The following is a 71,333-nucleotide window of genomic DNA, read 5'->3' as shown; positions in this document are numbered from 1 at the left end:
CTTGAGCAGCAAGACCTTTATCACAGTTGTGAAGAATCTTCTCTGCAAGCCACAGACCTTCATTCCAATTGAACCAGCCTCGAGCTTGCTCGCTGGAGTTTAGAGAGAAGTGAGTGAGAAGTCAATGAAGACAGGCTGATGGCCAGGCCCAGCTCCCCACAGCTGGCCTCAGGGGGGCCGGCAGGGGGTTGGCCCACTTCCCTGTGGGCAGTGGGGAATGGTCCCACAGGCAGCTCTGTGACTCTGCTTACTGTGAAAGGCCATCCAGACAGAGCGCTCTTGGGCTCTGCGATACCTAGTGTCTCCTGCGCCCACATCGCCACCTCTCTGGAGTTCATCCAGTGGGCGTTCAGTGTGGTACAGAAGAAGGTGTTTTCTGTCCTGGTCACTGAGACTGCTCGAGAGGGGTGGCCTCCCCCTATGCAAACTGTGTTGTGTCTAAACCCAGCCAGCACGCCTTGCTCAGTAGCTGAGAGACATCGGGTACGATGCACACTTTCTCTGATCTTTGTGGCCAAGTCCCGCTCGCTGCTAAAACTGTCGTGTGTGTGTTGGAGTCCCTGGAAGGCTAAGTTGAAAACAAAACCCGAGAGACCAGAATTGAAGTTTTGAAGCACCCAACACAAATCCAAGTCCCTCTGCTGTGAGTCTTGTAGGAGGGACCTAGCTAGTCCAATAACAGTGGGGGAGCTTAGCCAGTAAGGGCTAGAGCTAAGGGCCAAGCAGTGTTTAAATGAAAAAAAAAAACAGTGGGGGAGCAAGGGTCCCCATGACCTTCTAATCAGTCTGTACCCCCACATGCATTGTGCAGGGGTGCAGTAGTACCCATCCATACCTTGTCAAAATGTCACAAAGCAGCTACTGGACTACAAAATGACCTGGAGGTTCACGGTCCTCTGAAAGAATTGAGAGACAAACAGAAAGCCAGGCTCTACTCAGGTAAAGCTGGCTCAAGTACCCTCATCTCCAGATGGGGACACCCTGGGGCCCTGTCTTTCCTTGTCTTTGGTGATTTCAGGTCCACAAGAGGCCTCCCTGGACAGCCCTCCTGCCCCCTCCCCAGGGAGGAATTGTAAACCAGTTCACCTTGAATAGTCACAAAGGAAGCCCTAGGTACTAATGCTAGCTGCCCTGCTGGGGGTTCCCAGAGAGTCTCAGCCCGTCTTGTGTGCATGTTCAGTGCTTTGTACAGGACAAGTTGGGGTCAGGACTCCCACTGGGTGAGAGTTTCCCGTGTGGTTTCTCACACAGACATGTGCAGACCCCCAGACCCCCAGACTGGGTCCCATGCTTCCTAAGGTCAGGGCACTTCTTGGTCAAGTGCACAAACAGTTGTTTCTCATTGTAAAGCTGCTTCAGAGGGAAGGGAGGAAGCCCAGACACCCAGGAACAGAGTCAGAATTATATTGCTGTATTAGTCAGGGTTCTCTAGAGTAGCTGAACTTATAGAATTATATATATATATGTATATGTATATATATATATAGTGGAATATATAATCCCATATATGAATATGTATGTATTTATACACACACACATGAGATTCGTTCAAATGACTTACAGCTAGTCCAACAACAGCTAGCTGTGAATGGAAAGTCCAAGAATTCAGTAGTTGCTCACTCCACGAGGCAGGATGTCTCAGCTGGCCTTTGTTATATACAGGCATCCCGAAACAGCAGGCTCTAAGACCAATGGAGGAATGGGTGTGCCAATAAGTTGAGAGCAAGCTGGCAAGCAACAAAATCTTCCTCCTTCCGTTGTTCATATATAGGCCTCCAGCAGGTGTGATCTGGATTAAAGGTGTGTCTTCCTATCTCAAGATGCAGATTTTAAAAAAGTATGTCTTCACTGGCGGTGGTGGTGCACATGTTTAACCCCAGCACTCAGGAGGCAGAGGCAGGTGGGTCTCTGTGAGTTCAAGGCCAGCCTGGTTTACAGAGTCAGCTCCAAGACAGCCAAGGCTACACAGAGAAACCCTGTCTTGAAAAATCAAAATGAGAGAGAGAGAGAGAGAGAGAGAGAGAGAGAGAGAGAGAGAGAGAGAGAGAGAGAGAGAGAGAGAGAGAACAAACCCTTGCTGCCAGGTATGGTGTAATCTAGTACCCAGGAGGCAGAGGCAGGAGGATAGTAAATTTGGCCCATACAGTGGTCCCATGGAAAAAGAGGTTGCATACACTTGGCCCATCTCCATGTCCACAGCTCACATCCCGTGGGAACGTCAATGGCCGTATTTGCATCCAGACTAAGATCAATAGTGATGACACAGATGGTGTCTATGGGTTCTGAGGTCACAAGTGCCTTCCCAGATGTGTTTATCCCTGTCCCCAGCAGCCATGACATAGGCAGATACGGCTGCCACATACATTTAAGGCATCATTTAAACCCAAGTAACCTGAACCTCCAAACCAGAGTCTGGCCCTCCTGGTGCCCCTGGCCTTCTGGGCAGATAGAAAAGAAGTGGTTGCCTGGAAAGAGCTGGCAATGCAGCCGTCTGACCGTTTCTCCAGAGCGGCTGTCTCCAGGACTCCGGAAGTGGGTCTCAGAAAGTCCACACAGAACGGAGCAGTCAGGAAGCAGTATGAGGACCATGGTTTGGCTCTGTTGGTAGTGTGCTTGCCTAGAATACACAAAGCCCTGAGTTCAATCCCCAGCACCCCATTAATCAGACAGATGGTACACACTTGTGATCCCAGCATTTGGCAGGTGGATGCAGGAGGATTAGGCCTTCAAGGTCATCCTTGGCTACATAGTAAGTTCAAGATCAGACAGAATGACATAAGACCCTGGCCAGGTCTCACCAAAATGCAACAGTCGTATAGATAGATAGATGGGTGGTGGCCATGCACAGTGGCTATGTGCCAGGCAAATCAGCAAGAGAAACACCCTGGGCTTCGTGGGGTCTCCCTGTGGGGAAACCTGATGATGCGTGATTGGGACTTGCTTTGCTGAGCTTTGGCTGCCTGGGGGTCAGTGAAAGAGCATCTTACCCTACGGTACAGCCTCAGTCTTTAGAAACAACAGGAGTCAGGGCTGTGGGCTTTTTTTTTTAAAGGATTAATGCATCTTTATTATGTATACAACATTCTGCCTCCATGTATGCCCACAGGCCAGAGGAGGGTGCCAGATCTCAGTACAGATGGTTGTGAGCCACCATGTGGTTGCTGGGAATTGAACTCAGGACCTCTGGAAGAACAACCAGTGCTCTTAACCACTGAGCCATCTCTCCAGCCCAGGGCTGTGGATTTGAGATGGTGCCCCCAGGGCTGGGTTATTCCACCAAACCTCCTCCAGAGTAGAGTGAAGACCCAGAAAGATGTCCCTTGAGAGTCCCCTTCACCTACAGAACCTGACTCTGCCAGTGTAACCCTCAGACTTTCTAGATCTTAGGGTGTGAAGAAATTTCACATCCAGGACATCTGCTCATCACTGGGGTTCAAGCCCTGTCCTCCACCTCCCCAAGCTGCACCTGTCCCTCTCAGACCACAACTTCCCAGGTCACCTTAGCCGTGGACGGAGGGGCTCCCCTCACCACAGGGACAGCAGGGTAAGGTGACTGCCGAGAGGTTACTCTGTCCAGAGATCTGAGCTCACAGGGACTCCTACTGGCAAAACTAAGGTGACTGTGTTTCTCTAGAAGAAAGCAAGAAACAGTGTGGATCCCACACATGAGAGCCAAAGGCATCTTCTCCTTTAGATCCCTACTGCCTAGGGGCTACTGGAGGAGCACCTGGCTGGCCTCTCTGTGGAAGTTCCGGACAGCAGAAAACACTGAAGCCTGGAATCGTCACCAGGGCGATTCAGGTCATCCACCTCGACTATGTTTGTCAGGGACAAATATTTAGATGTTCTCTCTGCAGCCCGGGGAGTGGGGGTGGGGGCGCATTTGCCGGTGAGTGAATGCTGAATGAAAAAGATCACATTTCCTTGGCCCCCTCTGTTTTGAATTTTATCTCAAAAAAGGGGGGAGGCAGCACTTGGGAGGCAGAGGCAGGTGGATCTCTGTGAGTTCAAGGTCAGCCTGATCTACAGAGTGATTTCCAGGATGGCTAGGGCTGTTAAAGCAGTCCTGTCTCGGGAAAAGAAAGAAAGAGAGAAAGAAAGAAAGAAAGAAAGAAAGAAAGAAAGAAAGAAAGAAAGAAAGAGAAGGAAGGAAAGAAAAGAGTCCTTGCAGTCCAGTCAGCCCCCCCTTTTAGTAGTTTTGAAAAAAGTTGGGGGCAGTATGATGAGATGGATCCAAAGCCTAATTTGGGGTGCAGAAGGGTCTCCAATGTCTGGCCTGGGATACCTTGAGACTGTGGTCTCCAGATGAGAGACCCTGACCTTAAAGGGCTGTGTTATGCCACAGCCTTCCCCAAGGGTGCCCTGGCTCGTTTGTCTGCCTCTTATTACGTGTGCTTGTGCCTATGCCTGTCTGGGGGTCAGAGGACTACCTGCAGGAACCTGCTCTCTTTCCATCCTAGGGAGCCTGGGGGTTAACCTCAGGCAACCAGCCTGGGCCACAAATGCTCTAATGTTTGAAGCCTCACCAGCTCTACGTGTGTATTCTAGAACAAAGAAATAAAACATAAATAAAATCTAAAATTAAAACAACTTACTTGGGACTCAGGAATAAGATGAGAATTTTGCAACAAAGGTGGACCCAGAAGGGGCATTAGAGGCGTGAAAATATTCAGCTGTTAGAGCCTTCTGGGATGAGATCTCTCCATTGCAGGCATTGCTGACCATGGCAAAGCAGACTACCCAAACCCTGGCTTTGATTCTGTGGTACTGAGGGGTCAAGCCCGTGGCTTCTTATGCCTGAGAAGCACAGGCCACCTGACCCCAGTTCTGAATGATTTTGAAAAGCAAGAACTGCTCCATAGCCCAAGCTTGTCCGGAACCCACAGTCCGCCTGCCTCTGACTCCCGGGTGCAGGGATTTCAGGGTGCGCTCCACGCCTGGCCCTGTAAATTTTCTGATTGCTCCATCAGGCTGGAAGGCAGGGTAGATGGCAGCACCCTGCAATGTCAGATGGTGAGGCTCTGGAACTCAACATCCCATGCCACCCCAGCCCATGACCAATTTGGCTCTCCAGAGATCAATGTCACCTCTCTATGGTGCTGACAGTTGGCTAATATGGCCACTTGGGTTCAGAGGACTCTTTTTCAACTCAAGGAAAAACAGGCAGAGGGTTTCATTTTGAGGTCACCATACTCCTTGCCTTGAACCCTTGATCCTACCCTTTCTGCTTGCAGCTGAAGCAGCCCAGTTAAGATGAGGGCTACACAGTCTGCAGGGACGAGGACCCTGAGACCTAGGGCAGTCTCCCCCAGATCTTTAGCTCCCTCAGAAGCCTGCCCATGCCGCAGTCTGCCGAATGCAGTATTGAGAGGAGCTACAAACTCCGAGGTCATTGCCATTTGTGAAAACTTGTCCCTTTATCACTGTCCCAATTTCTAATGCCACTTCTCTCTCACCTGCATAGAGCAGCAGGACACCATGTTGTTGGAAGCTTGGGAGAGGTATGTCCTCCTGTCTCCCCAACCTGCTTTACGAGATAAGATCTCATTTTACAGGCCAGGCTAGCCTCAACTTTGCAGCCCTCCCACTTCCGTTTCCCAAGCAGTGGGACTCCAGGTATGAGCCACCACTGTCAGCTACGGGAACATCTTTCATTTGGTGTGCACGGGCCACTGAAGGACCCTTCCTGTCTGCCACCAGGCACGCAGTTTCGATAACCAGGAGACTGAAAAAGAACAAAACGAAAAGTTCAAGCCTGTGCTAATTAGCTCAGCCTCGCCTTGTTCTCGCCTTCTGTTTGCCTGTTCCACACAAAGGGAAGTGGATTTTTACCTAAAATTTCCCCATTCCTAATTATTCTGAGCCTTGGTTTCCACGTGGCTTCCCTTGCAGACTCCGTATAAACCTCATTTTGCTTGGGATGCTTCTAGTTGCACACAGTCAGGACTTACACGAGAGCCATGCAATAGAGCCCCAGAAGGTCTTTTAAGAGGCTGGCTGCCTAGCTGAGACTACAGATGGTCTCAGCAGACAGACAGTGGCCCTCTGGACTCCTCCCAGGCAGCTCTCCTGATCCTCCAGCATATGATGGAGGTCTCCCTTGACTTTACAGGTATGGAGTAAGTGAATCTAGTTCCTGAAAGTTGACATCAAAGATGAGAATCAGCTGCCACTGGGAACTGTAGCAAACACACTTCCCAGGAAGCCACCCCAGTGCCAGGTAGAACATGGGCAAGAAGAACTAATTGCATAGCTACCACAAAAAACAATCCAAAGCTTTTATTCTTCAGCGAGAAAATGGATCTACTTTGGGGTGCAGTTAGCTCTGTTGGAGGATGATAATTGCTTGGGAACCAAATGCACCCCTTCCCCGAACTCCCTCGTAACCAGGCACTGTTCCCGCTTGCCTGGGACCTGCTGCTAAGAACAAAAATATCTTTTCTGATCCACGCTGGAAAGAACATCTAAAACTCAATAAATCAAATGCACCCTGTCAGCTCCTCTCCTGACAGGGGCAGAATTTGTGGGGCCCAAGCTGAGGGACACACGACCCAGGCTGGAGATCTGGCCATCAAAACTGGGTCAATGCTGGGGCTTGAGCCTTAGAAGTCAGAAATGTTTCCCAGTTGGATACAGAAAAAATCCGGCCCCCAGGACTGCTGTGCTCGCAGCTGGAGACTAAAGGGGACTGTTCACACGATAAACACACTCCCTATTTGTCTGGGAAACAACCAGAGTCTGATGGGAAAACATGCCAAACACGTGCCCATTCCCCGAAGCTTTGAGGAGGCAGCCACACAAGATCAACAACGAAGGAAGAGAGAAACTAACACTGTACGTGAAAAGCAGAAAAGCAGCTGCAGCTGCGGCTGCAGCAAACACAGGGTGTCTGTCTTCTCAGTTATCACGTGTTCCGAACAGCAAGGAGGACTCAGGGCTCAGGGTACCTGCATGGTACCACCCACGCCTGATCTGGTTAGTGCTTTGCTTCTCCTGTCTTATTTTCTACAGAAAGCACGCCTTGTCCAAAGAAGCCTTGGGGCAAGAGGCCACATTCGGAACCCTTTGTCCTGCCCATGCTCACAAATCCAGGGTGCAATACCGGAGCCCAACTTCTATTCTGGGAGGCCCCACCCCAGCTCACAGACCTGTGGCCCTCCCACCAACTCACAGGGAATCTGAAACTTCCTTTTAGATATGGGATGAAAGGATCAGCAAAATGGCTCAGTCGATGAAGTGCTTGTCACAGAAGCACGAGAACCTGACTTCAGTCCCCAGCCTCCACACAAAAGCTGGACACCTGTATTCTTAACCTGTATTCTTAACACAGGAGAAGGGGATCCTTGGGGCTCAATGGTCAGCCAGTCTAACCCAGTTCATAAACTCCAGGGTTATCTAAGAGAGACTGTCCCAGCAACTAAGGTGGAATGCAGCGGAAGAAGACACCAATGCTGACTTCTGGCCTCCACATACCCATATACACACACGTATGTACACACGCATGCACAATTACATACAAACAGTACGCACAAACACATATACACCCAGCTGCAAAGCAAGGGAGACTGGATTTCCTCCACAGTGGCAAATGAAAAGATGAGGTGTTTGGTTCAAAACATTTTTGTAAGCATATGCTTTTTAAGATTGATCCATCGAGCTGGGTGGCCATTTTAGTGCCCGCCCCCAGCAGAATGGGCGAAGCAAGCTTCAAATCTTCCCTTTTTCATGGTTTCTTTTGATCTTGTGGGGGTGGGGAATTTTTTGTTTGTTTGTTTGGTTTTGTCTTGTTTTAGTTTGGTCTAGTCTGGTGTGGTTTGGTTCTAGGCACAGGCTCACTGTGTAGCTCTGACTAGCGTGGAGTTCACTGTGTAGACCAGCCTGACCTCAAACTCTCAAGAGTTCCACGTCTCTGCCTCCCAAGTGCCGGAATTCAAGGCTTGCACCACCACACCCAGCCTTAAAAAAATATCTTTATTTTAATGTTCCACTTAATGTGTTTCTTGGGTCCATTTAGGATCTCATATTCCTGAGATTGGTTTTTTTTTAAAGTTCTTTATTTTAGGTTTGATTGACACATAATAACCCCATATACTTAAAGCTGCCGTCCCCCCCCCCACACACACACACACTCAGGTGAAAGTCTCAGGCAGGCAACCTGTGTGAGGTCCTCACAGTCCCCACTTAGAAACAGAGAGACAGAGAGAGAGAGAGAGAGAGAGAGAGAGAGAGAGAGAGAGAGAGAGAGAGAGACAGAGAGAGAGAGAGAGACAGAGAGAGCGCAGGTGCTGCAGTTCCTTCACGGGAGACCCTGTCTCAAGCACCACCTGCGAATTATTAATAATAAATTCTTTATGGGGAGGGGGAAACTTCTTGGACTATCTTTGATGTACTTTTAACAACCGGAGCCGTCTTCCTCTGGCAGCTTTTCCGAGCTGTCACATTATTTAAATGAGAGCCTAGCTGACATTTGCAGATGAATGCACTCGCTAGAAACTAAAAAGCTCTGTTCTGAGCGCAGCTTTGATGGGCGCCGTTTGGGCTTTGAAAAATAAAGGTTTGGAGCACTTTAATTTGGGAGTGACTTACCCACGGTTGAGAACAGAGATGGAGGACGCTCCCAACAACTGTGAAAAGAACAGAGGGAAAAGTTTTGTGCTTCATGACAAACAGACGAGTGTTCCACAAGTGACATTTGCAGGGAGCGGGTGGTGGGGACGCTGTGCTCAGAATATACTTAGAATCGCTTCGTTCCTCATTGTTCGTTATGTATCTAATTATTCTAGTTACGGGCTTGTCAAAGAAAGTTTTACCTGACACGTGTTGTTCCTTAAGGGGAAAAAAAAGTAAGTTGGAGTTGAAATCTGACTTTGTTCAAGGAGTTGAGGCTGCCAGGGCATGAACAGGGAGACCACAGTGTCACGGTGTAGACAGGCTGGCCACAGACCCTGATTTCACTCCATCCCACATCCCGTAGTGTCCTGACTCATTCTGAGGTCGTGTAGCCAGGCACTAGGATACAGTGGCCTCAGGTTGAGATAAAACCATTGGAAAGCAAGCTCAGAGACCGGCCAAGTGAATCCTGGCTGTCAGTACAGTTAGAAGACACGGTTCCCCTTTATCGGATAGTGGCCTTCCCTTGGGAGCTACAGAGAGCCCAGAACTTGAAAATCAAATTCCCCTTTACGGATTGGCCTCTTCCTTAAGCCAGCCTTGTGCCCACTCAGGCCCTTTGCGCTGCCCTCCCCTGTGCCTGGCTCGCCCTTCCTGGTTTCTGCCCTTTTGGCATTTCCCAGTCCTCCAACGTGCAGCACTCTGTTTTCCTGCTCGTTCGCTTCTGCTTGTTAGCTTCTTTGTATACCTTAGTTTATTTTTTTAATTTTTATCTTTATTTTTAATCACGTGTATATGCATGTGTGAATGTGGGTTTGTCCACATGAATAAGAGTGCCTTCAGGGGAGCTAGAGTTGTAGGCACTGTGAGCCTTTGTGAGCGCGCTGAGAACCAAACTCTGGTCCTCTGCAACAGCAAAATCGCATGAACTCCTGCGCTGTCTCTCCAGCCACTGCTTTAAAAACCTACATTGTGTGTGTGTGTGTGTGTGTGTGTGTGTGTGTGTGTGTGTGTGTGTGTGTGTGTGTTGTACATGTGGCGGTCAGAGGACAACTTGAGGGAGTCAGTTAGTTCTTTTCTACCATGTGGGTCCCATGGATCAATCTTAGGTTGTCCGGTTTGGCGGCAAGCGCCTTTATCCGCTAAGCCATCTGGCTTCCTAGACTTTAGCGTCTTCTCCATTTGCCTGGTTTAACAACAGCACCAGCTCATGACTGCTAGTCACGCCCCCACTCGGGTTGTTAGGGAAACAACGAAGACCCTGTGGGTAGTTCGACCCACAGACCCCTGCAGAGAGTGAACTGGCTGTAGAAAGGCTGTCCCCAGCCTTCGAGAACCCCCCTGAAATTGCTGCACATTTGAACCTTTTGGGGGGGTGCTGCCTCCAAGATGGGCAGCCTCTGTCCGTTTAGCAATGGCTATGTAGAGTCATCCCAACTCTAGCCTGCTTGAGAACAGCGCCCCCACTGGCCACCCCTAGCACCTGCACATGAGGCTGGCCTGCAGTTCATCTTACCTTTCATTTATATACTTGAGATTAAGTGATAATTTCTTGCTTGGCCCCACTCACTGGTCAATCATGCCAGAAGACTCCAGTCAGGAAGGAGTGTGCCGGGGTGGGGGCTGCTTAACTTCATCTTTCATAAGCCTTCGTCAGTCCCCATTCATGGGTGCCAGCTGAATGCCTTCTCTGGTCATTATTAATTAATTTATTCATTAAACGTTTCAGGGTAATTTACCATCTAAAAAGAGAGGTGGTAGCAGCACCATGGGCTTGTGGCGGAACTATACAACGGGAGCCTGAAGGAGCCACTTTAGAAAAAAGTTTTCAATATTAAAAGTACCAAAATGAAGAAAGAAAAAAAAAACCCACCACAATTGTGATGGTAAATTACAATATGATAGTAGGTAAGAAAGGCAATTATACATTCATCACTTGCTATGAAGTGGTTATTACAATAGTGTGGCATTATAAAATTGATATGGTTATTATAAAATAATAGGGAATTTATCTTACCTTTTTTGCATTAAGAGATAATAAAATTACTCTCTGAAAACAAATTATACCTCCTTTTGTCTTCATAAAACATTAGCTAGGCCTGGACAGTACTCTAGAAACTTCTTTTGTTTTGTCAGGTGTTTCTTCCCTCAGGGACTTGCCAGAAAGCTGCTGGGCCCTTCAAGCCCTTGTTTCTGGCAGGTCAGACAGACAAGCACAGAGGCCATCTTCCACCGTGCTACCCCCCCCCCCCCCCCCGCTAGTTAATTTCCAAGGAAACATCCCTTTTTTCATTTGGTTAGAACCTCTGAGGCATGGACAGACCCTTCCAGAACAAAAATGTCCTCACCGCCCTGAGTACATCACTGTGGCCAAGGAGGACCCATGAGAGCCCAGGATTCATAGCAGGCCTGGGGCAGGAAGACCTTCCTCTAGGTGTCTCTCCGTCCCTGACCCCAGAAGTGAGCTGCCATGTGAACTTGGCGTTTGTCTGAACTGTGCCTTTGCCAGTGTCTGAGCTCACCTCATTCTTGGAGCATGTGGAAACACGGGCTTTGCTTGGCAGTGAGTGACAGCCCAAAGGAGCCCCTCCTAAAGAAGTGTGGAGACACAATGCCCCTTTCAAGAAGAGCACCATGAAACCCTCCCTGGAAATGAAGCCTGGGTTGGGTGCGTGAACCACCTCAGTGGCTTGGAAGCACGCCGAGGAGGAAGCCAGCAGGGCGTTGGAAGCTAGAATCACATCATGCGTATGAAATGGAGCAAGCAGTTTGCCTCAGTTTCCCTGCCTGAAACAGAGATCTAAGATCCCAGGGACTATGTGTTCTCTTTCTGAACAGGGGAATCAAGGAGACCCAGGCACACACTCCAAGCATCGCCTCAGCCCTGCACCCCAACAACACCTGCAAACTTTACCAAGTCCCCACTATTCCCAGACCACATCAGTGCAAGCCGCTCACGGGCCCCTCCAGCCATGATCCCCCTCTCTAGAGCTCTGCTCCCAGACTGTCTGATCATGTTTCCCAAACAAAGTACACTGGCAATTTGTCTGGCGCTTAATTTCTCCTAAGACAAAGTGACAGCCTCCTGAGTGCTCCCCCTCTGTGTTGGCTTTTATTCTTTCTTTCTTTATTTTTCCATCTCGCCCACTCTTCCCTGTTGCTCAGTCTCCCCACCGCATTCAACTGTCACTCTGGTACTAGCCCACTGTCTGCCTGGCAGCCCACAATTACACACTTATTTTATTACTTAGTTTCCCACCCTGAGCCGGTGAGTCATCCCTAACCTTTTGCGCTGTAACAAACTCCTCTTCTACTTTCCTTCCTCCCCGACAGCCTCCTCACCCCTTAACTTTCAGAAGTCAATGTCTGCTCAAACCCTTATCAATGAGCGAGACAGGACAGGCTTCACTGTGGCGCTGAGCCCGCGACCTTGTTTTCCACCCAAGCAATTGGTTTGAACAAATGAAGTGCTGTACTCTGGGTTTTCCGGTCCCTTGGGATCAAAACAGGAATAATAAACAGGACTCAAGAAGGGCAGGAAAGTGATACATTGGTCCCACGGGCAGATCTTGGACTAAGACAAAGCAGGGCACTCCTTTCTTTAACCTGGACTTCACTACATGACTGCGTCGTCAGATTGCAGAAATGAGGCTAATGTCCAGCTCCAGACAACCGGGCGTGGGGCTCCTGGGTGTTTCCAAGTAACAATCCTAAGAGAAGCCAGAGATGCTTTTCAGTGTTTATTGCATTCAATTTATTTAGTGGGGGGGAGGGGACGAGCGTATGTGGAGGTCAAACAACGATTTGTAGGAGTCGCCCCCTTTTTTCACTTCATGGGTCCCAGGAATTGAACTTGGGTCTTCAGAATGGGCAGCAGGAGCCTTTCCCGCCTGAGTCATCTCATTGACCGGGGTTTGTCTTTTTGAAAAGATATAAAACCCCTAAAGTTACATAAGTTCTCTGTGTGGCAGCTGACATGGAGTTGTCTCTGAAGATGCCAAGAAGGAAGACGGGACAGGGCATTTTCAAGAGGACGGACTAAGAGCGGGAGAGACCCAGGGGTTCCTTACTAATTTTTACCTACTAATATTCACAGAAGAAAACAGACTTGGGCTAAGACTGGGACATAACCTTCAGGGTCCGGAGCCCAAGTCCTTCCCAGCATCCATGTTACCTGATGCGCCTACATACAGTTCAGGGGAGAATGCAGATCAGAGAGGGCTTTGAAGCACACGTGCATGGGGAGCAAGCCAGTGAACTGCACAGCTCGCTACCCTCACAGTCGGCTTCGCCCTAGTCAGAAAGTCATCAAAGCAAACACGAAATGCCCAGCGAAGGCCTGGGCGCCCACCTGGCAGTCACAGTGCATGCAGCAGAATCTTAGGGATGAGAACTCAGGATCTAAGGCGCTCTGTGTGGGGCTGGGGAGATGACTTGGGGGACCGAGAATATGCACTGCACTTGCAGAGGACCAAGTTGGGTTCCCAGCACCCAAGTGGGGAAGGTCAACTATTGTCTGCAACTGCAGCTCCAAAGGACCCCATGTTCTCTTCTGGCCTCTGAGGGCACTGCATGTCCATGAGCCTCTCCACACACAGACACAAAGATGATTTCAAACAACAACAACACATAAATCTGAAGGTTCCCAGCTTGTGATCAGAGCATCTTGCTAGCACAATCGTCAATTTTGTCGCCCCACTGGTCACGGCTTTTCTCCCCATATCCTGTTAATGGTTCTTTGGATTTACCTTTTAAAACACACAATTCAGAGACTTCTAGTGTAATCACACAGGGGTGTACAGACACCCCTGATCCTTCAGAACCCCTCATCGTCTCTCCCCTGCCCTCACAGTCCCATCCACACACCGTCTCTCAGCACCCCTGCGGCCCCTTGGCAAGTGCCAGTTCTCTCCAGCCTCACCCTCCTGCCTTTTATGGGGCTCCACACCAGGGGCACAGTACGATTGCTTTGTGGTGTTTTGTGACTGGCATCTTTTATTTAGGTCATTGACATCTCAACATCAGGAGAATTCACGGCTGGGTGGCGTTCCGCCGAGCCGCTCTGCTATCCTTTATCTGGTCGTTAGTTAATAAGCCCTAGAGTTGTCTCCATTTGGGTGCTGATAAGAATAATGCCACTGGCCCTTCCCTCTTAACAATGTTCTGTCACTCACCTGGTTGTTGCTGCCAGCTCATGTTTGCCCTAACACCCCCTTTCTGAGTAGAAGCCCCGGCATGGACTAGTCAAGATCAAACATTGCTGAGCAATCCATCTTCCTTAGGAGCCTGGCATTCTGACTGAACCCTGACACTGTCTAAATGGCAATGGTTCGTGGCAAATGTCCCTATGACATTTCCAATTTTCTCTGTCTCTGCTTTTCTGTACGTCCTCTTGAAGGTCCTTTGGATTTCTGATTAACCAATCCATCACTTTTCATGTTCAGATCACAGGGACCCTGCAGTTTGGTTTCCACGTGAAGTATGTCTACAGTCTTTCTCTGGTCTTCACAATACCGTTATATGGAAAAATGGTGCAGTTCTCAAGAAAAATGAAACCAAACACCAGAGAAATGGACACAGAAGCAGACGGAAAATGCAGATCTGCCGCTGTGTCTGGCACCTTCTGGGAGAACTCATGGACAATGATCAAAACTGCTTTTAAAAATCATTTGTTAGCCGGGCGGTGGTGGCGCACACCTTTAATCCCAGCACTTGGGTGGCAGAAGCAGGTGGATCTCTGTGAGTTCGAGGTCAGCCTGGCCTATAAGAGCTAGTTCCAGCACAGGCTCCAAAGCTACAGAAAAACCCTGTTTCAAAAAGCCACACACACACACACACATACACACACACACACACACAAAATCATTTGTTGACCAGTAGCAAATTCACAGGTAAACAAGGCAAGGCAATTAAAATCAGATGTCTGACCAGAGAGATGGTCCAGTAGGGGAGGGTGCTTGCACCCAGCCTAAGATCCACAGAGAGGAAGGAGAGAATCGCCTTCACAAAGTTGACCTTCCACCTCAAGCCATGGTGCACGCGCGCGCGCGCGCGCGCACACACACACACACACACCACAATACACAATAAATAAGTAGATGAAATTTAAAACTAGATGTTCCTAAATTAATGTAGAACCATGTCATTAAAGGTGGAGGTGCACACCTTTAATCCCAGCATTTGGGGGCAGAGGCCGGCAGATCTCTGAGTTCAAGGCCAGCCTGGTCTACAGAGTTCCAGGGCATCCAGGCCCAGGACAGAGAAACCCTGTCTTGAAAAACAAAAGAAAAAAGAAAAGAGCATGTCACGATGTGACCCTTATATGTTAGCAGCACGTATTGCTGTTACACTTTTTTCTTGTGTGTGTGTGGGCACAAACATGCAGAGGCCAGATGTGAGCCTCAGGAATCCTCCTCAGCCACTCTTCACCTTTTTCAATTTTAATCTTTATTAATTTTTGATGCTCTCACTGAACCCAGAGCTCATCAGTTTAGCCAGCGTGAGCCCCAGGGATCCTCCTGTCTCTGCCTACTCAGTGCTGGGATTCTAGGCACACACCGCCATACCCTGCTTTTTATGTGGGTTCCAGGGCTCCTCGTGCTAGCACAGTTTACTCCCAGAGCCGCTTCTCCAGCCCCTGTGCTTATGTCTCTATTAAAAGCCTACAGTGGATGAGCCAAGCAGACCTCATCAAATCTCAAGGTCTCTGATTTACAGTCATCCTGATAGAGGCTGGGTTAAAGTTTATCCTCTCAGATCTTCAAGAAAGGCTCTGCTAAGCAAATTAATCTTGTCAACAAGATTGCTGGTGCCTGCCGAAAGCACTTTCCAAAGCACAGAATGTTTTCAACTGCATCAAATGGGGCTGGGATCGGGGCTACAAATTCTCCTTGGGGCTTGTCCAGGACGTGATCAATACTCACCTTGAAGAGAGTTCTGAACGGTACTAATTGTCTCCTTCCCATCTCTTGAGTTTTCCTAGGCTTGTACTTGCTGGCTTTGGAATTAGTCAAATACCCTCCTCTCCCTCCCATTTGATTGGAAAAATCACTTAAATTTTACATAGTCAGCCAAGCCTTCCCAGACGTCCGTCCAAATGGTAATGAAATGAATTGGATGGTCCTGTCCTGATGGAGAGCTTTCCAGGCCGCTGAACTCTGCTGGTAAAGAACTCAGCCTTTTAAGTTGGACAGTAACACAGACAGATCCCGCCACTGAGCGGCTGGAGCGAACCCTGAGTCTAGACACATACGTGCATGGAGAGCTGTCCTTCAAATGCTCTTAGGGTAAATTCCGTGAGGTGCCTCTGAGCTTAGCATCAAGTTGTCACTGAGGGAAGGAAGAAGCAACAGGAGCTTACTCTCAGTCCCCTCCCTTGTACCACTTCAGAGAATGTCACGACCATCATTTGCACAGGAAACTGGGGTTCAGAGGGAATCGCTCACCCCCACCCAGGTTCCGACCCTATTTAGTCGCCTTATCATGGTATGACCAAGCAGCGCCTTGCTGCAGACCCCGCATGACAGAAGACTGCCCTGTGTTCTATGGCACCATGCCCATGTGATTAAGGGGAACATTAGGAGTCAGTGAGCTGGCCCAGTAGGTAAAGGTGCTTTGCTGCCACACCTGCCAATCGGAGTTCAGTCTCCAGAGCTCACATGGGGTAAGAAGAGAAGCAAGTCTTCAAGTTTTCCTCTGACCTTCACAAATGTATGTGGCTCTTATGCTGTAGGTGTGTGGGTGCATTCACATGTGTGTGTGCGTGCATGTGCACATACACACACGTTAAAGACAGAACACTAGAGATGGGGACGAAGAGAGGGCTATATGGTGACATGCAGCCAGTTGAAAGATTTCCATCCTGCAGGGAGGCTCCTTAAGAACCTGAAGAAACAAGTCATAAATCTCAGGAAGACCCTGAAACTTACAAGACCCACAACACCCCTACATCCCCATAGATATGTACAAGTGAGAACTACAGGGCACAGTTGTCAGGGAGCTCCAGGGTTGCAGCCCACACAGTGTATCTTTGAGTTACTTACGACCCAGCAAATCACCCCTCGTCCCCTCTCAGGATGGCACCCTGATAAACTCAACAGCTCACTGAGTTGGACTTGTCAGATCCTCCCTCTGGAGGGAGGAGACATTTGTTCTCGTCTCCCCAGAGAAGAGTCACACAACAACCGGACAAGAGTGTGGGTGGAGTCTGGAGAAGGACATGAGGCAAGGAGGCATCTGCCTAACTATAACACCTTCCCCCCAGAAGATGCTACCCACCTCAGAGATGTCCCCAGAAACTTCTGTGCAGTTCACCACTTAATAATGTGTTGCTTAATAACCACTTAGCAACTCACTGGGCTGCTCCCTGCCTCAGGAAAGCATCCACCAGTCTCTCTGTTATGTTTAGCTTTATTGCGTAAACTGCTGCTTAATTCACATCCATCTCTGGATTCTTCTTTTCTTTGAGGACAAGAACTAAGAGGTACTCCCACAACCGAAGAGTCTTTTTAGTCTACTGATGAAGAGACTCGAGGCTCAAGACGGTTCAAGTCCAATGTTGTAGTGGGGTTAGGACAAGCCTTACCAGACTACAACCGTTGAAAAGGATCTTTAGCAATAGCTGCAAGGGACGGAGTATCTGGAGTGGCAGACTGGCATCTGTCTCCTTAGAGAGATGGTACTTTTGTTCTCAAATAAAAAAAACAACTAGTCCTTTCTGGATGTCCCAGTGCCCTTTATGTCTGGTTAGCTCCCCACAGAGATCTGAAAGGACCAGGCATCCAGAGGCCTGGACTGCCAGCTGGGCCCAGAGCCAAGAATCAGCACCAAGATCATCCCCTCCTCCAGGCTTTCTGTGGCATTGGTTGTCCTGTGACATCAACACGTGACCAAAGGAGACAGTTAAGGAAGCAGTACCACAGCTAGGCCCAGTGGCAGAGGCCTGACACCCAAGCTACCTGGGAGGCTGAGGCAGAGGAATCATGAGTTCATGGCCTGTCTCGGTGATTTCATGAGCTTCTGCTTCAAACCCAAAGTTTAAAAACAGCTGGGGAGTCGCTCAGGGGGAGGAGGCTTGCCTGACTCAGGAGAGCAACTAGGTTCAGGCCTCTGTGCTGAGGTAGGGAAAAGGAACAAGGAATCACACAAATAATTGCAAGAAAATGACACAAAGTGCCCTGTGACAGTTCTGCAGAGAGTAACTACTCCGAAAAAAAGTCCCCCAGTGGATGTCGGCCCTATGACTAACGCCCTCCCCGCCACCCCTGAGCCTTTAGACTTTATTATCTAGAACAGACACCGGTAGCTATTACCTCTTTAACCCAGGCATCAGGAACGCAAACTCAGAGGCGTTCCATCAAACTTAGATGCCCATTGTGGCGGGCTAGGAGCCCGGGAGTTCTTGAGCACATCCCTTCATCTGTTCTGCAAGCTCAGCCCCCACAGTGTGCCCATGTGAACTCCGCTCTAGGCTGGCCCACTCTGCTCTGCGCTGCTCCCCCATTAGCAACAGAAGCCACAGCTAATTGGTTTCTAGGCCACCAGTTCTTCACATTCATCACCCAGGCCCCTCAAGAGGCTCCAGCCTGCCACACCGTGGACTTGTCTGGACCCAGACGGAGACTTTGCCCCCCTCCCTTATTTGACAACCGCTGTTAATTGGAAAATTACTTCTAAATTCATCTTTCGAAAACAACTAAAGTCCAGACTAATTGCTGAAGGGCAGTTTTGTAGACAGTGTCCTGACTAATTGCTGGCAAGAAGCCAGAGACAATTCCTAGGAAGGAAGCAGCCCTGCTAGAAGGTTCTAGAATGGATCAAAGGTGTATGGGAGAACATTAGCAACAGAGGTCAGTGACCTCTACCTTCGTGTCTGCCCACAGAGGCTTTGGAACACGCAGTATCGTACAGACCACCAGCCAATGCCTGGGAGGCTGCGCTAGACACCAAGTGTGTTGCTGCGTGGTTGCAGGATACTCCTGGGGTCCTTAGTCTGCTCCATCGATGGATGTCAGTCAGGCTGGGCAGGGTGGGGGCGAGAAGATGACTGGGCCATGTCCTCTTGAGTCTGCATCCCCAGGGAAGCTAAGAAGTCAGGCCAAAGAGGCACATAGCACAGATGTAGCAGAGGTCCTGACATGGGTGGTCAGGTGTCCCTGGCCACCCTCTGAGGGAAGGTTAGTTCCAGAACTGAGCAAGGAAAGGGGCTGGAGCTGCAGCGGCAGAGGGATAACCCCAAGACCCATCAGCTGCAGGACAGACAACGGGAAAGGGAGACTTGACATCTGACCTCCTCACAGGTCAGATTTGCAAATCCAACATGCAAAGAATGACTTTCTTCACATCAGCCTTGGCTGTGTCAAACAGTGAAGACCAGCTGACCCTGAACCCACCACACAACCGAGGCTGGCAGCAAAGTTTCCCTCAGAAAATTTTAAAAATGTGTGTGTGTGTGTCTGTGTATGTTTCTGTGTGTGTGTGTCTGTCTGTGTGTGTCTATGTGAGACCGTGTGTGTGTCTCTATGTGTGTCTCTATGTGTGTCTCTGTGTGTGTCTGTGTTTCTGTGTATGTGTCTGTATGTATGTGTCTCTGTGTGTGTGTGTGTGTACACACAAGTGCAGATGCTTGCAGAGTCCAGAAGAGGGCATCAGATCCCCTGGTACAGGACTTGTATGGATCCTCAGATCTTCTGCAAGAGCAGCGCGTACTCTTAGACATCTCTTCTGCCCAAAGAAGTTTCTAAAATGCCCCCGTGGCTTACATTCCTCCAGTGTCTTCCTGAAAAAACCAAGGTCTTTCCTAAGGTTCATGTCCAGCTGCAGGAGCTAGGTCTTGTGTCTTCTTCAACTCCCTCAGGCTCTAACTATCGGAAGGTGGCAGGGGACCCTCAAGCAGCCCGGGCAGACATGGGAGGGAGGTTTTCAGGGTTCCTTAAACAGGATTTAGAGATAGCTAAGGAAAAGAGAAGTGGTTATCCAAAGAGTAAAGATATCTCTCTCTTCCTAACTCCCACCACACACACACACACACACACGTCTGTCCTTGCGTACTGGAGAATGGCTACAATCGGTTGTGATTATAATATTACAATTATTATAAGAGAATTATAATATAATGTTATATTCATAATAGAATAGAATATTTCTCGTGAGAGGCTGAGAAGATAATTCAGTAGAAAAAAATGCTTGCCATACAAGTGGGAGACCCTGAGTTCAAACCCACAACCACTTTTTTTGTTTATTTGTTTGTTTTTTGTTTTTCAAGACAAGGTTTCTCTGTAGCTTTGGTGCCTGTCCTGGAACTAGCTCTTGTAGACCAGGCTGGCCTTGAACTCACAGAGATCCGCCTGCCTTTGCCTCCTGAGTGCTGAGAGTAAAGGCGTGCGCCACCACTGCCCGGCCCCACAGCCACATTTAAAAAGCCAGGCATGGTGGTATCCTTGCAATCCCAGCACAGAGTAGGTAGACAAGCGGATCCCTAGGGTTCTGTGGTTTCTCCAGCCTAGACTACTTCCAAGCCAGCAGGAGTCTTATGTGGAGACTCAGGACATCCTGACCGTGATCTGTCCTACACACACACACACACACACACACACACACACACACACACACACACACGCCCCTCAGAGGAACATAGTCTACCGTCTAGTCCATGGAACCGAAATTTCCAGAGGCTGTGTTGCTGTTCCTGTCCCCAAATTTGCTCTGCTGGGAGTGGGCAGTTAGTGGCACACACCCTGGGTCCTTCAAGTCAGAGCCGACCAAGGTGGGCTGGAATCACAAAGACCAGCCCATTTCAGAAAGTGGACAGGAGAGGCCTGGGTGTTGAGAGCACCACACACTGTCCTGCACTCGGACGCAGCTCTGAGATCACGCGGGGTTGTGTCCAGGTCATGGCATGTGCTACCCAGACTCCAGACCTTGACCATGCTATGCCCATCCTATACCCCCAGGGGGTAAACCAAGGAAGCAGAACCCAGCATCCACCTGATAGGCTGCAGAGCCCTGCACAGTGTTAATCATTACGGTTTCCAGAACGCTCCCTTGGGAAAAGCAACAATTTAATGAATGACTGAAGTTCTTCCAAGTCCCACCACTCGACAGCTTCCAGCTCTTCTTGTTCTGAGACCTAAAAAGAAAAAAACCGAGGGTCACTGGGCAACTATCCAGAATGGAGGTCACCCACCGGCTCACACCAGATCTGCTCCACACCTCTTTTGCTTGGTAGGCAAAAATAAAAAAGACATTGTTTGAAATTTTTGCCAGCTTTCAACTGGAGTGACTTGTGTACCCAGAAAGCACCTAAAGAACGCCTCTCCTGCTGCCATCTACTGAACCCGAGAACAAGGGTTGCCCTGAGGAAGACCCTGTCCCTCTCCAATCAAAGGCAATGGCTTAGCTGGTCCCTCTAGGAAAGCTAATTGAAACCTTTACCTTAGATTTAGAAATACACCATTTATCCACGGGGCAGACTCCTTGTGGTGCCACATTTAACCAAGCAATGCACCTGAGGACTAAGGCCCCCCCTTGTCTGCAACAAAAAGGGGATCAGACCAGCGGGAGCCCAGAGCTCCTCTACCTGTATGAGTGGGCTTCTCTACAGACACCTTGGGCTCCCGCCTTGAAATGACATCTCAGACAATGTCTGTGCCTCCTGCAGAAACGTGGCCCCAGTGACTGTGTGGAGTGGAAGGACTTTGGAGCAAGTCTTCTCAGGATTAAACTCAGCGCTGTCTCCAGCAGCACCGGCAGACGCCGGAGTTAAGAGTACAGGTGCCCCAGGCCCTCAAGTCCTGATAAGATAGGTGCAGGCCTCCCTGGGAGTCTGTGGAGACACCCAGTGTTCTTCCTCAGATCCCAGTCCGGTCCTGGGAGGATCAGCTTCTTGTGTCCTTCACTGGGCTGAGGAGGGCAGAGGGGGTGAGCGGTGCAGGGCAGCGTAAGGCGCGCTTTGGGGGACTGTTCTGAATTCTGAAGCGCGTGTGTACATGCACAAACCTCCAGCACTCCCCCAAGCCTGTGTGTTGGAAGTCAACCAGAGCAGAGAGAGAGGGAGAGAGAATGGTAAGTTCCTCTACTCCTCTTTGTCTTTTGAAACAGGGCCTCCTGAAGCCCAGACTGGCCCGGGACTCACTATGTACCAGAGGAAAACCTTGAACTTCAGATCCTCTTGTCTCCTCCTCCTGAGTGCTGGGATTGCAGGTGTGTGCTACCACATCTGGCTTGCACAGTGCTAGCAATGATAGCCAGGGATTTGTGCAAGCTAAGCAAATATTTTAGTAACTGAGCCATTTCCCCAAGTCCACCTCCTCTCTAACACATAGCGGTACAGCTGTACAGAATCTTGATTAGGGTCTCCTCCCGCCTGCCAGGAGCTTCTGGGGCATTTCCTGAATTGGGACAGTCACACTGTCAGGAAAAGGGTAGAGGCGAGCTGCAGGGAGCCACTTTTCTCCTTGAGAGGCATTGTCAGGCTCAACCAATGCATAGCTAGTTCCATGGCCTCTTCACCTCTCCCAACCCCGTGGGCTTCCAGCTTCCTGGCTACCGTCTGCACGTTCCTTCTTTTCTTCCCAACTTCCTGGCAAGGGTCTTGAAGGAGCTCTAGTCAGCCCAAGCATGACAAACATGGTTCTGGCAGGCCTTGCCCTTCCCCCCATTCCCTCTGCCTTGCTAAAAGCAGTTGGATTCATTCCTAAAGCCAGCCACCAAGGCCTATTTTCTTATTTAGCCACTTCTTCCTCCTGAGACTGACAACCAAGGCCCAGCTATCAAAGTATTGAAGTCCAGCAATCAAAAGCCCCCTAACAAGTCCAGTTAAAATTAAACACCCTCATCCTAACAAGGAGTTTGCTCCTTTGCCTTTATAAACTGCTGTTTGCCTATGGGCCACCTCTGTCTTCTCACTATCCAGGGACAGACTTCTGTCATTGTCCCCCAACCGACAAATACCTCTCTCCCCTCTCCCTTGTTCCTTTCCCCTTCTTCCTCTTCCTCTGTCTCCTGTCTTTGTCTTTTATCCCCTGCTCTCTGTCCCTCTGGGGAAACTAAATCTATTTTGTGCCGAGAATTTGGTCTTGGGGGTCTTGAGCCGATACTGGTTCCTTTAGGTCTCATAAGCGGAAGCAGACAAAAGACTATTTGCTGTCAGAGAGAATATCGTCCCACAACCCCTTTTCCACCTGAATGTGTCCTATGCAAGAGGTCAGTTCTCTTCCTCCTTCCCAGACTGGACCTTGGGATTCTCCTCTACAACTGACTTTGGAACTCATGCCTATAAAAAGCCAAGGGTGCTTTCAAGAGTTAGATGATGGCTCAGTGGTTAAGAATACTGGCTGCTCTTCCAAAGGATCTGGGTTCGATTCCCAGGGCCCACATGACTGCTTATAACTATTTCCATGGGCTCCCCTACCCTCTTCTGGCCTCCCTGGGCAGGCACACACATGTACACAGACACATGTGCAGGCATCCATGAGATCCCCTGGCCTCTTTTGGCCTCCCTGGGCGGGCACACACATGTACACAGACACATGTGCAGGCATCCGTGAGATCCCCTGGCCTCTTCTGGCCTCCCTGGGCAGGCACACACATGTACACAGACACATGTGCAGGCATCCATGAGATCCCCTGGCCTCTTCTGGCCTCCCTGGGCAGGCACACATATGTACACAGACACATGTGCAGGCATCCATGAGATCCCCTGGCCTCTTCTGGCCTCCCTGGACAGGCACACACACGGTACACAGACACATGTGCAGGAAAAACACTCAATCACATTTTTAAAAAGTTGATTTTTTTTTTAAGGCAGAAGGAACTTTCAGCAGGAGAGGTGTGCCAGGGACATGCTGGCAGCTTCTCTCTGGGAACCGGATTTCACACTGTTTGATTATGGTATACAGTCTTGTAACTTTTACAAGTCTGGCAGTTAAGATGCATATTACATTCAACTAATATAATATGCCCGACTAAGAGCACAGATAAGCCAGACCACCAGAGAGTCCTGGTAAATACCAGGCCTGAGAGCCAGGCTAAGCTGGTGGAGGAGTTCACTGGTAGAGAGCACTAATGTACTATATGCAAAGACCCAGACTTGATCCTCAGTACTGAGGGGCTGGGGCTGGAAAAGCCACTCAGGACCAGGCTAAATGATTGCAGAGGGCTATGTCGCCGAGCTGGGTGGCCATCTGTAATCCTAGCCTGAAAGAGGCTAGGGCAGAAAGGTTTGAGGTAGAGAGCAGACCGGACTCCAAAGCAAGGTCCTGTCTCAAAACAAAACAAAACGAAATGAAAAAGGCGACTGCGTCACGCATGCCCGGGCTAGCTCTCCCAGCAAGCATCTGAGGGGCCAGTGCCTGTGCAGCAGTGGCAAACCATGTCACCCAGATGTTACTGCCAGCACAGCAGGAACATTCTACTTTTTTTGAAAATGCTGCTTGTTGTCCCTGAAGCACTGAAGCTACCCACAACAGAACAGGGGTTTCAACTTGACTTCAAGGGTGTTTTGAGACGGCCTTGGAAGGAGACAGGTGGTCAGAGAAGAGCCAGTCTTGATACTTTGGGGACCAGACCTTGCCATGGTAGAAGGAAAATCTGGTTCAGGACAGCAGGCCTGAGGGCTGCAGGAGAAACAAGGGGCCACGTGGAAGAGCAGGGCTGACCATGTGGACAATCATGGACTCCAAAGGGAGAAGGGAGCTCCTTCAGCTCCCATGAGTCCTGAAGACCGCTAGGGGGCTCTGCCTAGGGCATGACCAGAAGGTATGGCATGGTGCTGGCCAGATCCAGGCAGGAGCTGAGGAGTTAGGATTAGGGCCTCAGACTCAGAGATTTTTGTGAGGTCAGTCCATTTGCTGCTGTAAGAGAAGGAAGAGTCTCTAAGGTGTTTTCCAGCAGCTTCTAGAAGCATCTACAAGGATCTTCACCAACTACAGTAGAAGCAGGAAGAAGGCAGGATTTCGGGTGGGGTGGGGTGGGGTGGGGTGGGAAGAGCTCTGATCTGGACAGGTTTGTACATTAGAGGACTTGAACAATTCAAGGGGGTTAGGAGTTCCAAAGGAAGCCACTAACATGGTTCACTGAAAGTACCGAGGTGCCGAGATACCCAAGGGAAATGCTGTGGAGGCTAATCCAAGGAACAAACCACAGGCCTGGTGCTGGGAGGCTGGGAAGGAAAGCAGAAAGTGGGTGGTAGACTGAGATAGCCCCTAGGAGAGAACTAGAGGCATCAGGAGTAGGTGGCAGACTGAGATAGCCCCATGGAGAGAACCAGGGGCATCAAAGCAGGTGGGAGACTGAGATAGCCCCATGGAGAGAACCAGGACATCAAGAGCAGGTGGGAGACTGAGATAGCTCCATGGAGAGAACCAGGCGCATCAAAGCAGGTGGGAGACTGAGATAGCCCCATGGAGAGAACCAGAGGCATCAAGAGCAGGTGGGAGACTGAGATAGCCCCATGGAGAGAACCAGGGGCATCAAAGCAGGTGGGAGACTGAGATAGCCCCATGGAGAGAACCAGGACATCAAGAGCAGGTGGGAGACTGAGATAGCTCCATGGAGAGAACCAGGCGCATCAAAGCAGGTGGGAGACTGAGATAGCCCCATGGAGAGAACCAGAGGCATCAAGAGCAGGTGGGAGACTGAGATAGCCCCATGGAGAGAACCAGGGGCATCAAAGCAGGTGGGAGACTGAGATAGCCCCATGGAGAGAACCAGGGCATCAAGAGCAGGTGGGAGACTGAGATAGCCCCATGGAGAGAACCAGGGCACCAGGAGCAGGTGGGAGACTAAGATAACCCCATGGAGAAGACCAGGGATATCTGGCTTTCAGATACAAGTTGTATATGTGTCTTCCTGCTCAGATTGGGTGCTCTGGGGGGCACACACATGCCCTCTCCCAGATCTGGACATCAGCATTATAGAGTGGTGAGCAAGGCCGCAGCCTTTCTCCAGGTTTTGGGGGCACTCCCTTCCTTTGCCTCTGTAAAAAGTAGTTTCTGGAGTCCTCCTTTTCCTTGCTCCCAGCCTATCCCTCTATCCCCAAAGCCCAGAGCACATTACCCTTGAATCTCTTTCTCCATTTTCTTGGCTATATCTCCTTCTGACCATGACCACATACCCCCACACCCCCACACCCTCATCCCCTCTCCCTCATAAGGTCTTCCCAATGGCATCAGATCAATTCAGGATAGTTTCATCTCAATGTCCTGACAGCACACCCCAGTCTATGTGAAGAAGAATGGGGACTCCCTCAGCATTCAACATGAGACCCTTGAGTACCCCATTACTGGAGCTGTCTACCAGGAATGGTCTGGAGACCCCTTTTTAAGCTGCTTGTCATTGGAGTCCATCAAACTAAAGGTTAACAAAACTTTCTCTCATTTACTAGCTGTTTCTCCAACTGTCAGCAGGATAACAGAGCCTTTACCAATAAAGTTCTGGAGTGTTCTGGAATCCAAGGACACTTTTATATAACAGTCCCTTTCATGCCCCGCCTCCGTGACTCATGATCTTTCAGGTTCTGAGGATCCTTTGCCTCGCTTGTCCCCAAACTCCCCATGAGCAGCCAAGTCCAAGGCAGGGCTGAGCGGCTCGTGAAGTCAGTACATTCCATGTTCATGCCAAAGTTCAAAGTATAACGATGGGTATATAAACAAAACTTGCCCAACAGGCCACTGACACGTGTCCACACACACTCCCGGGCCACCTATTGGCTGAAATCGGACAGACCGCGGGAACATTTTGAACAAAAGCTATTTACTTTATGGTATAAACTATCTTCAAAACTTAGGAGGACCAAATTTTCCATGGAAATGTAAATTAAAAAATAATTTACACACCTATGGCTAATCCAGCTTCAGAGCAACAAGAAGAGGATATAGAAGTGACTAACCATGCAGAACAAAATCAGGGCGTTTGATCCGCAGTTCACATGGGTGATAAAGTGGAAGTCAGTGTTCCAGCTCCTTCTATAGACACCAGCAGGCGAGGAAGGCTGCATGGTGACGAAGGCTGCATGCACAGTCTAGGCAGCACAAGCAAACTCCAGCCCAGATAGCTCCTTGTACGCTACATTCTTTCTACCTGGTATATTTCCCAAGTACATCTTGGGAAATGGCACACACAGGTCCAGGTTGGAAATGCTAGAAACTAGAGCTCAAGTCATAGGAGACTCTGGATACCCACTTTCCAATGATAAAAGTCCTTAAAGCACACACCCCAGGGTCATTACAAACACCTAGAGTTGGACAAAGTCAAAAGTACTGGAAAGTTTCAACAGTGTATAGCAATAAGAATATACCCAGCATGACATCCTGTAAGCTCGTAGGATGTGCAGATCACACGCAAAGCATGTATTCTCTTCGTGCACGTTAGCAAGGCGGCAAAGCTAGAGAGCTGACCCTAGAGCCAAGCTTCTCCACAAACAACCGTCAGGCCCGGTCAGTAAAAGCAACAGAGATCAGCTGGTGGTGGTGGCGGCACACGTCTTTAACCCCAGCACTCAGGAGGCAGAAGCAGGAGAATCTCTGTGAGTTCGAGGCCAACCTGGTCTACGAGAGCAAGTTCAGGACAGGCTCCAAAGCTACAGAGAAGCCCTATCGTGAGAAACCAAAAAAAAAAAAAAAAGCAACAGAGATCCCTGCCCACCTATAGCTTTCCACCCATCCCACACCATAAATGGGACCATGCACACATGCATACACATGGTTATCACATGCAAATACACATTTGCATATCAAATGCAAAAACACCCTTGAATTATCACGTGCAGGTATACATTTGCATACCATGTGCACCTGCATTTGCATATTGCCTGTATATTTTTCACATCATAATTACATTGCATACTAAAATGAGAGTGTTAAATAGATAATGTTTAGACATTAAAAAATATTTTTATATAATAGTCTTGGCAGTAAGAAACAAGGAAACATTACCCAGTGTTTAAGACAAAGACACTGCAGTGTCTAAGGAAGGCAGAACGGCGGAACGGGGTGGGTGGGAAGGGAAGTATGATTACAAACGGGGGTTACCATCTCACTGTGCTAAGCTGCATTCTGAGTTCTCAAGCCCTCCAGCAGGAAACCAGCACAGCTTCAAGAGGGAGGGCTCGCCACCAGCTCCTCCCTTGGGGCCTCTCTCCAGCTTCTCCCCAGGCTGACTTCCTCCTTTGGTGAAACTCCCTCCTTCTCTGCTCCTCCAAGTCTACCTCAGTTTCCCCTCCCATGCCCCTCCTTTCCCCAGCCTCTGTCTCACTCACAGACCCATGTCATCTGCACTTGAGCTAGACACACTGGAACGAGTGGGTAATTTCAGCAATCAAGAAGTAGAGGAGGGAGGATCAGTTATCCTCAAGTATATGGCCCATCTGGGCTACACGAAACCTTATCTCAAAAAGGGGGAGGGATGGAGAAGTGGCTCTGTGGCTAGAACAGTTATTGCAGAGGACCCAGGGTCAGTTTTCAGCACACATAGCAGTTCATAACCATAACTCCAGTCCCAGGGGTTCTGAAGGCCTCCTCTGACCTCCTCAGGCACACACAGGTACATGTACATACATGCAGACAACACACACACACACACAAATAAATAAAATAAATCCTTTTAAAAAACCAGAAAGAACTGTGGCACCCGTGGCAGTGGGGGCAGGGCTGTCCCTGGTGCTTTGGCTGGCTCTTGGGAACCCATTCCTCATGCTGGATCGCCTTGCCCAGCCTGAGTACAGGGGGAGGTGCTTGGTCTCATGGGCGACTTGATATGTCATGTTTTGCCGATGCCCATGGGAGGCCTGCCCCCTTCTCAGCAAATACAGAGGCAGGATGGACTGAGGTGGAAGGAAAGGAGGGGGGAGAGAGGAGGAGGAGAGGAGGAAGAGGAGGAGGAGAGGAGGGAGAGGAGGTTGTAGTCAGGATGCAAAATTAATTAATTAATTTTTAAAAAGTAGGAAAAAAGCAAGAAGAGAAAAAAAAAGATGTTGTCTCTTCACTGTGTAGGTTCCAGGGATCACACTTCCGTCAGCAGGCTTGGTGCCAAGCACCTTTACCTGCTGGGCCATTTTGCTGCCCCTGGAGCCATTTAGAAGATTGGAAGACAAGGGAGGCCAGGTGGTAAACTCTGGCCTTAATCCTAGCACCAGGAAATTGAAACAGGAAATAGAGAATTCAAGCTAACCTTGGCGACATAGAAAGAACCTGTTGCAAAACAAACAAAACAGCTTCTGGCATAACTCAGTGGTCGTTTGCTTAGCCTGGACTGGTACCTGGACTGGTACCTGGGTTTCCAGAGAACTTCAAAAATGTGAGTTTTCTGGAACCAAGGAGACTGAAGCAGGATTGGCACCTCAGGCCAGCCTGAGCTACATGAGAGTGTCTCAAAACAAGAAGACAAAGAGAAAACCCCCAAGTGAACCACAGAGAGAAAGGGAGAGGCTGCTGCAGGCCCTTCCTCCACTGGGAGAGCCTGTCTCTAAATAAATAAATAAAAATGCAAAAAATCTTGAGGATATTTTTAATGAATTTTTGTTTTGTTTTGTTTTTCGAGACAGGGTTTCTCTGTAGCTTTGGAACCTGTCCTGGAATTAGTTCTTGTAGACCAGGCTGGCCTCGAACTCACAGAGATCCACCTGCCTCTGCCTCCCGAGTGCTGGGATTAAAGGCTTGTGCCACTACGGGCTAGGTGAGGATATTTTTTTAAAAAATAGAAAGAATGAAAAGAAAAAAATAGTTCAGTCTGGACTACATAGTGAGTTCCAGGCTTGCTAACCCGGGCTACCATCTCAATAAAACAAAAGAGAGAAAGAGGTGCGGGGGAGAGGGGGGGCGTTTAATTGGTTTTTAGAATTTTCCAACATCAATCTTTAACACATATCCTGAGAAAATCCCTTAGTTGCAAAATTCCCCACAAAGATACTGGATAGGTGGTTATTGTTCAAGCAGAAAAAAAGTCATTTAAGTGATTTGCTTAAAGTTATCATAGCGGCGGGAGGTTAAGAGCACTGGCCGCTCTTCCAGACGTCCTGAGTTCCATTCCCAGCAACCACATGGTGACTCACAACCATCTGTAATGAGATCTGGCTTGCAGGAATACATGCAGACAGAACTGTATACATAATAAATAAAAAGAAATCTTTTTAAAAATAAAAGTTATTATAGTACAGTTTCCACAGGGACCTCCGAATATTTATCTTACCAGCCCAATCCCAGCACTTGAGCAAGCATGCGCACACGCACACACGCCTGCCCGCACTCATGCACACATGCACACACAGACTCCAGGCCCCCCCTCTGGACTCCACCTCCCCCAGGACTCCAGCGCCCCCCTCTGGACTCCTCCACCTCCTCCAGGACTCCAGCGCCCCCCTCTGGACTCCTCCACCTCCCCCAGGACTCCAGCGCCCCCCTCTGGACTCCTCCACCTCCCCCAGGACTCCAGCGCCCCCCTCTGGACTCCTCCATCTCCCCCAGGACTCCAACGCCCCCTTTGGACTCCACCTCTCCCAGGACTACAGCGTCCCCCTCTGGACTCCATCTCCCCCAGGACTCCAGTGCTCCCTCTGGACTCCAGCGCCCCCTGTGTCCTCTTACTCCACTTCCCCATCTCCACGCTCTCCCTCTCCTTGGCTCCACCCCTTTCCCCCGCCAGCGCCTGCAAACGACTCGTCTCTTTGGGAGGTGGTGGCAGCGGCTGCAGCACGAAGATCCGTTTAGCACGAGGCGACAGGGTGGCAGCCACACGGTAGACTTCCCAGGCTCTGTCTCGGTGGTGAGGTCCCAGGGCGCTTCGTCCTCTTAGGGAGCATCAGGGAGCGTGGGCGTAGGTGGAGTGAGGAGGGGGTGGAGCAGAACGGGCAGGGCACGAGTGTGGGTGGCGGCCATGGAGCCAGATGGGCCGTGTGCACATGGCGGCCAAGAGCAACGAGGTCCAAAGAGAGGTTGCTCTGCTGCTCTGCAGACCTCGAGTGTCGCACCAGGTTGGGGGTGGGTGAGCTTGTACCCGGGTTTTGCTCGACCCTTGGCTATGCCAGCTCAGACCACGTCCCTTCACCACCGCGAACCCACCTTGGGACTTAGAATGTCGAACTATCGCTTGCTGTAACTTAAATCCCGCTAGAGACTTTTGTGGAGGTGGGGGAATGTTGAGACATGGTCCCGCTACAGAGCCCAGACTGGCCTGGAATGTGGGCTCTGTCTTTTGCACTTTGAAAATCTCTGTCCGTTAGGCCTCAGCCCCTCTGCACCCCGTAAAGATTGCATGCTCTCTTTCCTATCAGGGGACATCACGATGGCTGCCGCCGAGGTGCCTGTCCCTTCTGAGTCCTTCACCCAAATCAAAGAGCAGAAGTTGAAGCCTGGAGACCAGGAAAAGGAAAAGGAGAAGGGTGGGGTACAAAGAATGGGAGCCCAGGAGTGTGCTGTCGAGGTGGAGGCCGAGTTCTGCCAGCTTCTGGATGCGGGGCCCCAGAAAGACCAGCCCGAGCTGCCTTTGTCGGTCTCGGTGGAGAGCGATAGGAGGATCCTGACCCTGCAGACCCTGCACCTGACCTCTCAGGATGGGCAGCTGCAGGGGCTGGGGTGGCTGAGCGGGCCACACTCCGAGGGGTTTCCAGTGATGCTGCCACAGGCAGAAAGCTTTGGGCCACTGCCCTCCGTGCTGTGGCTGGAACAAGAGCCCCAGCCCAGCCTTCAGCACTGTGTGGCCATCAGCATCCCGGAAGAGCTGTGCCCACCTGAGGAGCTGGAGCGCACGCAATTCCACCTGCTGTGGGAGGGTGTGCCAGTGGCTGAGGAGGAATTAATGCCAGACTTGGGTGAAGGCGCAGCCTTGATGAAGGTATGTTCCTTTCCTACATGCCGATGCCTTGTGGGAGAGAGGAAAGTAAATCTGATTTTCCTTAGATCAAGGCTTTGGGTGATATTATGTATGGACAAGATAATTTGAAGTTGGAAAGTAAAGCCCAGTATAAAAATAACAAGAGACCTTACCATATATAAACACATATATAATATAATACAATATAATATATGTGTGTGTTTTTATTTATTTATTTATTTATTTTTGATTTTTTGAGACAGGGTTTCTCTGTAGCTTTTGGTTCCTGTCCTGGAACTAGCTCTTGTAGACCAGGCTGGCCTCGAACTCACAGAGATCCACCTGCCTCTGCTTCCCGAGTGCTGGGATTAAAGGCGTGCGCCACCACCGCCCGGCTTATGTGTGTGTTTTAAAAAATCTACAGGATTTAATCCCAGCACTTGGGAGACAGAGGCAGGCAGTTCTCAGTGAGTTTGAGGTCAGCCTGGTCTACAAAGCGAGTTTCAGGACAGCCAGGGCTACACAGAGAAACACTGCCTCGAAAAACAAAACAAGACAAAACACAAAAATGTTACAGGGAAAAATGCTCTTTGTGTGAGGTGCGTTGCATTTGAAAAAGGAAATATTATGGCCTGGAGCTACAACTCAGCTGGTACAGTACCCGCCTGCATGCATGGAGCCGGGTTTTCATCACCAGTCCTTATAAATCTAGCTTGGAGGCCCACAGTGGGGCATTCACGAGGCAGAGGCAGGAGGAGGAGAGGGTCAGGGTCATCCTCAGGTATATAGTGAGTTTGAGGCTGGCTGGACGACAGACCCTGTAAGAACCCAAAAGAAAAACACCACCGGGACTGGAGAGATGGTCCAGTGGTTAAGAGCGCGGGCTGCTCTTCCTGAGGATCTGGGTTCGATTCCCAGCACCCACATGGCAGCTCACAGCTGTGTGTGACTTAGGTTCTAGGGGACCCAACACCCTCACTCAGCCATACATGCAGGCAAAATACCAATGCATATAAAATATAAAATAAATAAGAAAACCACCACCACCGAATAAGACCGAGCCACCACAGAAACCCCGATGCTAAGTTAACGCCAGCTTAATTGCACACGTTTGGTAGCTGTGAACACCCTTATGTGTTTGCTTTTCCTTCTGTGTTCTGTGGTTTGCCAGAACGAAGAACTCCATCAGACTGTAAGTAACAGTGTTGCCTCTGATTGCTTGTTTTCACTTATCAGTTGGAAGACGATGAGAAGGACCAACTGTTGTCAGAGGGAGGACCAGAGAAGGAAGGAGAAGAGAGATACCTTTTTGTGGAAGTGGTACCGGCTGATGAAGGAAAAGATGAAATCGTTCTGACCATTTCCCACCTGAACCTAGAAGAACAGCAAGATCAGCCCGCGCCAAACCAGACAAGTGCGCCTAAGGCTGCGGCCACAAAACCTCCGAGGAAGGCCAAGGGTAGGCTGGCCCGCTTGCATGAAATGCTGAGAGACCCCCTGTTTTTCTTGTGGGAAGGTGGCAGTTGTTGATGTTTGAGGTGTTGACTTTTATAAACTCCTTTCAGAATATCAGGAAATGGAAGAAATTTTAAACTGATGTTCTATATTGAAAATTGAAACCAAAAGGGTTTTTTTGGGGTTTTGTTGTTGTTGTTGTTTTTGTTTTGCATATAGACATTTTAAAAAGTGGTTTTTAAATGTTCCAGAAAGTATTATGCACATAAATCACAGACCAGGCCCGGGGCTCTGCTTTCTGACTTGAAGTTCCTTGGGGGCAGTTGATTACAGAGCAGGGAGCAGCAAGCCCTGGCCCCGTAGAAAGGCAAAGAGTGAAGGGAATGGGACCAGGGAGCCCTTCCTGCAGAAGGCTAGAGGCTAGGCAAGGGGACAGCAAAGCTGGGGGTCAGAAAGAAAAACAGAGGGAGACTGGGGGCAGGAAGAAAGACTGTGCCAGGCTAGGGGTCATTGTGGAGAATGAAGCCAGCCTAGGAGCTGGGACCAAGGGTCAAGCCAGCAGAAAGAGTGGCCTTCCTGTGGCCGTCAATGGCCCTGTCAGGGCACTCAGAGGCAGGGCCCTGTGGAGCTCTGTGGAGGTCTTATAACAGCAGCGTAATAGATGACATCCTAGCCGCCCACAGGAGGAATTTGACTCTTACAGTGGTTTAATGGGCTGCTGTTATAAAGTTATTTCTTACTTATTTAAATCAAGACATTTTATCCCATTATCCCAATTTTGAGCTGACTTTTTAAAAAGTCCTCTCTGACTGGAATTGTGGCTCGGTGCCTCAGCACTTTCTTAGCATGCGTGAGAGCTTGGGCTCCATCCCCGGTCCAGCAAGGAAAACAAAGAAGCTAACAAAGCAGCACAAGGTGTCTTTGTCTTCTAGTGACCCATGGCCAGGTTGGGAAGGAGGTGACTCGGTTTACAAAGGGACCAACCACCCTGCCAACACTTCAGTTCCCTTCTGCGGGGCCAGGGCCATTCCCGTAGGTTTCTGCCTCTGAAGGTGGAGGTTTGGCTCTTGGCTCATACAGTCGGTCATGAGGCTGTAGCCCCAAATTTCTCACCTACCTCGCTTTCCAGCTTTTAATGTATTTGTAGTCCTGTGCAATCATCATCACGCTAATTCCAAAACATTTTTATCACCCCCGAAAGAAACCTCTACCATTCATTACTTTCCCTCCCTGGCCTCCTAGCCCTGGGAGCCACCAATATGTCCATAATAATACTTATAAACCATGTGGCCCCTGGATCCTTATTCTTTCACTTAGTCGTTTCAGGGTTCAGCCTTATTGTAGCATATAGTAGCATTTTCTTTTTAACAGCTGCCTAGTGTTCAATCGTATGGACATACCACAATTATTTATCTGCTCGTCCCTTGCAAACCTAGCAAAGAGCGAGATTGTTCCTGCTCTTTGCTATTGTGAATGGTGTTGCTATGACTATTAATAATTTGGGGGAATGTACATAAGGAGTGGAATTTCTGGGTCATATCTTTGTTCTATGTTTAACGTATGTGTGTGTGTGTGTACATGCATGTGGAAACCCTACAGGAAGAGGTCACAGACTGTGTGTCTATACCACTCTCTACCTTACTCTCTGGAGACTGTCTCTCTCTCTGAACCTGAAGCTAGGCTGGAGACCAGCAAGCTCCAGCAGTCCCCCTGTCTCCAACTCCCACAACACTAGAGTTAAAAGCATTCAAGGTCACGCCTGACTTTTTATAAGGGCGCTGGGGATTTGAACTCAGGTCCTTGTGCTTGCGCAGAAAGCACTCTTCCACACTAAGCCATCTCTCCCAGCCATGTCTAGCTTTCTGAGAGACTGCCGGACGTTCTCCATAGCCACTTGCAGTGTCAGAGACTCGTTCCTCCACACCCTTACCAAACCAGTTATGGTGCTGTGTCCCATTGTTCTGATGGTTGTTCCGATGGTCCTGGGTGTGAAAAGGAGTCCTGCTGCTTTAGTTCATGTCTTCCTAGTGGTCGTTGTCTCCAAGCATGCATTGCCCCTCTGTGTGTGGCCCATAGAGAAACGCCTGCATAGCCTCGGCTGCTGGGTGCGTTTCCGGTGGCTGTTGTCACCAAGCAGCAGTTGCTCAGTGCCTTAAAACCGCAGGTGTGATTGTCCACAGTGCTGGAAGCTCCTTGGGAGCTTCGTCAAAAAATGTTAAGGGGGCTGCTCCTCCTTCGCAGCTGTGTCCTGCCGGAGGGTGTCCTCACTTGTCTGTCTGGCGTGGCTCTGCCAAGTGGAGCAGCTGAGGTACAGGAAATACTGTATCCAGTCCAGTAGCCACGGGCCACGTGGCTGGTGGGCGTGAACGTGAGGCTTACATCAGAGAGAGGCCACGTTTTGTTTTCATTTTAGTTATTTTAGATACAAACCTAAATAGTCGCGTGGAGCTGTTGGCTGTGGTTTCGTTCCGCTTCCTGCCAGTTTGCCAGAGCTCCATGGCTTGGGTGGAGGATGCTGAGAAGCCAGGCGGGAGTCTCCAGTTCACTCAACAGAGAACACATGCACTTGGGTCCGTGTTTAAGGGAGATTCTCTTCTAGGACTCCCTGCTTTGAGTAGACACTTCATCTTCTGTCCTTTCTGATCCCTGCCACACTCTAGATGTTGTGACATTTCTTTAAGACTAATTTTTTTAAGTTTGTTTTTGTTTTATTGTTTTTTGAGACAGGGCTTCTCTGTGTAGCCCTGACTATCTTAGAACTCACTCTGTAAACCAGACTGACCTCAAACTCATAGAGATCCACCTGTCTCTGCCTCCTGAAGGCTGGGATGAAAGGAGTGTGCCACCACTGCCCAGCTAGGATTGATTTATTTTTAATGTGTGCGTGTGTATTCATGTGTCTCTGTGCACTGTGTGCAGTGCCCATGGAGGCCAGAAGAGGGCACAAGATTTTTCTGGAATGGGTGTTGCAGACATTAGTGAGCCCCACTGGTGCCTGTTCTGCACAGCAGGAAGATGGGTTAGGGACCTAAACAGAAACCTATTTCCTGACAAGATGCTCTCGATCAAGCACGGGGTATCCTGAGGTGTTGAGACATCTCCTAATCCTGGCCTTTGCTGGAACTGCTCAGGACAGAGCTTCCCAAATGTGGCACTGTGTCTTCTCCCTATAGGAAAGCCACGCACCTTCCAGTGTGACGTCTGCCTGTTCACATCTTCCAAGTTCTCGACTTTTACCCGCCACAAGAAAATTCACAACGACGAGAGACCTCACCTGTGTCACCTGTGCCTGAAGGCTTTCCGCACTGTCACCCTCCTTCGGAACCACGTCAACACCCACACAGGTGAGGCGCCCTGGGTGACCTTCCTTCCCAGATGTGCTGCACGCCTCAGGGAGGGTGCGGGGGAACCGGTGAGTTCTCCCTTCTCCTGGGGCTTCACTGCGGTTTCTGTTGGTCAACCTAACAAATAGAAAATCCCAGGAGCTGGGGGTGGAGCTCCGTGCCTAGTGCATTGCCTAGTGCATGCAGGGTCCTGGGCTTCGTCCCCAGCACTGCAACAGGAAAGGGAATTGCAGAAGCAACAGCTCAGACGTTTGAATAATTTTCCTGTCAGTGCGTAGTTTAAAGAGTTTTGTCAGTATCCTCTTGGCATCTGCTAAACTCAATTTGTTGCCCGTGCTTTGTAAAAGTGAGGACTCAAGCATGCTAGGGAAGTTCTCCACTGCTGGGCTACATTCGCAGATCTTTACTTTCTATGTTGAGACAGGTCTAAGTTGCCCAGGTTAGTCTGGACCTGGTGAGCCTCCTGTTTCCGCCCCTGAGCAGCCAGGATGGTGCCCTTGGGCCACCAGCCGAGCTCATTTACTCCGTCAATTCCTTATTGTCGTTTATCCTGAGTTTTAGTATCCAATTTATTAATTAGGCCTCATCATGAGCGTTCAGGGACCACTGTACCTTGCTCTCCAACAAGAAGGTGGGTTCCCCTTGTGCAAGTATTTATGCTTAGTTTTGTCTTTCTTCATCTGTTTTGTTTTGGAAATAGGTCTCACTTGTAGCCCACTGATCTCCAGCCACCAATCCCCCCTGCCTTAGCCTTCTGAGAGCAGGGGTTACCAGGCTGCCCGCACCATTCCCAGCTTGGTGTTGCCCCCTCCACATGCCTTCTTGAATTTCAGCTAAAAGCACTGACTGTTACCCAGAGCGTTGTCTCGTACATCTGTGATATTTATAGTTCAAAGAACTTCTTAATTGCTGAAGCCTTTTCAGACTGCCATTTCAGAACTAAGAAGTCACTGGAAGTTTTGCAGTTAAGTCTTGTTTGAAAAGTGTAAACCATGTGATTTTTCTAGGAACCAGGCCCTACAAGTGCGGGGACTGTGACATGGCATTTGTCACCAGCGGAGAACTGGTCCGGCACAGGCGTTACAAACACACTTATGAGAAGCCCTTCAAGTGCTCCCTGTGCAAGTATGCCAGCGTCGAGGTAAGGCCCCTTCCGCCTTGTACAAGAGTGAGAAATCGCCACCCCGAGGGAGAGGCTAACCCGTTACTCAACTGTTTACCGTATTTTAAGATCTATGCCAGAAGCAAGCCACAGGCATTAGTGTCCAAACCGGATATAGGAAATTGGAGCTGGGTATGGTGGCTCACACCTGTAATCCCGGCACTCTGACAGGATGATTGCTGTGAGTTCAGGGCCAGCTTCGTCTTCATACTGACCATCAGAGGACAGCTTGAGGGAGCTAGTTCTCCCCTTCGGGAGGGTTGAACTTAGACCTCTAGGCTTGGCAGCAAGCACCTTTACCAGCCGCGTCATCTCACTGTCCCCAAACAATATTTATCTGTATTTACTTTTATCATTTTTTTAAACTGGGGGAGGTGGCATGTGCCCATGAGTACAGGTCCCTGTGGAGACCGATAAAGAGACCAGATCCCCTGGCGCTGGAGTTAAAGTGGTCAGGAGCTGTCTGACAGCCGTGCCAGGGACATGGCTTGAGTCCTCTGCAAGGGTAATCCATGTTCTTAGCTGCTGAGCCAACAATATTTAAAAGTATACAGATTGTGGATATTAGCTACAATTGAGAAATAACCCCGGGGCTGGAGAAATGGCCCACAGTCACGAACACCAGCTGCTCTGGCAGGGGATCTGGTTTGACTCCCAGCACTCATGTGGTGGCTCACAACCAAATCTCTGTAGCTCCAGTTCCAAGAGATTAGATGCCCTCTCCTCTGGCCTCTGGGCACCGGGCACAAACATGCAGGCAAAGCACTTGTATGCACAAAGTGAAAATTTAAGACCAAAGAGAGAGAGAGACCCCTCTGACTTGTTGAAAAGGCCTTCCCAGTACTTTATGCCACTGTCAGGGTCACAAACCAGAGTGTCTCCTCTAGCATAGAACTTGGGAGTTTGGACTGAAGCTGTGCCCCCAACACCACCTGGACAGACCCATAACTGATGGCTTCAAGATGTAACCCTGTCCACACACACCACAGCACCAGGGACGCCAATGGAATTATCTGCATGCTCTGCTCATGACAACTATGTGTGTGTATGTGTGTGGTGTGTCTGCGTTATGTATATATGTGTGTGTGCTACATGTGTGTGTTGTGTGGTGCGTGTGTGTGTATTCTGTGGCACTAGGGCTTGAACCCAGGGCCTCCACCATGCTAAACAACTGCTCTATCACTGACCTATGTTCTCAGCTGTGTTTTCTTTTTTGAGACAAGGTCTCACTAAGTTGCCCATGCTGGCCTTGAACTCATTCTGCAGCTCAGGCAATCCTTGAACTTGAAGTCCTCCTACCTCAGCTTCCTGAGTAGCTGGGATGACCGGCCTGGACAGCTGCTGTCAGGACCCTCGGTGAAACAAAGGCCATTTGTGGCTTCTCCAACAGTCTGTATCCGAGGTTCCACCTCACGTGAGGGCACTGACTGCTTCCTGGTCTGAGCCTGGCAGAGGCGGGTTAAGCAGGGACTCTTAACAGGAACTAAGCTAAAGGGGACAGAGCAAGCTTAACCGCGGCAGTGACGCAAGTGTGTTTCATAAATCGGGGGATTTCACAGACGGGTCGGAATTCGGTTCCAAGAACCTCTTTCCGCTGCGGCTATTTTTAAAAATAGCGTTCCCAGCTGAGGCAAAGGTTGTGACAGCAACGTGAGGGTTCAGGAGGTATCCAACAAAGGCACTCCGAGGCTCCTCGTGAGAAGGACTTACTATGGGTGTCCCACCATTCTCCCCAGAAACTCTGAGACCCTGCCCAGTGGCAGAGTGCCCATGCAGCCCAGGGATGGCCCCAAGGGCACTGCCCACGATGCCGCTGTCTTGATGGTACCTTCTGGCTAGCACTGAGATAGGATGATGGGCTATGCCCTCCCTGCCCCACCCCTTTACACGTGACCTAGCAAAGTAGATTAGACACACCAGTTTATGATGCTTTTGCATTCTGCTGAGCCCCTTGGAGGCAAGTTCGAGGCCTGCCTGAGCTATAATGTGAGCTCCGGGCCAGCCTGTACAACTTAAACATGGTCTCAGAATAAAAAGTAAAAAGAGGCTGGAAATGTAGTTCAGTGGTAGAACACTTGCCCGCCTCGAGAAGCCAGGCAGGGACGTCCTGTGTTACCAACTCTGATCTCCTACCGTTCGCCTCCTGAACCCTGGAACCTCCCACACTGCAGTGTTAAAAAAAATCTTTTTCTTTCCTTTCTGTGATACATGAAAGTTGATCCTCACAGTTCTTTAAAAAAAAATCAAGCCGAGTCGTCTGTCTCAGTCTTGCTTTACACTCTAAGTCTTCCTCTGTTCTTGAATGTCCTTCCAGGCTCCTGCGTTCCAGGGAAGCAGGTCCATTTACCCTTGCTGAGCGTAAGCAGGGCTGATGTGGGCTCCCAAGCCTCCAGTCCAGTGTGGCCGATGGCTCTGCTCCCCGGGGAACACCGAGAGAAAGGGTGGTAGGAAAGCAGGCCGCTGTGGTGAACGAGAAGTTTCACACGGGTTCCTACGTGGTGACCTTCGACCCCTAGTAGAGTTCATTCTTCCCCTTACAGCTCCCCTCTTTGTTACCTGTGTTTGTGTCTGAGACGGGAGCTCCTAACATGGCCCTGGTTGGTCCAGCACTCACTCTGTAGCCTTGGCTGGCCTGGAACTCACTGTATAGACCAGGCTGACCTCAAACTCACAGAGATCCCCTTGCCTCTGCCTACCATGTGAGTATAGCAAGACCATCATACAGGAGGCTGAGGCAGTACGATCGCTGAGAATCTGAGGCCAGTCCCTGTCTCAAAAACATCTTTAAGTCAGTAGCACACAGAATCACCCTTCAGGGCAACAGTCTTGTACTCAGTTAGCAGTGACCCGTGAGGACGCTGAGCTGGCGTTTGTCTAATGGTCCAGCTTTCCCACCTTGGAGAGCGTTCCTAGTGTGTATCTCCTCGGTGATTTAAACCTTACTGCCACCATGAGCGGACAAGGACTTGGAGATAAAAAGGGGCACATACACAGCATTGAGCAGAAGCTGTTTCTGTTTGTAAAGTGAAATTGAGGGTGGAAGTCTTCAAACTGCTGCTCATTCACCAACCCCAAAGGATCTTGTGTGTACAGCCAGTGGCAGGACTAGGAACCATCAGCAGATTGGACAGTTCTGTTTTATGGGACACCCTGACGCTGAGGTCTGGTTGAATTAAATTTTTCCTTTTGCTCTTTTGAGACAAGGTCTCTATAGCCCAGGTTAACTTTGGGTTCACGGTATGACCCAGGCTGTTCTCAAACTTGCAGCAATCCTCCTGCCGTAGTTTCCCCAAAATTGGAATTGCAGGCATGTACTAGGTTCCCTTTTTTCCCTATTCTCTTTCCGTGTTCATTTTTTGGGGGTGAGGGAGAAGAGTGTTTGAGACAAGGTCTCCTGATGTAGCCTAAGTGAACCGTGAATTACAGCAACCCTCCTGCCTCAGTTTCTTGATTTCTGGGTTGCTCATATCTTTCACAGGAAGTTGGTTAACTGAAACCCTGACCACCCTTAGGTTCCCATCGCAATAACTCTCTCCCACCTGTCCTAGGCGAGCAAGCTGAAGCGTCACATCCGCTCACACACAGGTGAGCGTCCCTTCCAGTGCTATCAATGTACTTATGCCAGCAAGGACACCTACAAGCTGAAACGCCATATGCGGATCCACTCAGGTGAGAGCTGTGCTCACACTCAGGTGAGAGGCACGCACACTCAGGTGAGAGCCACGCTCACACTCAGGCGAGAGCCCATGCTAACACTCAGGTGAGAGGCACGCACACTCAGGTGAGAGCCACGCTCACACCCAGGCGAGAGCCCATGCTCACACTCAGGTGAGAGCCGTGCACACACTCAGGCGAGAGTCATACACCCTCTCAAATGAGAGCTGTGAGCCTGCTCAGTTGGTTCATTGCGTAAAGGCTAGGCATGCCCAGGTCTCCTCACTCTACACAATCTCATGCACCCACTCTGAGCTAGTGAGGGGCCACCAGGGTTTCACATCTGAGCCCTGTGACCCTGCTGTCTGGCTTGTCTTTCCAGTCCTGTGCCATTGAGGCTAAACCTATGGAAAGGTGAAGCCCCAGCCCAGGCATCCTTTGGGAAGGACCGGGCTCATGGGGACACCATGCCCCAAGAGTCACTTGTTGTTCATGTCCCAGGTGAGAAGCCCTATGAATGCCCCACTTGCCATGCCCGCTTCACTCAGAGTGGGACCTTGAAGATCCACGTGGCACAGAAGCATGGAGAGAATGTGCCCAAACACGTGTGTCCCCACTGTGCTACCGTCATCGCAAGGAAGAGCGACCTGCGTGAGTGCCTGGTTTAATGGTGTCTCCTTGGCCACAATACAGACCTGCCCTTTGGACTCCCAAAGCTGCAGAGCCTGCCCAATTCTGAAAGGCCTGGAGAGCTTGGGAAACGTTTCTAGAAATGTTTTTACAGAGGTCCTGTCCCGCCCTCTGGAGGCCGATCTGAGTAAGTGCGGTTCAGGAGCTGCCAGCCCCCCAGTCTGCATACCTATCTGATCAAATCCATGGGTATTGTTTTTATCTCGTGTTGGATTTGCTCTTACAGATAAAGACACTGAGACTGAAAGACACAGATGAGTTTTCTGCCAGGGACAGCGGTCACGATGACAAAGCTTGGCCCTGTCTATGTCCCCTCCTCAGCCTGCCATTTGCACGCTCGGCCGGGAACTTGGGGTATAGAGGGGGAACTGAGGAACTTGCTTCAGTAAGAGGAAGCCTGTGACACAAAGTCTGCCTTCTCCTGTGGTGAGCCTTGTGACACAGGACACCCCAGGAGAGGTGAAGTTTGCAGGGGCGACTCTGTGTATGCGCTTGGGAGCCTGCAGTGCAACCAGCCCTGCAGAGAGAGGCAGACAGCCTTTAGCATAGGAGCAGCATGTGTGGAGGGCAGAGTTTATTTAGGGCAAGGAGCTATCAAGGACAGGGAGATGGCAGGGGAGCCCCTAGATCTCCAAGGACTTCCTATTTGTCCTCTTCTTTTTCCCCTCTCTGCCCCAAAAGTATGATGTTACAAGAGGCAGTAAAAGTATCAGTAAAAATAGAAGTCCTCCCAGTTGCCTCAGAAAATCCCAGAGATTTTGGAAATATCCCTGCAAGGTTAAAGGCATTTGACCAATTTTAACTTTTACCTTTCGTCTGGAACATTCTGTCAATGCCTCTGGGTTCCCGCAGTATCACCAAGCACTGCACAGTGGGACCTGTTAGGACAAAGGACCAGTAGTCAGTTGTCAAGTAGAACCTGTTTGTCGCATGCTAGAGGGGACTGATCTGCAGCCCCTGCAGGGGTTCTGTAGCTGTGTGGTGTAGTGGCATTTCAATTGTATAATAAATAAAGCTTGCCTGAGATCAGAGAGTAAAACAGTTCCACTGGTCAGCCTTACAGCCAGGCAGTGGTAACACACACCTTTAATCCCAGCCCTAGAGAGGATTATAAAACAGGAGGAGACAGCTCTCAAACACAGCCTCATTCTGAGATTCCTGGAGGCAGGATCGCCATTTCAGACTGAGGTCGAGGCTGAGCAGTGGGGCTGTTTTACTCTCCTGATCGCCAGGCAATCTTTATTTATTAAAATACAATAGATATACCACGACAGTATGGCTCTTCATCTCCCTGTAGGGAGGGAGTGGTCCCTCTGAATCGGGGGGTGCAGGGTGCTCCTCCATCATACTGGCATCTTGTTCAGCCTCTCACATGGCTACCGGGCATGACACTTCGCTAAAGGAGGAGTGTCCTAGACAGTGCCCAGTATGCACCTCTCTCAGGTCATGGGGACAAAGGGGTCTGGACTCCCAGCAGGACAACAGTCGTGTTTTTGTTACAGAAAACCCTTTAGCCTGGCTCTGAAGCCCCTGCATTGTGCTAGGGTTCTCAACGTTCACGGCCAGCCTATAGCCACGCTCTCCTGGTTGAACAGGTCTTAGACTGAGGTCTCTTGTTAGTTCCTTCACGACAGTCGTGCTCAGGTGGGGTCAGGCAGGGTGTTTGTATCCTGGGGGCACGTCCCTGGTATGGAGGCTGCTGTCTGTCGTCTCTGAGGGAGGCCGGCAAGGTGCAGAAGACAGTCTGCAGTGCCCAGAACTGCCCACCCTACCCAGGGAGTCCCTAGGCATTCACAGGGCCACAGGGCAGCATTGTCTCCTGTGTCTCCAACAGGTGTCCATCTGCGCAACCTGCACAGCCACAGCCCCGTGGAGATCAAGTGCCGATACTGTCCTGCTGCCTTCCATGAGCGCTATGCCCTCATCCAGCACCAGAGGACCCATAAGAACGAGAAGAAGTTCAAATGCAAGCAGTGCGATTACGCATGCAAGCAGGTACGGTGTGAGTGGTTGCAGAGACTGGGAAGCGGTCGTTCTTAAGAAAGAGGCTCGGGGTTGGAGAGGTGGCTCAGCTCTTAGGAGCAGTTGCCGCTCCTGCAGAGGGTCTGAGTTGGATTCCCAGAACCCACATGGTCATTCACAACTATCCATAATGCAAGGCAACTCCAGTTCTAGGGTATCTGACACCTTTCTGACTTCCCTGGTACCAGGTATATACATGGTGCATGTACATACAAGCAATAAAAACACTCCTATCTATCAAAATAAAGCAATAAATAAACATAAACTTTAAAAAGAAAGAAGGAAGCTAGAGACTGGAGAGCTGGTGCAGCAGTTGCTGTTCTATCATGAGGACAAGAGTTCAAATCCCAGCACCTGTGATGGATGGCAGGCAGCTACCTACAACTGCACCTGTGGGGGATCCAGTGCATCTCCAGAACTCCGCACACTTATATACATACAGACACGGGGCTGGGTGTGGTGGTGCACACATCAGTCCCAGCACAGACGCAGGGGATCCAGTGCATCTCCAGAACTCCGCACACTTATATACATACAGACAACACGGGGCTGGGTGTGGTGGTGCACACATCAGTCCCAGCACAGACGCAGGGGATCCAGTGCATCTCCAGAACTCCGCACACTTTATACATACAGACAACACGGGGCTGGGTGTGGTGGTGCACACATCAGTCCCAGCACAGACGCAGGGGATCCAGTGCATCTCCAGAACTCCGCACACTTACACACATACAGACACGGGGCTGGGTGTGGTGGTGCACACATCAGTCCCAGCACAGACGCAGGGGATCCAGTGCATCTCCAGAACTCCGCACACTTATATACATACAGACACGGGGCTGGGTGTGGTGGTGCACACATCAGTCCCAGCACAGACGCAGGGGATCCAGTGCATCTCCAGAACTCCGCACACTTATATACATACAGACAACACGGGGCTGGGTGTGGTGGTGCACACATCAGTCCCAGCACAGACGCAGGGGATCCAGTGCATCTCCAGAACTCCGCACACTTATATACATACAGACAACACGGGGCTGGGTGTGGTGGTGCACACATCAGTCCCAGCACAGACGCAGGGGATCCAGTGCATCTCCAGAACTCCGCACACTTATATACATACAGACAACACGGGGCTGGGTGTGGTGGTGCACACATCAGTCCCAGCACAGACGCAGGGGATCCAGTGCATCTCCAGAACTCCGCACACTTATATACATACAGACAACACGGGGCTGGGTGTGGTGGTGCACACATCAGTCCCAGCACAGACGCAGGGGATCCAGTGCATCTCCAGAACTCCGCACACTTATATACATACAGACACGGGGCTGGGTGTGGTGGTGCACACATCAGTCCCAGCACAGACGCAGGGGATCCAGTGCATCTCCAGAACTCCGCACACTTATATACATACAGACAACACGGGGCTGGGTGTGGTGGTGCACACATCAGTCCCAGCACAGAGGCAGGGGATCCAGTGCATCTCCAGAACTCCGCACACTTATATACATACAGACAACACGGGGCTGGGTGTGGTGGTGCACACATCAGTCCCAGCACAGACGCAGGGGATCCAGTGCATCTCCAGAACTCCGCACACTTATATACATACAGACACGGGGCTGGGTGTGGTGGTGCACACTTCAGTCCCAGCACAGAGGCAGGTGAGTCTCTGGGTCTACAGTCAGTTGTGAGCTGCCATGTGGGTACTGAGAACTGAACCCGGGTCCTCTGAAGAGCAGCGAGTGCTCTTAGCTGCTGTGCCATCTCTCCAGCCCCATTATCTTTTTTAGTTTTTTTATGTATATGTATATTTTGTGTGCGTGTGTGTCTGTGCACCTGGTGTGTAGTGCCTACAAAGGTCAGGAGAGGCCATTAGATCCCCTGGAACTGGAGTCAGAGGCAGGGGTGAGCTGTCACACAGGTGGTGGGAATTGAACCCAGGTCTCTTAGGATAAGTCAGTACTCTTAACAGTTGAGCCATCTCTCCAGTTCATAGCATTATTTCCTGATGTACCGGCTTTCTTTTTTTTTTTATTTATTTATTAAAGATTTCTGTCTCTTCCCCGTCGCCGCCTCCCATTTCCCTCCCCCTCCCCCAATTAAGTCTCCCCCCAGCCCGAAAAGCAATCAGGGTTCCCTGTCCTGTGGGAAGTCCAAGGAACCCCCACCTCCATCCAGGTCTAGTAAGTTGAGCATCCAATCTGCCTAGGCTCCCACAAAGCCAGTGCGTGCAGTAGGATCAGAAACCCATTGCCATTGTTCTTGAGTTCTCAGTAGTCCTCATTGTCCACTATGTTCAGAGAGCTTTCTTTTTACTTTTCAAATCGTGCATCAGTGCCTCGCTTCCTGTTTCTCACCGTGAATACGGCTGTGTCTCATCCACAGCCAGAAGCACTTTGATCCAAGTGTGCCTCAGAGCTGTCTCACTAGTGGACGCTGGAGGCAGGAGTTCACATCACTGCCTCTCAGAGTGCAGGCTAGATTGGGGCTGGGGAGACTGCTCAGCAGTTGAGAGTACTCGCTGCTCTTATAGAGGACCAGAATTGCTTCCCAACACCTGCCTAACTCTAGCCCCAGGGGAGCGGACACCCTCTAGTCTCTGGTAGCCCCACCCAGGTGTGCATACACACACATACATAATTCATCATCATCTTCTACAAAGTATGGGCCTTAGAGAATTTCTGCTTGTTTTGCTTTTGGTTTTTTGGGCACGTCTCTTGTAGCCCAGGCTGGCCTACAACTCCGCATATAGCCAAGGATAACCCTGATGCCCTAGCATGCAACAGGCCCTGGCTCTGATGAGGGCCACACCGCTCTTGGGAGAGGAAAGCACAGGAATATACGCACAGTTCTGGGGAACCCTTCCACCCCAGGTCAGCCGTGTCCTTACTTTCCCCCCAGGAGCGCTGCTTGAAGGCACACATGTTCACACACACGGGAGAGAAGCCATTCTCCTGCCTCGACTGCAACAAGCACTTCCGGCAGAAGCAGCAGCTCATGGTGCACCTGAGGAAGTACCATGACCCGAGTTTCGTCCCCAATGTGCACCTTTGCCTCAAGTGTGGCAAAGACTTTTCCCGCCGGGTAAGCACCCCTCTGTCTCAAGGGTTACCAACACTTCAAACAATGGCCTCCACCTCTGGGGAAGGTTCCCACTAGTTTTGGGGTTCAGGAAAGTCAAGCATTTTATAAACATACGCTGTCCCTCAAAAGACAGAAAGGAAGCCCAGACACAGACTTTTGAGAATGGAACCCAGGCCAGGTGTGGGCCAGGCAGACTCACCCCTGGGCCTCCTATTTTTTTGTTTGTGTTTGTTTTTGAGACCAGCTCCAGCTAAACTGTCCATTCTGGCCTTGAACTTCTGCTCAGGGTTCAGTCTGAATAGGTGGGTCAGTCTAGACCACCAGGCCAGACCCATAGTCTGTTAGTCTTGTTCTTTAGTGGGTATGAAATTGCCCCAAGCCAGGCAGTGATGGCGCACACCTTTAGTTCCAGCACTCAGGAGGCAGAGGCAGATAGATGTCTGTGAGTTCGAGGGCAGCCTGGTTTACAGGGTGAGTTTCAGGACACGCTCCAAAGCTACACTGAGAAACCCTGTCTCAAAAAACCGAGAGAGAGAGAGAGAGAGAGAGAGAGAGAGAGAGAGAGAGAGAGAGAGAGAGAGAGAGAAATTGTCCCATGGTTACTTATTACTGCTATTTTGGTTTTTAACCCCTTTCATTTTGGTAAAACAACTGTGTTGTACCAGGCCCAGGTCTGGGGAGCACCAGGGCAGATTGTCCACACACTATGTTAAAAACAGTTTGAGAAATTCTTTGACTGCAAAGACCTGGCTAGCCTGGAACTAGTACATCACCCAGGCTGGCCTTGAACTCAGGGAGATCCACCTGTTCTGCCTCCCAAGTGCAGGGATTAAAGGTTTATGTGCCACAAACTGGGTGGAACCTAGCTTTTAAAGTGTGATTGTTGACAGTTGTCCTGTGAACTAAATGCCGGCGTCTTCACAGCGTGGTTTCCCTTCTCGGGCGTTTCCAGGGTGTAAAATCTGTCAGTGCATCCCACATTCATTTTGTATTCTGCCAGTTGGGGTATTCGTTTTCTAAACCTCAGAATGCCAGGCTCAGCAGATGTACATCACATCACATGGGAGATGTGAGCCTGGAACTGGGGAGCAGCGTGGCTGGGTGGCTATTGAAAATGGGAGCACAGCTGGATACTTGAATCCGCTTACCTTTTGGAAGATTAAGAGAAAGGTCACAGGTGCAGGGCTCATAGGGACACCGGATCAGACTGACCTTTGGATTACAGAAGAGTTAGTAACAGCATAGATGGACAGATAGCGTGATGGGGCTCTGCTAAGACAGAGGGGGACCCCTTCTTACAGATCTCAGAGGAGGGAGATGTCCCACAGCAGGAGCCTGTGGGCCAGTTTTCTCTAATGTGGGGGAAGAGGCACATCTAACTGAGATGTCCCCACCCGCGGTGGCCTTCGGTGGCAGACTGTCTGTTGGGTGTCTGTCTCTGTGGAGCAAGGAGTCCCAGGACCAGCTACAGGGATGAAGGACTAATCTGGGATTCTCACCTTTCTGGAGTCCCGGCACTAGGAGTCTGTTCCAGACTCACAGATTTGGTCTCTGGTAGGATGCTAAACGAGGCTGGGACGCTGCAGGCACATGCCACTGTCTCCGTGTCCAGAGGAGCCTAAATGTGCCACGCTCAGCATCTTTGGCCTGCTTTTAAAAGGCTGACATAGCTGTATTCATGTGTATTAGCTCAGCGTACGGACCAGAAGTTCTCAGCTCTAATCTTTATGCATGGCATGCGTGTGAGTTGCTGTTTCCCACACAGCTGGGGAAACAGCCTGCGGCTTGTCTCGGATGCTCAGAGGACTCCTGACCCCTCCACCACCACGACGGAAAACAAACTTTATTTCACACATAACCAGGAGCAGCACATTTTCTTTGTAAACATTACAAACGCTCCCAGCTTCTCAGGCAGCTTCTGCTACAGCTTGGCAGCAGACGTGGATAGACCACTTATCAGCAAATGTTGGGGAAAAATAATCTCAGTGTCCCCCACAGGAACACATGAACTAAGTTAAAGTCACTTGCCAAGCAATATATACATACATACATATATATATATAATATATACACATATACACGTATACACACACACACACACATACATATATATAGTATGTCAGAACTCACACTGGGCTAGTGAGCAGGCTCAACCAAGATAGCCTCTGTCTTTTAGCCCTGACATAGGTGGTAACTACGTCTTATTGTGTTGGTGGGAGATGTACCCTGAGTCCCACACTCAATAACCCCAGCATCTCATCCCATTGGTGGGAGATGTACCCTGAATGTCAAACTCAATGACGCCATCCAGTTGGAAGGAGCCAGATTGGTTGCTGCCCCAATTCCATAATAGCATTTGAGGTTATCTCTTCCATGGATCCATCTAAAAGACCACAAAAGTGCATCAGTAATTTTATTTATGTGGCCTCCAAGACAGGGCAAAAGTCACCAGTATTACACACAGTAGATGTGGGGATAGAGGGATATTACACACAGTAGACGTCAGGATAGAGGACATTACACACAGTAGACGTCAGGATAGAGGGATTACACACAGTAGACATCAGGATAGAGACATTACACACAGTAGACGTCAGGATAGAGGGATTACACACAGTAGACATCAGGATAGAGACATTACACACAGTAGATGTGGGGATAGAGACATTACACACAGTAGACGTCAGGATAGAGGGATTACACACAGTAGACGTCAGGATAGAGACATTACACACAGTAGACATCAGGATAGAGACATTACACACAGTAGATGTGGGGATAGAGACATTACACACAGTAGACGTCAGGATAGAGGGATTACACACAGTAGACATCAGGATAGAGACATTACACACAGTAGATGTGGGGATAGAGACATTACACACAGTAGACGTCAGGATAGAGGGATTACACACAGTAGACGTCAGGATAGAGACATTACACACAGTAGACGTCAGGATAGAGGGATTACACACAGTAGACGTCAGGATAGAGGACATTACACACAGTAGACATCAGGATAGAGACATTACACACAGTAGACGTCAGGATAGAGGGATTACACACAGTAGACGTCAGGATAGAGACATTACACACAGTAGACGTCAGGATAGAGGGATTACACACAGTAGACGTCAGGATAGAGGACATTACACACAGTAGACGTCAGGATAGAGGGATTACACACAGTAGACGTCAGGATAGAGGACATTACACACAGTTGATGTCAGGATAGAGGGATTACACACAGTAGACGTCAGGATACATTACTCAACATCTACAATCGCTGCTCATCTCCTGGCTCCCCCTCGCTTTCTTTTGTCCACAGGAATCTTTCGAACTCTTGGATAGCTGTTGACCAGAATCAGAGTGAGTTCCCTCCAAGATGGGGAGAAAAGAGAAATCTAAAAAGCTTTTAATTTAGGTTAAAACAATAGTGGGCCTTTTTCTCTTGCCTGTAGGTAGATGCTGCCATGAACCTAGGTCTCAAGTACGATATTTGGGCAGGATTTTCTTTCTTTTTTAGTTTTGTTTGTTCTTTTTTTTTATTTTTGTTTCTTTGTTTGTTTTGAGACAGGGTTTCTCTGTGTAGCTTTGGAACCTGTCCTGGAGTTAGCTCTTGTATACCAGGCTGACTTTGAACTCACAGAAATCTGCCTGCTTCTGCCTCCCAAGTACTGCGATTAAAGGAGTGTACCAGCACCGCCTGGCTGTGTCTAAACAGCATCACCTCTGGATTTGAGCCTGATGCCCAGGGGGTTTGAATATCGGACTGGTGAGGAGAGCAGACTGAGAAAGCCATGGGGAGCAAGCCAGGAAGCAGCACCCCTCCATGGCCTCTGTGTCAGCTCCTGCCTCCAGGTCCCTGCTGGGGTTCCTGCCCTGACTTCTCTCAGTGATGGAGTGTGTGACCTGAGGCTGTAGGCTGGAGTCAACCCTCTCCTCCCCAAGTTGCTCTTGGTCATGTTGTTTACCACAGCAATAGAAACCCTAAGACAGATACCAAGTTAGGCCAGCATGGGCGGTGGTGGTGGTGGAGGAGGAGGAGGAGGAAGAGGAGGAGGAGGAGGAGGAGGAGGAGGAGGAGGAGGAGGAGGAGGCAGTACATGGGGCCCAGGGATATAGGCCCTTAAAGCAAACAAACAAACAAAAAACTAAAACAGTTAAACAAAGGAAAACATTCCTTGCTTGCACAGCAAGAAATGGGGTCCATTTGTCTTAGCACAAACTATAACTGGATGCCAAGCGGTATTCTCTTTAAGTCAGCGTCTCATCCACTCTCTTACTCAACCTCCAGGATGACCCAGCCACCAACGAGTACTTAGCCAGGGAGATTTAAAGTCCAAGATGAGCCCCAAACTATTTTCCATGTCACACGAAGGAACACACAAGCTGAAAGTAACCTTGCAAGGCAATTCTTCTTCTAAAAACGGGTGCACCAGAACCCAACCTGGGCTAGAAAGCACACCCAGCCAAGATGGGTTCGTTATACCTGATCGTCTTGGTTATGGCTTTGCTCAACATCTTTCCTCAGCTGAGATTACAGACATGAGCCACCATGCCCAGCCTGTGTCTCTGAGCTCTGAGGTGCTGCAAACTGTGTCCTGAGCTCAGGAAAGCAGCCGCGTGGCAGACCTCTGCATGATGGCAGCAGGCCTCTGCAGGAGAGTGGGCATAGCAATGGATGGTACATTGCATTTCTGGCTTAGTGCCAGGTCTCATTTTACAGAGTAGAAGCATCATGTAAAGATAAATTTATTTTAAAAATAAAAACAAGTTAGGTTTGCACTAGTCCCTTTAAAAGGTCATTTGGGGGACCCAGAGAGAAACCTCAACAGTGAAGTACATGTATTACTCTTGTAGAGAACCTGACTTGGGTTCCCAGTACCCACATCAATTGACTCACAGCCAACAGCAACTCCAGCTCCAGGAGATGTGACACCCCCTTCTGACCTCCAGAGATACCTTCACCTACCCCCTCACACACACATACACACATGCACACACACACACACACACACACACACACGTAGCATACTCATGATGTGGGATTCTCCTCTGTGTGCTATGAATACGTCTTATTACCATTGGTTAATAAAGAAGCTGCTTTGGCCTATGACAGGGTAGAATATAATAGGTAGGTGGGAAAACTAAACTGAATGCAGGGAGAAAGAAGGCAGAGTCCAGCAGATGCCGTATAGGTGCTGAAGGAAAAAAATGGCAGAACCTTACTGGTAAGCCACAGCCTCATGGTAATGCGCAGATTAATAGAAATGAGTTAATTTAAGATGTAAGAGCAAGCTAGGCATACACCTGAGCCATCAGCCAAACAGTGCTATAATTAATATAGTTTCTGTGTGATTGCTCAGGTCTGCGTGGCTGGGAAACAGCACGGTCTCCATTTACATACACATATATAACATAACATACACAAACACACACACACAGAGACACAAACATACACAGAGAGACACACACGCAGAGAGACACACAAACACACACACAGAGACACAAACATACACAGAGAGACACACACACACAGAGACACACAAACACACACACAGAGACACAAACATACACAGAGAGACACACACGCAGAGAGACACACAAACACACACACAGAGACACAAACAGACACACACACACAGAGACACAAACACACATTTTTAAGGTCATTTTGGTTTGGGTTTGTTTTTTGGTTTTGGCCCCAACTCTTAAAAGTACTTATTATCTACTATCTTCCTGAAGCCCACTTTTTAAAAGATGTATGTAATTATTATTTTTTTTTTTTTGGTTTTTCGAGACAGGGTTTCTCTGTGGTTTTGGAGCCTGTCCTGGAACTAGCTCTTGTAGACCAGGCTGGTCTCGAACTCACAGAGATCCGCCTGCCTCTGCCTCCCGAGTGCTGGGATTAAAGGCGTGCGCCACCACCGCCCGGCATAAGATGTATGTAATTATTGATGTGCTTCGCAGTGTGTCAGAGAGTGTAGCGTGTGCCGCAGCATACATGCAGAGCTCAGAGCACAATTCGCAGGAGCCAGTTCTCTCCGTCCACCATGTGGGTCCACAGGTTTCAACTCAGGCCAGCAGTGACAAGTCCCTTCACCTGTTGAAGCGAGTCAGACTCCATGGAAGCCCATCTCCTAACCACAGTTGCCAATTACACATGAGGACACTGATGCTCACTGGTGGCCTGTATCGTCTCCCACAGAGTAACCTGCAGAGACACAGGAAGAAGTGTGACCCCGAGCACAAGAAGTTGGCCACCTCCGTAAAGGGAAGAGCGGTGCAGAAGAAGCCGACCGTGGAGGAAGGACCAGGATGGGACAACGGTACATCCTTTCTGACCTCTTTGTTCTAATCTGGCAGTGGTTTTCCCATGGTTAACCCCAGCTGGAAAGTCAGTGAGGGTGGGGCCGTTGTAGCCCGGTCACTGAGGGGCTTGGTAACTGTGTCAGAGTGGCGACTGCATTAAGGTAAGTCACCCCTCTGCACGGTCACCCACACTCAACCCCAAACTCAAGCGCTTACCTGCTGAGCTATCTCCAGGGTCATGTCTAGTGACTTTTTTTTTTTTGACAGGGTTTCTCTGTAGCTTTGGAGCCTGTCCCTGAACTAGCTCTTGTAGACCAGGGTGGCCTCGAACTCAACAAAATCCGCCTGCCTCTGCCTCCCGAGTGCCGGGATTAAAGGCATGCACCACCACTGCCCTGTGTCTAGTGACATTTTTGATTGCCACAGACATCTCATGGGCAAGAAGCTGCTTGCCTCCTATGGTGCCCACAGCGCCTCCATAAAGGAGTCCCTATCCCCTTTGCCCAAGTTGAGCAGCCCTGACTCGAGGCAGGAGACTGACAGCCAGTATTCCAGAATCAGATTGTTTCAGCAACCATTTCAAAACATACTTTCTGGTTTCCCGACCTGGATGTCTCGGCTTTCTCTCACATTTCCTCACTCTGTGTGGTTTCTCCTAGATACTGCTGGCCAGGAGAGCAACACCTGGAAGGAGGCGCAGTGCCCCGAGGAGCTAGCTCTCGGCCACCACAGTGGCGATTGTGCAGCCAGGAGCGAGAGCCAGGATGAAGGCCTGACCTGCGAGATGATCTTCAACATGATGGATAAGTGACAGGCTGCTCCATGCTGTGGCCTCTAGGGAAGAAACCAGTTAGAAACAAGATCACCAAGGTGATAGCCATGTTCCCAGAGTTTGTTGTAGTGTGTAGAAACGTTTGAAAAAAAAAACCACAACTTTTTTCTGAAGACTGGAGTCAGAGCTTGGAGTGAGGGCACACCTCAGCCCCATGGGTTCACCCTCTAGGCACTGGCAGGGTGGCCCACCGTGAGCCAGGGACAGGTTTTAGGAAATATTTATTTCCAAAGATGCTTAGCCCAGCTAGCGCCTTGGTGGTTAGAACAAAAACACTTGAGTTGCTGTATCCACCCTTGATAGTTCTGACACTATGATGTTTTAAACCCCGAGGATGAATTGTACACCCTTTTCACGCCAATGAATTTTCCACCATGTTTAAAGCTACCAAAATGCTTTTAATGAATTCTAAACTCAACCCAAAGATCCTAATGCTATAAAAAGAGGGAATGGTAGAAAGCAATAAGGATCCCGTTTGATTAGAAAAATGATTATATATATAATAGATTTTACTTTGGCATAGAGCAAGTCTCGCCTTTACAGTCCCCCCCCCACTTTTGCAGACCTGTGGATTGAACCCAGGGCCTGGTATAAGCTAGGCTACACCCCAAGCCTCCATTCCACTTTTTTTTTACATTAAATTGCCCTGGCTGTGCTTGAACTCACTCTGCAGCCCAGCCACACTCTGAACTGGCCATCCTCTTACGTCAGTATTCCAAGTAGCCGAATGATTGGCCTTCGCCACTAGGCCTGGTTTGTATTTTCCTTTAACTACAATCTTTGCTAGCTATGAAATTGCCCTGGCATTGTTACTAGAATTATTTTTATTCTAGTGTGACACACTGTTTCTAGCATTAAGAAGGTAGAAGCCACAGGATGGGGAGTTCAAGCTCACCCTCATCTACAGATCAAATTCTAGGCTAGCCTGAGCTACGTGAGATTCTCTCTCAAAAAAAAATACATTATCTATATAATTTCTTAGCATTTTAGTTTCTGATCCTTTTGTTAGAAGCATTTATTTACATTTTTAAATGATTGGCTGTGAGAAGAAATCTGAAAATTTGATAATGAAATGTGTATTTGTGAAGAATTCAAACTTCTTGTAATTCTCGCTAGTTAGGGAGAATGTCTTTTTCCAGCCCTCATTCTGGCGCTCGGTGTCTGGGGTCTTTCTGTGCAGCTGAGATTAGCCAGGATCCGTCTGCAGGAGCTTTGCCTAGCGTAGGTCTGCTGTGGACTGCTGTGGAGCCCTACACTGCCATTTCCCCGGATCACCCAGAAGCCCCAAGTTCAAATTCTTAAAGTGTTGATCTGTTCAAAACATCCCACGTGTGAAGGAAGTCCTTGGTGTGGTGTGGTCATGGGAGAAGCTGGGTCACTTTGTTCTCTCCCTGCCTCAGATGAATTCCGTCCATATGTGACATGCAACAGGATTTAAACTCTGTGGTCAGCTGTATGCTGTTATTGTTATTTTTGACTGTTGTAAAAGACTTTTGCATAATTCAATAAAATGAAATGATATTTTAAAAAGCTTTCTTTGTAGTAGAGATTAAACCCAGGGCCTCAGGCATACCAGGCAAGGCTGTGCCACCGGGTACGCCACAGCCATCTTTATACTTTCTATTTTGAGCTGTCCTGGAACTAGCTCTGCAGACCAGGCTGGCCTTGAACTCACAGAGATCTACCTGCCTCTGCCTCCCAAGCACTGGGATTGAAGGTGTGAGCCACCACCGCCCATCTTGGTTTTGTTTTTAATGTCTTGTTGGACCAGAGAGATGGCTCAGTGGGTAAAGGCACTAGCTACCATGCCTGATGACTCGAGGTCAATCCCCAGGACCCACACTGTAGAAGAACACCAACATCTGATATGTTGTCCCTCAACTTCCACATGGCATTGTAGCACACACACACACACACACACACACACACACACACGCAGACACACATATGATGTTTTCGGAAAACTTTAATGTCTTCTTGAGTGACAGGGGCAGGAAGGATGGTTCAGTAGATAAAATGTCTGCTGCACAAACATGGAGACTTTGGCTCCCCAGGACCTGAGTAAAAGACAAGGCGTGGCACGTCTGTAACCGCAGTGCTGCGGGGTGTGGGAGCACACGCCTGTAACCACAGTGCTGCGGGGTGTGGGAGCACACGTCTATAACCGCAGTGCTGCGGGGTGTGGGAGCACACGCCTGTAACCACAGTGTTGCGGGGTGTGGGAGCACACGTCTATAACCGCAGTGCTGCGGGGTGTGGGAGCACACGCCTGTAACCACAGTGCTGCGGGGTGTGGGAGCACACATCTATAACCGCAGTGCTGCGGGGTGTGGGAGCACACGCCTGTAACCACAGTGCTGCGGGGTGTGGGAGCACACGTCTATAACCGCAGTGCTGCGGGGTGTGGGAGCACACGTCTATAACCGCAGTGCTGCGGGGTGTGGGAGCACACGTCTTTAACCGCAGTGCTGCAGGGTGTGGGAGCACACGTCTGTAACCACAGTGCTGCGGCGTGTGGGAGCACACGTCTGTAACCGCAGTGCTGCAGGGTGTGGGAGCACACGCCTGTAACCGCAGTGCTGCGGGGTGTGGGAGCACACGCCTGTAACCGCAATGCTGTGGGTCAGAGGCAGTTGGCTCCCACACGGCTGAATTAGTGGCTCGTGGGTACAAAGACCTCTCTTGATAAGATGAAGTGAAGCGAGATAGAGAAAAGCGCTCAGTGTGGACCTCTGACCTCCACACTCATGCACACGCAGAGGTGTCATCTGTAGTGAGGATTTAGAGGACCTGGCGTCCTGTGCTCTGTGGCTGGAGATGGACCAGGCTTTGTCTTGGGAAGACAGTGAGCAGTTCCCCAGAACCCCTAATGTGAAATTCCCAGGCGGTTCAGCAGCTGGGCTCCTCCCCAGATGAACTAGAACTGGGATTCCCGAGACAGATTTGTGCACACACATTCAGACAGTATCCCAACAGCCAAAGATGGAAGCCAAACTCCATCAGGAGGTGAAGAGAAAAACAGTGAGGTCCGTTCGTGCAATGGATCACTATGCAGTCCTAAAAAGGAAGTGTGCTCCATCCTAGGTAAACACTGAGCTCCGCCGAGCGGTGTGGTGGGAGTTCCCCACGGGAGTCAGCATCCTGGAGAAGGACAGGAGAACTGTGGTCAGCCGAGCCAGGGAGCAGAGCGAGATGGTGTTTAATGCGATGTTTCCAACACCGCTGAACAGCTTTTCACTATGAAGAGTTTTAGAATGGACGGTGACCTAAAAGTGTGGCTTTCCTAACACCCCAGAACTGTACATTTAAAACAGCCATCGTGATTATTTTAACCAGCGACCAGAGAGATGGTGCAGCAGATAAAGGTGCTTGCTGCCAAGCCTGACGACTCAAATTCTGTCCCCAGAAGAGAAGCAAGGCTGTCCCACAAAGTGTGCTGTGAGCACCGTGCGTATCCCATGACACGCATGAGTCTCAGTCCATACACACAAAGAACCATGTGCATACCATGACACACGTGAATGTGTGTCCATACAACCAAGTAATTGTCGCTTTAAAGGAGAACCCACAACGAGAACTCTTCTGTGCACAGTACAGCCATTTGATGCTTTTAGTGTAAGAACAGATAATGCTGGCGGGATTGCGCAGTGGTCAGAGCACCAGCTGCTCATGCAAGAGAGCCCAGGCTCGGTTCCCAGCACCCACATGGCAACTCACAACTGTTAGTAACTCCAGTTCCAGGGGACCTCACACCCTCTTCGTGCCTCCTGGGACGTTGCACACACATGGTGCACAGACATACGCACAGGCAAAACTCTCACATAAATAAAAATAAACCCTTTTAAAGAATGTACATACAGGACTAATCCCAGCACTCTTGGGAGGCAGAGGCAGGCAGATCTCTGTGAGTTTGAGGCCAGCCTGGTCTACAGAGCGAGTTCCTGGATAGCTAGGGCTGACAGTGAAACCTTTTTTTAAAAAAACAAAAACAAACAAGAAAGAACATACAAGACAAAGAACATGTTCTTACGATGCTAGCCTATGGGGCTGGGGCTGCCACTCGGTAGGAGTGTTTGTCTAGCACGAAGCCCCAAGTTTGATCCCCAGCATAGACTAAATTGAGTGCAGTGGTTTGGGCGTGTAATCCCTATGTTGTAGAGACAAGAGGCTCTGGGTTCAAGGCCATCCGAAGCCACATAATGAGTTTGAGGACAACTTAGACTACATGAGACCCTGTCTCAGATAAATTAAATTAAAATAAAATAAAGCTTGTTAGGTCTCCAAAGAGTTGTCAAAACCTCATTGTAAACAGACTTTTAAATCAGGTAACAAAGTTCGGCTTGGGTGTCTTGCATCGACTCTGCTCTGGGTTGAACCCCACCACACATCTGGAGATTACACAGCCTGTGCGTCCTGGAATGCGAGGGAGGACTTCGGTCCTTTGGGCTCTCAGGTAGCAGCAGTGAGTGCCCACAGTGTCCACTAGAGGGCAGACGTCTCCTTCTCAAGCGTCCATACAGGATTCAAGGCTTTTCAATAAGCACACACAGTACTAAGCCTTGGCAGCTTACTTTGCGTGGCACCCAAAGAGAGAGCAAAAGAGAAAGGAGGGTGTGGCTGCCTAGTTGGGATGTGTGGAGAACCTGCTGGTGAGGATGCGAGGGTGAGGAGCTGCCTGGGAAGGAGTGCTTTGCTAAGACAGTTTGGAGATTCGGAGACACAGCAAGCATGGCTTCAACACCTCTGGCCCGCTTAATGCCTGGTTTGCCAGGAGACAGTACCTAAATTACAACTTGGGTCGATGGTGGCTGTCACCAATAAAGAACCCTGGAAAAAACCTGAGATCTAGAAGAAGCATGCTTACATGGCAACAAGCTCTGTGCAGAGACCCATCAGTGGCAGGCAGAGCTGTGGGCATCCACAGTGGCAAGAATGGCTTCATTCCGAGATCTTGTCTACAGGGTAAACATTCAGCTCTTCTGATGCCCTTGACAGTCCTCAGGGACAGCCCCTGTCAGAGTTGTCCTGTGTTGTCCCTGAAGGCCACTGTTACTGCTACTTAAGTTTACTGACGAACGTCTTGGCTCTCACTCCCTCTCCCCAGCCTTTCTTGGGAGTTGACTTGCAGCTGAGTGCCTGGTGTGAGGAGCTTACAGAAGCTGCCCCATCGTTTCTGCGATGTGGTTGTCATTAGAAACCTGGTCACCTCCAGTCCTTTTTGAAACCCTCACAACCTAATGTTTCAAAAGTGTCCTTATCAGCCTGGCTCAGTGGTTCAAGCCTTTAAACCCAGCACTCGAGAGGGAGAGGCAGGCAGATCTCTGTGAATTCAAGGCCAGCCTGGGCTACAGAGTGAGTTCTAGGACAGCCAAGGCTACACTGAGTGAGAGACCTTGTCTCAAAACAACCAAACAGAAAATCCCAAACAAACAAAAAGTTCTTGCCTCTACTTCTGCCCAGGGCAGAGGACAGAGCAGGAGGTCCACTGTGGTGCCCACAACAGAAAGTGCCACAGAAATCTACTGTGGACAGAAACTGGCCAAGAGACACCATAGAAACAGCTCTAGTGACTAACTATCGTGGAGCTGAAGAGGCGGCTCCACGGTTATGAACACTGGCTGCTTTGCCAGAGGACCCAGATTCAAAGCCCAGCACCCATATGACAGCTCACAACTGTCTGGAACTCCAGTTCCAGGTCATCTTATTCCCTCTTCTGATCTCCACAGACACCAGGCACACACATGGTACACAGACATACAAGCAGGCAAAACATAAAATAAAAACACACATTAAAAAAAAGCTTTAAAAAAATAGTACTCTTATGGGCAGCTGAGGGAGCTCCTAGAGGGTGGCCTGCCACGGATGTCATTTCTTGTTAATGGCTGTAAGCGTGCAGTCCAAGAGCGATTAAAAGACTTTTCAGATAATGACTATAATTACATTCTAAGCTCTGAACAATGAAAAGCAGTGAAACAGGGCTGGGATGTGGGTAACTCGACGGCAGAGAGCACGCCTGCTTAGCCTAACATACGCTATGGCCAGTTCCGTCCCCAGCACTAAATGATGATAATCACAACCGAGGCAATAAAAATGAGAGGAGCCCAGGCCTTCACTGGGGGCTCCTTGAACCTTGAACCTCATGCCTGGTGCAAAGCCAGTTCCCTAACTGAGAGCTGTGTCATCTGAGAACAAAAGTAACTGGCCTGCCTGTGACTCTCGACCACGTGGAGGTTAAAGGCGTCTCCTAGACAGAATAATTTGTCTTAAATCAGGGGGCAGGGGTCACGGGACATTTAAACCTTTTTGGTTTCAAGTTTTCCAATTTCAGATGAAACACACACTAACTTTGATAAGCAAACACAAAACACGGCGTGAGGGTTGAACATCACCATGTCCCGCCATCCTCCCCACGTTGTCCTGCAGCCTCCCCTCCCCCATGCCCTGTCAAGTCACCTCCTACATCTCTACCCCTGCCAGACTCTGGTGTCCGTGCACGCGGGGTTAGCTTTGCTGTCCCAGGGACCACAGGGGCGTGGTGTCTAAGTCACTCATGGCCATTCATCACCCAGGCTTCCCCACCGTCAGCAGAGTCCTGCCAGCCATAGCTCACTCACGGGAGCCTGTTCATTCATCGCGCCTGACTCTTGAGATTTCTAAATTTGGTCAGTGTACAGGGCTGTGCAGGGTGCCTGCGAGCTAAAAATACCAGGCAGGTCTGGGGCGGAGGCTGCACACAGCACGGGTGGGGGACGGTGAGTAAAATCTCTGGGATTCAAAGTGTTCATTCTCTCCCATAGCCTTCTCTGTCTAGATGGCATCTACACTGTGGGACAGCAAGCCATGGCTGTCCTAAGTGAGCTACAGACGATCCCTTTCCTAACGAGCAGGTATTGATTCAATAACTCCCAGATCTGAACTGCATCTGGGCGTCACCAGCTCTGAGATTTACCTTCAGTTTGTTTATTTAAAAAAATCAGTAGCTTATATCTCAGCCCAGGAAACAAATGTGAAGAAAATGAGGCAGGAGGATTATGAGTTTGAGGGCAACCTGAGCTACGCATTAGCAGTCGGCAGAGTGCTTGCCTAGAATGCACAAAGTCCCAGGCTCCATCCCTATCATCGAATAAACCGAACGTCGTGGCCAGGCCTGTAATCTCAGCACTTGGGAGGAAGAGCAGAGGAATCAGGGGTTCGAGGTCATCCTTGGCTACATAGTAAGTTTGGAGCCAACCTGGGTGACATAGACTCTGTTTCAAAAAAGAAAGACAGGAAGGATGTTTATTTTAAAGATAAAATGGCACAACCCAAGTCTGCTTGGAAAGCTGGTGTCGCCTGTTTGCAGGGACAGCAGCTGAGTGGATGATGCCCTCAACAGGGTTGGTGAACTTTGTCCTTGCTGCTGGTGACTGTGACAGGCCAGGTGCTTCTGCAGCGCTCTCCAGTGTCACCTCGCTGACCTAGAGACACAATCGTGTCCCTACCTCCAGTGAGCCTTGTCACCCTCTCGCTTTGTCCGGGGATGGGTGGGGGTGGGTGCAGGTGCAGGAGGTCAGAGGTCAACCTCACGTGTCTCCTCATGAGCTGCCCATCACTGTTTGTTCAGTTCCTTTTAAATCCTTCACAAACTATTATGTTTTTATTTCTTCTTATTTATGAGTGTGTGTGTGTGTGTGTGTGTGTGCGTGTGTACCATGTGTGCAGGATCCTTGGAGGGCAGAAGAGATACCCAGATACTCTGGGACTGCTGTGAGCTGCCTACCGATGTTGGTGCTGGGAACTGAACCTGGGTCCCCTGCAAGAGCAGCAAGTGCTCTTGGTTTGCCTCGGCTCCCAGGGTTTTTCCACTCATACTAAGGGTCAATTCAGGTCACTGTGCTTGCAAGCCAGTCACACTGCTGGCTGTCTTATTAGAGTTTCCATTGCTGTGAAGAGACACCATGACCACAGCAACTCTTATAAAGGAAAACATTTAATTGGGACTGGCTTACAGTTCAAAGGCTTAGTCTATTATAGTCATGGCAGAAAGCATGGCAGCATGCAGGCCAATGTGGTGCTGAAGAAGTAAATTCCAGGTCCCAGTTAGAGACTCAGTCTCAAAAATAAGGCGGGCACTTAGGAAGGCAGAGGCAGGCCCGGCCTCCAGTTTCAGGTCAGCCAGAGCTACATAATGAGAGACCCTGTCTTTTAAAAGGGGAGAGGGGTGTAAAATTATATGAATACCAAATGTCTTTGATATTAAAGCAAGTGTCTTTTTGATTTATTATCAGTAAATGCTCATTTGCATACCTATCATATATATACTTGTATACACCCAGTTATGGAAACATTTTTCAGGCAAAAAGCTGTCTTGAGCAGAAAACGATTAAGAAATTCCACTGTACAGAATGAGAAGGAGACACAGCCACCGCCAGGTGACCTGAGGGCTGTGTGGAGGGCACATGACATGGCTCATGAGGCCCCAGACATGGAAGGAGAGCTTCTGTCTCCGCAGGATCTACAGCGGTATCAGGTAACACCCGCTGGAGCTGCCCGCTGTGTTGATTCCTTCTCTATTGCCATGACCAAACACCATGGCCAAAGTAACAAATAAAAGAAAGCATTTAATTTGGGGGCTCATGTTCCAGGGGTTAGAATCCTCATCCACCACAGAGGGGGAGAATGGCAGCGGGTAGACAGGCCCAGTGCTGGAGCGGGAGGGGAGGGGGGAAGGAGGGGGAGGGGAGAGAGAGCCTTATGAGAGCCTGAAAATTGGCTTTTGAAACCTCAAAGTTCATACCCAGTGACACACTTCCTCCACCAGGGCCACAGTTCTACTACCTGGGGACCGAGTACTCAAAGAAGAGCCTGTGGGGCCATTATCATTCACATCCTTGAGCTAATGTGGCCCGGACGCAGTCAGGGCACAGGGTCAGGGGAGCAACACCACCTCAGAAGGGCTCCCTGGTCTGCACGGTCACCTCTATTTCCTTTTCTCTCTTTCTCAGCTCTCTCAGTGACCTGCCCTTCCTGGCCCCTGGAGGGAGCTCCCAGCCAGTAAAACATTCCTGATAAAGGCTCCAAGTATGTCAATCCTCAGAATCTACAGCTGCCGTGATGGGCAAGCTTGGGTAGACATTAGGATTCCCCAGAGAAGGTTAAAGAAAAACCCTCTCCCTTCCTCCTTCCCTTCTTCTCCCTCTCTCTCCCTCTCTCTCTCTCTCTCTCTCTCTCTCTCTCTCTCTCTCTCTCTCTCTCCCTCTGTATGTGTGTGAGAGTACACACAGGTCAGAAAGGAATGGGTTCTCTTCTTTTTTTCTTCCCTTGAGCCAGAGTCACACAATGTAGCTCTAGCTGTCCCAAACAGCTAGACCTCGAACTCATGGAGGTCCGCCTGCCTTTGCTTCCCCTGCACTGGGATTAAAGGTGTGTGCCTCTTCTTACACTAGGTGGAACCCAGGGACAGAATGCAGGTCATTAGTCTTGGCACCAAGGGTCTCTACCTGCTGAACCATTTCGCCAGTCCATGTAACTCAGGCTGGCCTCAAACTTTTATGTAGCTGAGGCTACCCTTGAACTCCCAATCTTCCTTCCTCCATTTCCTGAGTGCTGGGATGACAGGTAAACACTACTCAGGAACCTTTAGAGAATGCCAATGGCCAGCTACTCTAGAAGGCGGGGTGGTGCCTAGCTTAGGGCTAACAGAACTCCCAAGGGGGAGGGAGAAGAAGAGAGGGAGAGAGAATGAGGGAGGGAGGGAGGGAGGGAGGGAGGGAGGGAGGGAGGGAGGGAGGGAGGGAGGGAGGGATGTAGTCATTCAGATAGACTGACACCAGGCTGTGAGCCCACCTCCGCTCCACAGAGGAAGACAGGCAAACCCAGACATTGCAAAACCATCAAGTCAATGAAACTCAGTGGTGGCTGCACACATCCGCTTCCTGCTCAGGCGACTGCTAGACCTTCCCAGGGGCTTTCGGCACTCAGGGCAGACCATTCAGGAACAAGCAAGAGCTTCCTCAACCACTGTGGGGGACATACAGCACCCTTCTTCAGACCCTAGACTCTCAGTTTTGCTGAGCTAAGGGACACATCTGAGACCCTCTGGGGCTCATTCCTTTCTGTTCTTCGTCTGAAAGCCGTAGAACTGATGCTTAGGTTCCATAGCTCATGTTGAGCAAGTCATGCAGCCAATGGATGCAACAAATGCAGGCAGGGCAGAGACAGTGTAAGTGCCATTCACAGGAGCACGGGAGTAGGACACAGAGCTAGCCCTCAGTCCAGCCTAGTCTCCTGGCAGAAACAGGACCTAAAGTGTACACAGAGAGTCTGGCGGACAAACGGTGCATATGCTTCAGGGGAAAATAAGAGGTGACTGAGCCGGGCTTGGTGGTGCATTCCTTAAATCCCAGCACTCGGGAGGCAGAGGCAGGAAGATCTCTGTGAGTTTGAGGCCAGCCTGGTCGACAGAGCGAGTTCCAGAACAGCCAGAACTACACAGAGAAATTCTGTCTTGAACAACAACAACAAAATAGAATAGGTGACTCTAGAAAAGATAAAATTGGGAGATGGAGGGGGCAGGGGAGGATCCAGCAGATGCAAAGGCCCTGAAGTGTGCATTGGAATGGGTGGGATGCTCACCATACCACAGTGCCCTGAGGTCAAGGGTGGGGGATGGGCGGCCTCACAAATAATGGGGCTCATGGGGCTGAGTAACTCATGGTGTCCGGGAGATTGACATGGAATCCTGTGCTAGCAGGAACGTCAATGCTTGCTGGAAACCCCTTCTGTAGCTCCTGGAGGCCTCAGTCTCCCCTGCACTGACTGCTTTGGGCTTCTCTTTGCCTCCCTCAGGACTGTCTCCCTGCGACTGCCCGAGAAGCAGGGCAGGCAGGAGCCTTCTATTCTTGTAGAATTCTGACAGCAGGCCTGAGGAACCAGAAGAGCCCTGGAATCCTTCAGCAGCTAGCCAGAGCCCTGGGGAAGATGGCACCAAAGGATTTTTAAAAGCCCCAGGAATGTCCTTGCTGGCAGCTGAATGGGAACAGTCAGGGCAGCCCGGGCAGCTATAAATAGCTCATCCCATGCAGGTGATGGGCAGGGCAGGCAGCCTTCAAAGAGGAAGCAACTCCTCCCATCCTCCCCTACCAATGGGTTGTCCTCCTCCAGAGCCCAGAGCCCATTTCCCTGATATTTGCCTGGCTGTTGCTGGAGTCTTAGTCAAAGTACATGCAAAGCCAAACCTGGGATTAACCCTTGGTGGCATGGCCCTAAAGAATCCTGTCCAAATGGAGACAGCTCAGGAGAGAGGGCTGCTGTTCTTCCCTCTCTCGGAAGTATATGACTCTCCTACCATCTACAGGCAATGTTAGGGACTGGTCCTAAGTGATAGAGGTGTGGTGTTTGTTTGTCTTTGTTAATTTTTTGTGTTTTGAGATGGGGCTTCTCTGTGTAACACTGACTATCCTGGAACTTGATTTGTAGACCAAGCTGGCCTCGAGCTCAGAGATCCGCCTGCCTCTGCCTCATGAGTGCTGGAATTAAAGGTGTGCGCTACCATTGCCCAGTTGAGAACCCAGGTCTTTTACCAGCTGTCAGTGCCAAGGGAGTGTTAAACATCTAGATGTCTGTCCACGGTGACAAGAACATTGAGTGTGGGGTAGAGCTTGAAGGAGGGCCGTTCCTGAATGTTCTTTTCAGTATGTTTGGCATAGCCTCGATCAAACATTCACCAGCAGAGTCTGCATGAGAACCAGTGGGCATGAAGAATGGAAGGAACAGAACTTCACAGTTTGCATGACCACAGAATGTTCCACGAGCTTCCGCACACAGGCATCTGAAGTCATGAACCAAGAGAGGTTCATGGTTGACCTTGAGTGGGTGGTGAGGAGCTTGGAGCAATGGCTTCTGGGGTCCTGGTTTGTCTCTGTCTTTCAGTTTGGGCCTTGGCTACCTGGGTATGCTCACTGGCACTAAGTATCACACACTTCTCTGAACGTCTGTTTTGAACTTCAATAGACTGGGTGGGAAGCCGTATGGTAAGGGTGCTTGCTGCCAAGCCTGATGACCCAGGTTTGACCTCAGAATACACAAAGTAGGAGAGAATAAATTTCCCCAGCTTCCCCCAACACTGTCTTTAACATCGCCTCTGATCTCCACATGTGACTGTGCACATTCACTTGAGTACATAATACACAGGCAGGTAGACAGATAGACACACACACACACACACACAGAGAGAGAGAGAGAGAGAGAGAGAGAGAGAGAGAGAGAGAGAGAGAGAGAGAGAGAGAATAAATGTAGCAAAAAAAATAATTTTAAAGCAATCAGGCAGGGGATGGAGGGGCGTGTCCAAGAAGCAGGTTACAGACTATAAGTAACACAGGGACCACCTAGTTAAACTTGAATTTAACAAAACTGTTGAGCTAGGCACATAGCTCAGTTGGTTCGGTGACTGCCTAGCATATATAAAGCTTTTGGTTAGATCTTGAGCCCTTCATGAAACCAGGAGTGGTGGCACATACCTGTAGTCCCAGCTCACCAGATCAGGAGTTCAAAGCCAGCCTCAGTTATATAGTGAGTGTAAGGCCATTCTGGGCTAACATGAGACCTTGTTGCAGAAAGAAAAAAAGAAAGAAAGAAAGAAAGAAAGAAAGAAAAGAAGGAAGAAAGAAAGGAAGGAAGGAAAGAAGGAAAAGCGCGCTATAATACTGTACTGAAAATAGCCTGGTATTGGCATAAGAACAGACAGGAGGACCAATGGAACTAAACAGAAGACCTGGATATCAATCCACACATCTTCAAACACCTGATCTTTGATAAAGAAGCAAAAAATAGCAAATGGAAAGAAGAAAGCATATTTAACAAGTGGTGCTGGCATAACTGGATGTCAACATGTAGAAAAATGAAAATAGACCCATATCTATCACCATGCACAAAACTCAAGTCCAAATGGATCAAAGGCCTCAACATAAAGTCAGCCACACTGAACCTTATAGAAGAGAAAGTGGGAAGTACACTTGAACACATTGGCACAGGGAACCACTTCCTAAATATAACCCCAGCAGCACAGACACTGAGAGAAACAATTAATAAATGGGACCTCCTGAAACTGAAAATCTTCTGTAAAGCAAAGGACATGGTCAACAAGACAAAGCAACAGCCCACAGAATGGGAAAAGATCTTCACTAACCCCACATCAGACAGAGGTCTGATCTCCAAAATATAGAAAGAACTCAAGAAATTGGACACCAAAAGATCACATAATCCAATAAAAAAAAAATGAAGTACAGACCTAAACAGAGAACTCTCAACAGAGGAATCTAAAATGGCTGAAAGATACTTAAGGAAATGTTCAACATCCTTAGTCATCAGAGAAATGCAAATCAAAACAACTCTGAGATTCCATCTTACACCTATAAGAATGGCCAAGATCAAAAACACTGATGACAACTTATGCTGGAGAGGTTGTGGGGGAAAGTGAACACTTCTGCATTGCTGGTGGGAATGCAAGCTGGTACAACCCCTTTGGATATCAGTGTGGCAACTTCTCAGTAAATTAGGAAACAACCTTCCTCAAGACCCACCCAGTGATACCACTTTGGGGTATATATCCAAAGGATGCTCAATCATGCCACAAGGACATGTGCTCAACTATGTTCATAGAAGCTTTGTTTGTCATAGCCAGAACCTGGAAATGCACCTTGATCAAAGAATGAATAAGGAAAATGTGGTACATTTACACAATGGAGTACTACACAGCAGAAAAAAATAATGACAGCTTGAATTTTGCAGGAAAATGGATGGAGCTAGAAAACATTATTTTGGAGGCTGGAGAGATGGCTCAGCAGTTAAGAACACTGACTGTTCTTCCAGAGGTCCTGAGTTCAATTCCCAACAACCACATGGTGGCTCATAACCATCTGTAATGAGATCTGGTGCCCTCTTCTGGGGTGCAGGTATGCACACAGGCAGAACACTGTATACATAATTAATAAATAAATCTTTTTTTAAAAAAAGAAAAGAAAACATTATTTTGAGTGAGTTTGAGTGAGGTAACCCAGACACAGAAAGACAATTATCACATGTACTCACTCATAGATGGTTTTTAAACATAAAGCAAAGAAAGCCAGCCTACAAACCACAATCCCAGAGAAGTTAGACAACAATGCGGACACTAAGAAAGGCTTACATAGATATAATCTACATGGGAAGTAGAAAGTAGAAAAAGACAAGATCTCCTGAGTAAATTGGGAGCATGGGGACTTTGAGGGAGGGTTGGAGGGGGAGCGGAGAGGCAGGGAGGGGAGCAGATAAAAATGTAGAGCTCAATAAATATCAATAAAATGAAAGAAAGAAAGAAAGAAAGAAAGAAAGAAAGAAAGAAAGGAAGGAAGGAAGAAGAAAGAAAAGAAAAGAAGATAAATGTTGAACTTTTCCCTAGTGGAAGCATATCCCAAATATTGCCAAATGTCCCCTGGGGAACAAAACCAGCCACTAGTAGCCACCACTGGGTTGTCAAAAAGACTGAATGAAATTCCTGTGTGAACTCAAAGACTGTCAATGCTGAGGGTTCCGAGTGTGAGCCCTGATGGGTGCTGAAACCTGGGGCATGGAAAACAGTCTCAGACTTGGCTGCTCCTGAGAAGGTGCAGGGCCACTGTATGTGTGGTTTGTCCTACAGGTCGAGAAGCAATGCCCCGTGGTCTCCTCTTTGCTTGCTGAGCTCCAGGGGCAGGTGTGTGCTGTCTGTCCCTTTCCTGCACACCTGGGAGCTGGGGAGAACAGCATATACCTTGGGTTTGCAAGTCAAATCACTGAACTTCCAGCCTAGAGCAGCTATCTGCTCTGGGAGACAGCAGTCTGCGGGAGGCGGGCTGTGGGCCGGGCAAGACCCGGCTGCGCTGGCCTATGCTGTCTTTAGCATCTGCTGGTTTGCGCTCAGGAACTTTTGAGATTTTTCACTTTGGTGTTTTATTTATTTATTTGCTTTGTTCTGGTTTGTAAAGACAAGATCTTACTAGACAATACAAACTGACCTTGAACTCAAAATAATCCTCCTGCCTCAGTCTCCCATGTGTGGTTACAGCCTGTACCACCACACCCTGCTATTATTATTACCATCACTATTTCTATTATTATTATTTTATTCTTAAGTGTTGAGTCAGGTTTCTCCTTCCACTCTGGGTTGTCAGGGGGATCAAACAGAACTCGCGTACAATCAATTTTACATACTGAGTCTCCTTGCCAAGCTGCTATTTGCTCTGTCTTTTCATTCAAATAGTGTTTACCTTGCGCTATAGCAACTGAGAGGATGACCTCACCTGAGGCAACGACCTCCCCCTTTCCCAGTTCCTCCCTATGGCTCAAGAATGGCTGTATGGCCTGATGTCACAGACCCTGCCTCAGAAAAGCACTGTCCTGCATGCAAACTCCACTTCCACCTGGGGATGTTTCTCGGGTGGTAGAGTGTTTGCCCCGCACCCATAGAACCCTAGGTTTGCTCCCCAGGAACACACAAACCAGCCATGGTAGCACAACGTAATCCAAGCGCTCAGAAGTAATGCAGGAGGATTTGAAGTTCAAGATCATCTTCAGTTACTATAAGACCTTGTCTGGGTTGGGGGTGGGGGCAGGGATGACCCGATTATGTTGGTTCTGGTAGGGTATGCAGGAGGACAGCCAAGGCTTTGACCTCAGAATCAGTCATAAGTGGGACATTTGGATCACCTCCCCACCCACTGCAAGGCTCAGGGAACATCCAGGAACAGGGGGTGGAAAGATAAGAGACAGAGATCAGGAAGGATGAGGATGGCACTGTCTTCTGAAGGTGGCGGGACCGCTGGCTGAACTCACAGCAGCTGTGAACGCCTGCCTGAGATCAAGGCGGTACCTTAGATTGCCAAGCTCAGGGGAAGACTGGCAGAGGCAGCTAGGCCCCAGCCCAGTGTTCTGAGGCAGGGGGAGAACTCACAACTGGAGCTCAGTGTGTGCAGAGTAGAGTCTAAAGTCCCCTCTCATAGCGACCCAGGTGGGCACCTGTGCGTGTCATTGACCCCGGCTAGAGGCAGTGTCCCCTTGTGTCACACCCAAGGTAAAGGAAGGGAGCATTCCAAACATGATGCAGTCACAACTGACGCTGTACAATATTTGGAGGGAAGAACATGAGCTTCCAAGGGACACGCACCTCTGGGTGACCTTCCTACAAGAACCTCAGAAGGAAGTTCCAAGTGTAAGTCTGGCCTCGGGCTCAGGGGAGACAGACTGAGAGGGGTCAGGGGAGACAGCTTCAGTGGTGGATGACTGGGGCTCAGGGGAGACAGCTTCAGTGGTGGGTGACTGGGGGCTCAGGGGAGACAGCTTCAGTGGTGGGTGACTGAGGGGGTCAGCTTTCTATACAGTCTTCAGAAGCTGGGAGTCGGGCCTCTCCTGGGATAGCTCTGCAAATGGATCTCTGGACCAGACAGCTGCAGATTCTTCCTGGATGAGTAGGGCTACCAAACCTCCCCAAAGGGGGTCTTAGGAGGTGACCCCTTTTATAGTCAGTCTCCTACATTGGCACAGGCTTACTTGTCTGGAGAAACGGCTGCAGGGCCGCAACACTGGTGTCTCCACACCATCGGCACCCCCAGACTCTTCCCAGCACCCAGTGCAGCCAGCCACATCGTCCCCTCCCTTTGCAGATCAGTGGTTGGCATACAGAGAGAATTCATCGGCAGGTCTGTCACCCACCAGGCGGTTGCTAACCTGCCCTCTTCCCTCTCAGCCGAAGCCCCACACACTTCATGGATTCCTCCCTCCTGTGACTGAAAGCTCAGGACAGCACACCCATGCCAACTCTGTGTCTTTCTACACGGTCCTGGGGTAGGAGAAGCATCTAGCAGGTCAGACCACAGTGTGTGGCTCATGGGTGTGGCCAGAGTGGATTTCAGCAAGAAATCGGTTAAGCCAGAGTGCAGATGTCACAAAAGCTTCCTCAAAAGCCATGTAGCAATGAAGGCTGAGCTGGGGTGTGGCACACCCCCCCCCCAAAGACAGGATCCTGAGAGGCATTGGAGACATAAAAACAGACATGTTAGCATACAGCTGTGCTCAGTTTTATCTCCACTTGACACAAGCTAGAATCATCTAGGAGGGAGCCTCAATTGAGAAAATGCCTCCTTAAGATCCGGCTGTAGGTATTTCTTAATTAGTGATTGACAGGAAGGGCCCAGCCAGTTGTGGTCGATGTTATCTGTGGGGTGGTGAATCTCTTAAAGAAGAGCACACTAGGGGCTGGAGAGATGGCTCAGTAGTTAAGAGCATTGCCTGATCTTCCAAAGGTCCTGAGTTCAATTCCCAGCAACCACATGGTGGCTCACAACCATCTGTAATGAGGTCTGGC

At 49.6% G+C, this 71,333-nt stretch overlaps 1 protein-coding gene and 1 long non-coding RNA gene across 2 annotated transcripts; one reads left to right on the top strand and one right to left on the bottom strand.

Moving 5' to 3' along the window:
- The first annotated feature begins 30,885 nt into the window (after positions 1–30,885).
- Positions 30,886–55,437, top strand: Ctcfl (CCCTC-binding factor like). The gene is made up of 10 exons (XM_075963218.1): positions 30,886–31,434; positions 32,650–32,872; positions 36,042–36,212; positions 37,220–37,353; positions 40,923–41,043; positions 41,530–41,679; positions 43,553–43,713; positions 46,648–46,830; positions 53,042–53,162; positions 53,805–55,437. Exons 1-10 carry the CDS (start codon positions 30,886–30,888, stop codon positions 53,954–53,956), a joined length of 1,965 nt encoding a protein of 654 aa, XP_075819333.1. The 3' UTR covers positions 53,957–55,437.
- Positions 31,713–38,805, bottom strand: LOC142844572 (uncharacterized). Its single transcript, XR_012909741.1, has 3 exons — positions 38,674–38,805; positions 36,143–36,329; positions 31,713–32,787 (listed from the first exon to the last, which is right to left on the bottom strand). It is a non-coding gene; the product is annotated as an uncharacterized LOC142844572 (long non-coding RNA).
- Positions 55,438–71,333: the final 15,896 nt, after the last annotated feature.

The sequence above is a fragment of the Microtus pennsylvanicus genome, chromosome 2 (assembly GCF_037038515.1).
Source record: "Microtus pennsylvanicus isolate mMicPen1 chromosome 2, mMicPen1.hap1, whole genome shotgun sequence".
Classification (NCBI taxonomy): Eukaryota; Metazoa; Chordata; class Mammalia; order Rodentia; family Cricetidae; genus Microtus; species Microtus pennsylvanicus.
The sequence above is the reverse complement of the archived record's forward strand: the minus strand, read 5'-3'. Positions and strand labels throughout refer to the sequence as shown.

Excerpts from the sequence above, each read along its gene's own strand:
- Ctcfl (XM_075963218.1), top strand. The coding sequence starts at position 30,886 with ATGGCTGCCGCCGAGGTGCCTGTCCCTTCTGAGTCCTTCACCCAAATC. Across the intron at positions 32,873-36,041 it reads ACCTCCGAGGAAGGCCAAGG|GAAAGCCACGCACCTTCCAG; the intron begins GTAGGCTGGCCC and ends TTCTCCCTATAG. Across the intron at positions 46,831-53,041 it reads GCAAAGACTTTTCCCGCCGG|AGTAACCTGCAGAGACACAG; the intron begins GTAAGCACCCCT and ends CGTCTCCCACAG.